General features: G+C 42.3%; 1 long non-coding RNA gene and 1 pseudogene across 1 annotated transcript; one reads left to right on the top strand and one right to left on the bottom strand.

Annotated features, from left to right (window-relative positions):
* Positions 1-23,187: 23,187 nt before the first annotated feature.
* Positions 23,188-28,741, bottom strand: LOC127490807 (uncharacterized). The gene is made up of 3 exons (XR_007919215.2): positions 28,439-28,741; positions 25,010-25,079; positions 23,188-23,552 (listed from the first exon to the last, which is right to left on the bottom strand). It is a non-coding gene; the product is annotated as an uncharacterized lncRNA (long non-coding RNA).
* An 11,777-nt stretch (positions 28,742-40,518) lies between these two features.
* LOC127490897 (U2 spliceosomal RNA) lies at positions 40,519-40,625 on the top strand (annotated as a pseudogene).
* Positions 40,626-72,089: the final 31,464 nt, after the last annotated feature.

Here is a 72,089-nt window from a genome sequence, read left to right on the forward strand (position 1 = left end):
AAAGCAATGGAAGATGGCCCAAGTCCCTGGGCCCTGCACCCACGTGGGAGACCCAGAAGAAGCTCCTGGCTTCGGATCAGCGCAGCTCCGGCCACTGCAGCCATCTGAGGAGTGAACCATCGCATGGAAGACCTCTCTCTTTCTCTCTCTGCGTCTCCTGTCTCTGTGTAACTCTGACTTTCGAATAAATACATCTTTTTAAAAAATCTGTTTTAGATAGCCATTGATAGTTTTGAATGCATGTATAGCCCATATGGACATTTTGTGCTTTTTTCTTTGGAGTAAGGTTCGGCAATCTTCAGATATAGGGCATTATGCTACAAATTGCTACAGTTTAGCAAACTGATGGGAAGACGCTGTAGTAAATGACACTAAGAGGGTTTCTTCCTTTCCTATATTCACATAACACTCTGCCCAACTAAATATGTAGTCTGCTTCCTGAACTTCCAAACCTGAGGTGACCTTTGACTGGGTTTGATCAGTGAAATATGGAGAAGTGATGTTGTGCCAGTTCCAGCTTCACCTGCAAGATGCCTGGCAGCTCTTGTTTATGTTTGTGAAGACTACCGCCACATAAGACGTCTGTCAATCCTGAGACGACCACACTGTGAGAATACATAAACTTGTATGATAGCCACAAGGAAGAGAGTGAGGCACTGCACAACTGAGTAGTGCCGTCTCAGACCTCCCCGCCCAGCCCAGACACCAGGTAAATACAGCCAAAACTGACCCAGATAGATGTCACTTTCCACTACATGAAAAAACAGAGCCACCCTGCTGATCCCAAGCAACCTACAGACTCATGGGAAGCATTAAAGGTTTTTGTCTAATTCATTAGGATTCCAGGTGGGTTTTTGTTTTGTTTTTTGTTTTGTTTTGTTTTGTTTTACAAAGGAATGGATAACTGGTGGCCGTTTCAGTCAAAAAATAGACAAAGGAAACTTGTTCTAATATTCCATACATAATCCACCAATAGCCAGCAATTTGCAGCTCTGTACATCAGAATCACCCAGATTGTTTTTTTAAACTACAGATGCCCAACCCTTAGTAGAGGTCCTCAAAATGCAAAACTCCTAGGCCTGCACATTTGTATCCATTTACATTTCCTCAATATGTATACTGAGCACTAACGCACCAAGCTAAAGACTCACTTGCTTTAAGAAGCTCCTTCTAAAACCCAAGTTCCTTCTGGAAGCAGCAAATCAAGGATATGGTCATAGGATTACATCCCAAGCACACAGTTCTCCTGACTCCTGGCCGGGATTATCACATACAGAGTTCAGAAAGCCAAACATGAAGCGCGCAGACACCTGAGCAGGGAGTTGTTGCTTAAGGTTACAAAACAATGTCAGTGTAGTCTGGGCTCAGCTTCAGTCTAATGGCAGCCCAGAAATTTAAACACAGATGCAAAAAGGACAGTGGAAGACTGAGAAAGGGTGGTTATGTGTATTCCTGAAAATCTCTCAGAAATTACCTTCAGAGTTTGTTATTCAGGTACCTGAGACATGATTATACATGCTGCTACCAGGAACTACAGGAAAAAAATCAAGCAAGGTGACAATACCTATGTCCCTATCTGGCCTCCCAGGAGGCCAGTTTATGAAGTTGCTCTGACCTCTCTGTTCTCATTGATATGGGACTAGAACATGTCCAAAGTATGTCCAGAGGCTTCAGAATCAGCCTTTAAGGCATTCAGATCTAGCTGAAGAGCCCACAAGAGTATTTTAGACATGGAAAGCCAAGACACTCTGGCAAAAAAAAAAAAAAAACCTAAATGAAAGATCTCTGCGAGTGAGATCCCAGTGGAAAGAACGGGGCCATCAAAGAAGGAGGTACCTTTCTCTGAAGGGAGGAGAGAACTTCCACCTTGACTATGGCCTTGTCTAAGTAAGATCGGAGTCGGCAAACTCAAAAGGCGTCCATAGCCTTGGCAACTCATGACAAGAGCCTCGGATGATTACTGATGCCATAAACAAGAGTGTCAATTTGTAAAGTCAACAACAGGAGTTACTGTGTACTTATTCCTCATGTAGGATCTCTGTCCTTAATGTGTTGTACAATGTGAATTATTGCTATAACTAGTACTCAAACAGTATTTTACACTTTGTGTTTCTGTGTGGGTACAAACTGTTGAAATCTTTACTTAATATATTCTAAATCGATCTTCTCTATATAAAGATAATTGAAAATGAATCTTGATATGAATGGAATGGGAGAGGGAGCGGGAGATGGGAGGTTTGGGGGCGGGAGGGAAGTTATGGGGGGAAAAGTCACTGTAATCCATAAGCTGTACTTTGGAAATTTATATTTTTTTATATTTTTTAACTTTTATTTAATGAATATAAATTTATATTCATTAATGAATGAATTTTTTTAAATTTTTATTTAATTTTTTAATGAATTTTTTAAATTTTTATTTAATGAAATAAATTTATATTCATTAAATAAAAGTTAAAAAAAAAAACAAAGTATGTCCAGAGGGAGTCAGGGTTGAGCACTGAAGACGGAATGTGAGACAGAATCCTTGTATTGTGAGATGGTGAATAGAGGCAGAGCTTCCCATATCTTTCTCTTGTTTTTTTCTTCTCCTTCATGTTTCCCCCGACTTCCCTCAGCATCCTCACCACGAAGCCCACAGGCTGGTGGCTTCTCCCTGAGGAGCTGTGAGTCAGCTGCCTGAGAACTTCTCACTTTTACTCTTTTTCCTTCCCACTCATCCTGTACTAAGACACCTGGGGGTTTCACGCCCCCTGAAGAAAGGAAGTGAAAGGTACTAAACTTCTTACAAAGCTTAACTTTCCATTTTAGATGTGAAAAGGAAAAGAAACCAACAGTTCCTGAAACTTCTTTATTTCCTGTGCTGCTGAGTCAGTAAAAGGGGAAGTAGCATGTGCTGGGCATGTAGTACATGCTAATTACACGACCTACATCATCTGCTCAATCTCATCTCCTATGCGTCATCCTTCTTGAGATAGACTTCACGACCCATTTGACAGATTAAGACACTGAGAACCGGGATAGGCTCTCAGTGCAGCTTTGGACACCCACATGGTATATCTAAGTGCCTGGCCTTGAGTCCCAGCTCCACTTCTGATTCCAGGTTGTGCATCCTATGAGATAGCTGGTGATGTTCAAGCACTGGGTCCCTGCTACCCATGTAGAAAACCTTGATTGAGTTCCTAGCTACTGACTTCAACCTGGCTCAGTTTTAGCTGCTGTGAGAATTTAGAGTTAAACAGAGGACAGAAATTATCTCTCTCTAAAATAGATAGATAGATAGACAGATAGACAGATAGACAGACAGACAGACATATATTTCTGCTTCTCCCTATCCTTCTTTTTCTTTCAAGTAAAGTGAATATTATTTTTTAAATCACGTGGTTAGGAAATGATGGAGACAGCACTTAAGCCTAAGTGTGGTTGATCTACAGATCTAGCCTACAAAGTACCCCTGCCAAGAGTGAAAAAAGAGGAAAAAAGAAAACCAACATGATTTCAGAATCTGAGGTAACAAATTTCAGCAGGTCATGTTGGCATTATACAGACAAAGTCTCCCCACCAGCTATACAATTGAGGCTCATGCTCCAAGAACATTATTCCCACCTGAGAGGAAGTGTTATTGACCTATGCTACTCCAGTGAGGTCAGCTATCTGCACACATTCTCATCTTCTGGGAGCTTATTAGAAGTGCTGAGTTAGAATCTGCATTTTTAACAAGAGCCCCAATAACTAATGATGCACATCAAAGTTTAAGAACATTGATCCAAATCCATGTGTTTCAAACATTTGAACCTGGTTCCTCACTGAACTTAAGCATTTCTCTAGACACAATACTACTCAAATACTTCAAGTCCTAGATCCTCCAAGTCTCACTACAGGAGGATCTTGAAACCTAAAGTAGCTACACAGTCTCAGACTTGCCAGTAAATAGTCAGACCTAAAGTAAATCCTTACTAGAGGCTCAATTCTTGTCACTTAGACAACTTCACACAGTAAACTCATCAACTGGATCAGTCACTTGGCTGGTTGCTAAAGACTCAGTAATCAAAGGAAGAGTCAGTCAACTCCATTGGGGGAGACAGCAACACACAGGCAAATATAAAACACCATGACAGTGCAGAGACTCAGAAAGGCACAGGCACTACGGAGTCACCAGGGGAGACACTTGGAGTCCCCAGGTCTCCCCATCCATGTCCCATGCTGCACCACTGATGCGCCCCTCCATGCATCAGCCCACTCCCTCCTTAGCACTCGCCTTTGGCAGGGTTCCCTTCTACTTCACAAACTCCTGTTTTCCTTCAAGGCTTTTTCCTTCCTACCCATCCTACTCTACAAGGTCTGCTTTCTCTCAACATCCAAAACTCTGTTACCTACTAGAAGTTCCCAAATCTAACTGTGTGTGCTATAAATCACCAGAGTTGACTTCAACAACAAAAAAATCTCCCTATTAGTCCTCCTCCAACTCTGCAGATGCTGCCAGAGCACAATCTTTCCACAGTGCTTTGTGTAATTATTAATGTGCAGCCAGGGTCAATACGGAAACCTGTGTCCCACATTCATCTGACCCCTGATCCTAGCATGCTGTGTTACAGAGAGATGCGGAATTTACAGGGTGCCTCCCTTCACAACCATTATCCCATTTGTTTCCTTTATCAGCCCTGGAAAATAACAAGTGAGAAACCCTTATCCCATTTTACAGATAGGAAAATTGAGTCCTGGAGAGGGGAAAGTAATGAGCTCAATTTGTAGAGATCTTGGACCTACATCTTCTGATTTGCCCTGTCCTGTTTGGAAAAAAATAAGTGAACCAAATATGTATGCATATATAAATGTTTATTTTGTGTATAAAATATGTGTATAAATGTATTTGCAAACACATTTATATATAAAATATTTATTACAAATAAAGTACAAATATAGATCATTTCTCTATATAAATTGGAGTAATTCAAAAGTTTATGAAAATTAAAATTAAAAGATAAGTTTATTTTGGTGCAAAAGCAATTCTAATTCATGCATATAAAGTCTTCAAGAAGTTCATGGAAAAATGCATATTATAAAAAGTATACATGGCTCTCAGAATTTTCTGTGCTCAAATAAACTTAAGTTTTAATTCCATCTTCCATGAACTTTTTGAAGTATCCTATATATATGATGAAAACCATGCCTTTCTCTTCGAAACACTTGAAGTTACTCAGCTCACGGATGATGGGTTCATTGTGACTTCGAAAGGGAGGCCTGTATCACACAGAACCTCTGGCTGGTCTCTGCCTGAGAAACAGGAACCAGGAGCTGGGGTAAATCAGAAGCCCTGTGACCAGATACACTTGAGCAAACCCTGTGAGAAAAAGGAAGGGCGCAAATAGCCTGAGGTATTGGAACTTTCCTCAAAATCAATCAGAAGGCACGTTCTGATCAAAAGGGCAGATAACAGGATCTTGAGGACTGAAATGTTCTAGGGTTTCATTTCTTTCCGCCCAGCCAACACCTGCTACTTTAGCTCACCAAGGCGCTTGTGAATGGGCCCCTTCTTACCTGTCCTTGCTTAGAAAGCAAACACGGAAACATTGGTTAAGCTCCCTTCTCTCCTGTTTCTGAAAGCAGCCCAGGAAGTGGAGCTGAGCAAGAGGCCTCAACAAACATAAACTTGGGCAGGAAGGGGTTTGAAATGGGGGCTGGGCAAAAAAAAAAAAATAAAGTTTTTCTCTTTTTTTTTTTTTTTTTTTTTTTGAATTTCTGCCCTAGGTTTCCTCCACGCTTTGCTTTGAATATAGACCCATCTGTTTGGGGAATGTGTCCTATGGTTATTTTATTCCACTCTTCTCAGGAATAATGCTCCGTTCTCACAAAAGAGCAAGACAGGGGATTGGAAGAGGCGGGCTGGATGCCTCCCTGCTGTGAGGAACAGCACACAGATAGGGGCACTGGGAAGGCTGACATTACACAATCCACGCATCAGCATTTCTGGGGCAGCCAGAAGGTTATTCCTAAGGGGAGCATGCTCTCAACCGGCAGAAAATGAATGCTACTTCAAACATAAGCACTGCAGGCTGTGACTTTCCTGAGTGAAAGAAGCCTGCTTGTTATTTTTCAGAGCAATGCTGTCCCAGCACACACAGGCTGCGCGTTAAAACGCTTATTTCAGAAGGCGCTGGGTCCTCACTTTCATAAATAAATAAACCCTCAAAGGCTTCTGGAATCTGATTAGATTTGGAATAAAATCCCTAAATACAGGGTCATTATCTGAAACCATGTGACCCATCCCAGTCTTTTAACCTAATTTTGTCTATTAAAGAATGGCATGAGTCCAGGGCTGTGATTAGGCTCATGAGCTGGTTCTCAACAAATATCACAGATTCTTTTCATTGTTTGGGTGGCAGGGAGTGGGGGGTGGGACATAGGAATGAATGATTTTCTCTTGATTAGACCAAACAATCCTTTTACTTTCATCAAGAAAATCCAGTCCTCATTGGTGTTTACCATTTTTCTTGGATAGGACTAACTTGTATTCTCAAAGAGCTTGATACAGACATCCATCTCCTCTGCCTCTTACTGGCAGAGAGATCGGGTTATTGGTGCTTTTCATTAACTGACTCATCCACAACCGGCTTACTTTAAATTAGAAGAGTGAAGTCGGGGCTGTGGCACCGCAGGCTAAAGCCCTGGCCTGAAGCACCAGCATCTCATATGGGCACCAGTTCTAGTCCCAGATGCTCCTCTTCTGATCCAGCTCTCTGCTATGGCCTGGGAAAGCAGTAGAAGATGGCTCCTGCACCCACATGGGAGATGCGCAAGAAGCTCCTGGCTTCGGATCAATGAAGCTTCGGCCGTTGCAGCCATCTGGGGAGTGAACCAATGGATGGAAGACCTCTCTTTCTGTCTCTACCTCTCTCTGTAACTGTCTTTCAAATAAATAAAAAATAAATCTTTCAAAAAAAATTACAAGAATGAAGTCAACTCTACTCCTTCATCAGACTGCTAACTTTCTGTGGCCCAAGTACAAGGATAACTTGTTCTATAGGACACACGTGTTTCTTGCCCTTACAAAGATATCTGCTTAACAGGTAGAATGGTGTTAATAAATAACCACACAGTGAGTCACCTAAAATGCGTTGGAGTAAAAGGCTTGGAAAAGCACTTTTAAAGCATAAGTCAGAGTTTAGGCTGGGGGTGGGGGGGTCCAAGAATGACTGTTGTGAGGAAATGGCATTTCAGACTAGCCTCACAAGGAAGAGAAGCCAGAAGTACAAGTGTTCTCAGCAGTGGGCATGGCAAAGGTGAATTCCCTGAAAGGAGAGCCCTGGCCACCACATCCCACATTAAAACAAGAATTGGCAATGGTTAAGTGCATGGCAAGTGGTAGGGACACAAAGGAGATCAAAAAGCCAGAGTCAAAAAGGCTTCCTGGAGGGACTCCATCTGGGGCAGGTGAAAAGAGACAGGGTGAAGTGTGTTCCTACAAAGGGAGGACTGGCAAGGTCACAGAGGTGACAGGGATGTGAGGAAGGAGCAGGACAGGGTTGTGTGGCAGAGATCTGAGGACAATCCACGGAGAGGTGGAGGGAGTGAGAGGAGCACTGGAGGGCCCATGGGGAGCTGAGCACAAGGACAAATTGGCAATTTCAGGTGGCAGCTTTGAGTGGGGCAAGATTAGAAACAGGGATTCTGGCAAGAGGCTACTGAAGAAACACTCCTCAAACTTCATCCAGGATAAACCATGTGTACCAAAGCAGGTAGCTGGGAAATGGATTTGACCCATAGGCTGCAGTTCTCTGACCCCTGCCTAGACCCATAGACTAGAGGTTCAAGGAATAGCACAGGATGCATCCTATCCATCGTATTACGGGATTTTTTTAGAGGAATTATTAAGGGAAACAATATTTGTGACATCTCTTTCTGTGATCGTTAATCTCCTGTGGTTCAGAAACACAGTGAGTTGTCAATCAATAATGACTTCTTAAGAGTCTTGAAATGCCTGCCTCTGAACTCAGCCCTGTAGCATTAGTGAGAACAAGAAGGAAGGGACATCTTTCTGAGCCTATGTGGACTGTCCACCATGTGTCAGGCCCTGTACAAGGGCCCTAGGATCCAGTACTGAACAAGACAGGTGAGGCATTTCTCCCTCCACTAGTCCATCCATCCACTCAGCCACTCCAAAAGCACGTCATGATCTTCTACTGTTGCAAGACATGTTGGTAGAAGTCTACAGAGTTTATTGGTGGCCCCCAAGCCATGGCTCTCACCTCTAAGTTGACAACCTCAAGAGGAAGATAGGCCAGGTATATTAATATCCAAGCTCTGAGGTCCTGCCAGAAGGATACAGATGGGAGCCTGTGGGTGCTCAGAGTGCAATGAGATGACTTCCAGCTGGAAGAGATCAGAGAAGCTGACAAGATGACATCCAGCTTCCTGTTAACCCTTTAAAGTGACATGTGAGCCTGTGCAAAGATTACAAGCAGATTCTAAGAAGACAATGCTCTCTTGTACATGTTGTAAGCCCTCGAGTCCCATGGGGCTAGGCCTATAAATGCTTTGTGATTTTAAAAGTCCTAGAAATGGTTCCTCTGCCTTTCCAGCAAAATTACCTTACCGCAAAGTTTGTCTGTTTGCTAGGAATTTCCACAATGGTCAGTCTTTGAGTTGTGCACCAAAGGAAGTTACTAATATGAAAAGAAAATAGCAATAAATCTCACAACAACTCAATGCAGAGGACTGGTCTATTTGTTTCACAGAGAGAGAAGCTGAGTCCCAGAGGATCAAGTAATTGGCTTAGCCTTACAGAAGAAAGTAAAGCAAGTCCAGAACCAATGTCTCTGGACTCTCAGTTGACCATCTATCTAACAACCTCTGGTTGTCAGTCTCCAAACCAATAGCCTGAGTTCACTTTCTAAAAAGGGGGGGGGGGGACTAATAGTTTATATATTTGAAAGGCTGCATTACAGAGAGAGAGGAGAGACAGAGAAAGAGAGAAATCTTCCATCTTTTGGTTTACTCCCCAGTTGGTCACAATGGCCAGGGCTAGGCCAGGATGAAGCCAAGAGCCAGAAAATGTTATCCATTTCCCACATGAGTGCAGAATTCCAAGCACTTGAACCATCTTCTGCTGCTTTCCCAGGCACAATAGCTGGGAGCTCGGTCCGGAGTGGAAACCAGGACTTGAATTGGTGCCCTTATGGGATGCCAGGGTTGCAGGAGGCAGTTTTACCTGCTATTGCACAATGCCAGCCCCCTGGGTTCACTTTGACTGAGTGATCTTCCACTCAGGTGAGCTTTGTGCTTGACATTTCTTTGCTAGATTTCCAAGAGATATGTTTTTCTGTTTTACACCCACAACCACTGTACCTACTCCGTGGATATCATTCACTGGGAAAGCATGGATGTATCCCCTGCCCACAGAAGACTGACAGTCTACTATTCAAGCCTAAATATTGGCTTTCCCACTTCTTTCTTGCCCCTTTCAAACCTGACAACCAGACAACGTTAATAAGCCAATTTCTTGGTGTGACATCACTGGTTGTCTAATTGGTGCCAGCTGTAGTTCTGAGTCCTGAAGAAGAACAATGACAAATTTATACATCTAGCAGTTTGCAAAGCTTTCTACTTAAGTCACAGGACGTTTAGGTTAAATGAGAAACCTTGTTTGAATTGGCCACAGGGAGCCTAAGGAAAAGACATCCTCCACATTCAGGAAGAAAGAAAAGATATTTGTTGTAAGAGAGTACACTGATCACTGAAGAAGCTTTTTTGCAAGATTCAACATCCCAGACAGACCTTCTTGTGTCTACCTATCAATGATAGGAGATGGGAGAGAGAGAGAGTCCCTCACTCCCAACTCCAGCAAAAGGGTAAGTGCAATAGAGTACACCTGCCTGAAGTTCACTCACTAGAGTGGTCCAGGTGAGGTGCTGACCTGTTGCCTGAGCCCAGGAGTCTAATGCCCTTCAATCACCTTCTGTATGCAGTGATCCCTCAACCAATGTCATTACTTTTGATAATTAAACTACTTTTCTCACTAGGAGCAATTCCAGGAAGGCAGGATGACCTTTAGGAGAATTTCTAGTAGCAATCACTTCATGACTGATTGAAAATGTCTGCAAATACACATGTCCTGACAGGTGAATGACGAACGTGTGTTGCTGCTGTTTTCCCGATGAGTCTATTTGTTCTTGTGGAACAGCTTGGGGGTAAGTAGCCCTGGGAAAACAAAGATAGCCCAGATCTTAGGAGCTGCATCTGTGAGTGGATTCCTGGCTCTAGGATTTAGGGATTCGGAGGAGGGATGCAGACAGCATAGACCAAAGCCACTGCAGAAGTAGAGAGGAAAGGCAGCAAGTGGCTGTGGACCACTGAGCTGATTTTTGGTAGAAAATTATGAAAAATAGAAGTCAATGTTACCACATTTGAACTTTAGTTTTCTAAAAACGGTGTTTCTGTGGGCAGAGTTCACATGGTGGCGTAATGAATCACCATGACACCTCTTGATATGACCCCAGAGGGAAATGTCTGTGCCTTCATTGAGGTTTCAGTAAATTCTCTTTTGACATTCACAGAGAAAATAAAAAGAGAGGGAAATACCCTTTCTCTCTGTCACACTGCCAGGTTAGAAACCCACTTAGAGGCCACTCATGCAAATTCAGGGCTTGAGTCCGCACTCCATTTCCTTACCAACTCTGTACCTAGCCAAAACAGAACAAGAAATAGTGTCTTGGGAAAAACAGAATTGCCAGATTAGATACAGACCCCCTTTATATAAAGAAAGAAAATTACAGTACTGATGAAATGATCTTATTGGGGTTATTGTGGGATTTTATGTGAGAATGAAATATCCGATTAAAACAGTGATGCCTGAGTATAATCATGTAGTAACAAGTGTTTCTTGAATTAAAGTGAGGGCAGGCTTTCAGCCTAGCAGTTAAGATGCCCACGACTTACATCACAGTGCCTGGATTTGAGTCCCTGATCTACTCTTGACTCTAGTTTCTTAAGGCAAATCCTGGGAGGCAAAGGTGATGGATCAAGTGATTGAATTCCTGCCACCCACAAAGGAGACCTAGATTGAGTTCCTGACTCCTGGCTTTGGCCCCAACAAAAGATCATTGTGGGCATTCAGAGATTAAGTCAGTAGATGGGACCTCTTTCTCTCTCTCCATCTCTGTGTCTCTAATAAATAAATATTTTTAAAGAATAGAACTGGGGCCAGCACTGTGGCATGGCAGGAAAAGCCGCCACCTGCAGAGCTATCATCTCATATGTGCATCAGTCTGAGTCCCAGGTGTTCCACTTCCGATCCAGCTCCCTGGGGAATCAGCGGGAAATGGCTCAACTCCTTGGGCCCCTGCACCCATGTGGAATATCTGGAGGAATCTCCTGGCTCCTGGCGGCTGATCGGCCCAACTCCAGCCATTGCAGCCATTTGAGGAGTGAACCAGCAGATGGAAGACCTCACTCTCTCTTTCTGCCTTGCCTCTGCCTCTCTGTGACTCTTCCTTTCAAATAAATAAATAAATCTTTTAAAAAAGGTAAACAGAATTAAAACCAATAGCATAGTATAGTGCAGAGAGCACCAAATTGTGGACATGGGCAAGGCACATGTTTTTGGATATCATTTAATTTTGATTTATGGACCTCAAGCTAAGAATGGTTTTTATGTTTTTAAGCAGCTGAATTTTAAATGATTATTTAAACAACTAAATGATTGTCTTGGTTTTGTCTATTGGTCCTCAAAGTTTAAAATAATTACTTTCTGACCATTTAAAATAAAAAAAAAATTTGCAACCGCTGATATAAAGGATAAGACTATAAAAGGTTTTGGATCAAAGAGATCTACATTTCAGTTCTGCCAAGACCACTCATTCATTTCTTCCATTAATATTTATCAAGGAGCATCCTTTCATCCGTCAACATCTAAGGTGCTGCCATCTCCTGGGTTTCCTCCTTCCTCACTCACTGATTCTTAGCAATCTCCTTCACCTGTTGCTCCTTAGATCCTAATCTCTCAACACCAGTTTCAGAACTCAGATCTTGAACTTCTTTCCCTTTTTCATCTGTTCTTACCATGAACTTAGAATCCATTCTCCCCACTAACTCTATTACCACCTATGTGCTGATGATTTCCACATTTGTGTTTTGGTACAGACCACTCCCCTAAACTCCAAGGTCATATAAGCAACCACCTTTTTTTTTCTTTTTTTGACAGGCAGAGTGGACAGCAAGAGAGAGAGACAGACAGAAAGGTCTTCCCTTGCTGTTGGTTCACCCTCCAATGGCCGCTGCTGCCGACGCGCTGCAGCCGGCGCACCGCGCTGATCCAAAGCCAGGAGCCAGATGCTTCTCCTGGTCTCCCATGCAGGTGCAGGGCCCAAGGACTTAGGCCATCCTCCTCTGTACTCCCTGGCCACAGCAGAGAGCTGGACTGGAAGAGAAGCAACCAAGACAGAATCCGGCGCTCCAACCAGGGCTAGAACCCGGTGTGCCGGCGCCGCAGGCAGAGGATTAACCTATTGAGCCACGGCGCCAACCGCAACCACCTTTTTAAACATTTCCACTTGATTTTGAATAGACTTAACATAGACAAAATGACTTCCTGATCTTCAAGTCTTCCTTACACTGGTAAATGATAACTCCATTCTCTCTGTTCTATCAATTTCTTCATTTGAATTGTTCTTCAATTTCTTCATAGCAGCTGTCTTGATGTTTGTGTGGAAAATAAATGGGATAGTATAATGTTACTGCTACTTGCAGTACCTCCACATTCAATAAGAGTGAGTGACTGGAATAAAGCATTTGATTCTTCCATGATAACGGCCCTTAGATCATTTGCTTTTTCCTTCCTCCTCTTTGAAACCTTTATCATTTTATCCCAGAACTCTTATAAATGTCTCTTAACTGGTATCCTTGATTTAGCAGTGTATTAGTAATGGGAGACAGTATTATTCTCTTCATTTCAAAATGAGGAAAGTGAAACTCAGCCAAGCTGACCTGGATCTCATAGCTCAGTAAGCATCAAACTTAGAATTTGCACCACTGCAAATGAAAGGCTTCTTTCCTTTGGGCTCATCTTCAGTAAGGCAGCTTTCACTTAACTTCCTCTCAGGTGAAGGGCAGAAACTCAGAAGCTTAAAACATGAAAACCAAGGAGTGCAGGTGGAACTTTGGAAACAAAGTGCAGGCTTCTCAACTGAATTCAAATAGTGTAATCCTCTGGAGTCTTTATGCAGATTCCTGAGTCTTGATCTCAGGAATCTTGAGTCCTGAATCTCAGTAGCCTTGAGCTACTGAATCAAATTTTCTATGACTGGGGGTCGGGCACGTTTTTTTTAAAAAAACTCCAAAGACAGCTTCGAGCCCTCAGATTTAGACACCCCTGCTGCAGGTTTTAAAAGGCAGAACTCACAATGTTTTTTTTTTTTTTCTCTACTGTGATTTTAAAAGTGTTTATTGAGGTGTGCATTGTGGTTCAGCAGGTTAAGCTGCCACTTGGGGTGCCCACATCCCATAAAGGAGTGCTTGGTTCAATTCAAAGCTACTCCGCACTTCCTATCTAGCACCTTACTAATGCACCTGGGAGACAGCAGATTATGGCCCAAACACTTATGTTCCTGCCACACATGTGAGTACTTGAGCCATCAGTTGTTTCCTGGGGTACACATCAGCAGGAAGCTGGAAATGGAAGGGGAGCCAAAAGGAATAAGAGAATTTACTGCATCTAAAAGATGCTTAGAACAATTTTATTTAGAGAAACAAAAGAAAATAAGTCAACTCATCAACAATAGAAAAAAGTGAATTATTAAGCATAAATGTGTTATAAACAGTGATTAAATCTTTTGGAATATACTATTTTTTGGGATCAGTTCTGTGGCACAGCTGGTTAAAGCCCTGGCCTGAGGTGCTGGCATCCAATATGGGTGCCGGTTCTAGTCCCGGCTACTCCTCTTCTGATCCAGCTCTCTGCTGTGGCCTGGGAAAGCAGTAGCAGATGGTCCAAGTCCTTGGGCCCCTGCACCCACATGGGTACCCAGGGGAGGCTCCTGGTTTCGGATCGGCGCAGCTCAGACCGTTGCGGCTGTCTGGGGAGTAAACCAGCGGATGGAAGACCTCTCTCTCGGTCTCTACCTCTCTCTGTAACTCTGTCTTTCAAATAAATCTAAATAAATAAGGAATATACTATGTTATTTCACTTTACACAAAGGTGTAAATTATTCATGTTGGAAGGGGGGAGTTTGAATGTCCTTATACCAAAATTTTAACAATAGAATCTGCAAGTATGGTGTAATATTATTATTCTCCACATGTAAATTTTGCTGGACACTGATTATGCTATTTCTCTAACTCAGAATATGGAAGTACCTCTTCCTAGAAGGTCCTACCCAGCTTTCTATGCTTGGGAAATGTTTTTGTTATAAGAACTAAGTATCATCTCCCCTAAGAAATCGTGGCCTCTTACTCATCTACTTTGCCTTATTTGCCAGAGTAACTTACCTTTAATTTAGCACTTACTTCCCACTCAAAAAGTATCTATTGGTATATTCATCACTGTTGATAGAAAACAAGTTTTGGGAGTTCAGGTGCACAAAACCGATTCCCATAAATGAAAAAAAGAAAGCCCAATGGAAAGCTCCTACCTGTGTCCATGACTCCATCAAAAAGAATGCTATAAAAATGGCTAAGGAATGGATGTGAAGAGTTCTTAACACACACATGCATATATACAAGGAGATGGTACAAAGGAGTTGATGGATATGTTATATTAAGACATCAAGTTCTGTGCCTGAAATATATAAGAACATTTATTTGTCAAATATACCTCAATAAATTGAAAAAAATGTGCTATAAAAGACTTTTAGCTTCTACCTAGATTGTAGAAAGCAGGAAAGAGTATACTCCTAAAGGTACTAAGAAATAAAAAATCTGCAAACTCTTAATTTTTTTAGACAATCAAAGAACAGAGGTCACAGGATAACAAGTTGACCCTAAATCAAAATAAATACAGGTGCCTTCAAGAAGGCCAGAGCATGAGCACATCCTCACTTGGCATCTGGCCTAGATTCTATCAGGAACCATACAAACTGTTAATAAGAATTCACTTAAATTTTATTAAAAATTGCTAAAGGCTGAATGTTGGCTAGCATGAGTTTATAGAAGTCCTGGAAGTAACTGACACCTGGGAATTCACACCATTCACTGGTTCTTCTCAGCCAACCACAGACTTTCTCAGGAGTTCATAAGAATGATTGGAGATGTGGTGAGAATCCTAAGAAAAATTCCCTCATGGGCCAAGTTTAATAAAGAGGAACAACAAGAACTGCACAGAAGGCACGAAGCCCTACCTGGATCCTTTACTCTGACTCTCCTGTAGACGACAGTCCTTAGATTCTGGGATAGGACAACAAACGTTTGGCCCTAAGACACTGATGAAGATGCATCACAGCTAAATAAAGAAAACAGAAACATCTTCTCTGTCTTTGCAAGAAAGGCGAGCACCCATCCCAGGCCCAGATCAGTAGATTTCTTACAGCCTAGAGAAGGACAGGATCTCGGAGAAGGCACTGCCACCAAGGCATTCTCTGTGCACAATGCCTGCCTGAGCTTGAGTCTTAGTCAAAACAAGAGAGAACACCTCAGCCCCTCTTCACAGTCAGCAGGAATCTACAGCTCTGACAGAACAAGAGCATGAGAAGAAATCATCTCAAGGTACCAAAAAAAAAAAAAAAAAATTTAAAAATGGGAGAAGGATAACAAAGCTGACAGTAAAACCATCTGACAAACAATCCTCCACCAAAAACCAAGATAATCCTTAAATTTGAATCTTGTGGTGCAGAAATGGTAAGCATATCAACAACAAATCTCAAACTAAGTTTAATTCCTGATGTTGTTGACTCAAACTAACACTGCTCCTCCCTAAAAGTCCTAACAATAATCAAGCCATACTCATTCTTAAGCATCAACAAACAGGACAAGGCTGCAAGGTAGATGAAGCCTGAATTGTCAAGGATGAGGAATTTGGCTGCCGCCCTGGCTCACTAGGTTAATCCTCCACCTGTGGCACCGGCACACCGGCTTCTAGTCCCGGTTGGGGCAACGGTTCTGTCTCAGTTGCTCCTCTTCCAGTCCAGCTCTCTGCTGTGGCCTGGGAAGGCAGTGGAGGATGGCCCAAGTCCTTGGGCCTTGCACCCGCATGGGAGACCAGGAGAAGCACCTGGCTCCTGGCTTCGGATGGGCACAGTGCGGGCCATAGCAGCCATTTGGGGGGTGAACCAATGGAAAAGGAAGACCTTTCCCTCTGTCTCTCTCTCTCTCTCTCTCTAACTCTGCCTGTCAAAAAAAAAAAAAGAAAAAAAAAGAAAAAGAAGAAGAAGAAGAAGAAGAAGAAAAGAAAATAAAGATAATAAAGATAGATATTATCACAAGATTTAAAAAAAATTCTGATTGTATAGTTTTCACACTTTTAGATAGGAACACATAAAAAAGTTTAATTTAAATGGCAAGGAAAGATATAACATGCAAATAACAATTTTTCAAAGTTGAAGTAACTATACTAACATTATGAATAGAAGACTTTAGAATAAAAAATATTGCTAGGGATAGAGAAAGGCATAACATGATGAAAAAGGGGTTAATTCTCCAAGAGGACTTAAAATCCTACAAGGGTAAGCATCTAATAATAGAGTTTCCAAATATTTGAAATTAAAACTGATGAAATTTAAAGGAGAAAAAAACCGAATCTACAATTAAAATCAGAGCCTTTAGGTGCCAGGCCCTGTGCAGCAAGTTATGCCCTAGCCTGAAGAGCCGGCATCCCATTTTGGCGCCAGTTTGAAACCGGGCTGCTCCACTTACAATCCAGCTCTCTGCTGTGGCCTGGGAGAGCAGTGAAAGATGGCACAAGTTCTTGGGACCCTGCACACGCATGGCAGACCCGGAAGAAGCTCCTGGCTCCTGGCTTTGGATCGGTGCAGCTCTGGCCATTGTAGCCAATTGTGGAGTGTACCATCGAATGGGAGACCTCTCTGCCTCTCCTCTCTCTGTGTAACTCTGACTTTCAAATACGTAAATAAATAAATAAATAAATAAATAAAATTAGAGCCTTTAACACTTCTCTCTCAGTAATTAAAAAACAAGTATTCCAAAAATCAATAAAAGTATAGAAGAGGTTAATGACATTATCAGCCAACTTGACCCAATTGACATTTATGGAACATTCTACTCAACACCAGAAGAATACACATTATTTCCCAGTGTGCATGGAAAATACACTAACATGACTACATTTTGGGCCATCAAGAGAATGTTATCTGCTTTGGAAATGTGAGTCGATGGAAAGAAAAAAGTTGGTTTATAAAGCAAAGATCTTTCAAGTATATAGATGTATCAGAAATTGTGATAAACAAGTTTTCTAGCTAATTAATTCCCATCACTGAAGGTATTGAAGGATGACTTGAGTGCATCCAAATATTGTATATAGGAGAGTGGTTTTCCAACTGTCAAAGCTATATTCAAATTAAACCACATAGAGAAGCCCAAAATCCTCAACAGAAAAAAGGAAAACAGATTGGTAAGAACCCCAGGGATGTACCTCAGCTTCCACAGGAGGCCTGAGCTATGATCACAGGATCTCTAGGGAACCCTTTAACATGATTTTAAGATGCCAGATGAGAAGTTTTGAATGAGATTTGTCCATTAAAACCCCTCCAACTCAGAATTTCTACAACCACCCTTCTCTACTCCTCTTGCTGACTGCATTCTCTCTCTCTTACGATGCTCTGTAGTCCTCATTCTGTAAACCAAGTTCACTCTGGATACCAAGATGACACATATCCTTGTTCAATTTCCCCCCTATGCTTTTTCTCCAGAAACCTTTTATTTAAGGAATAAAAATTTCATTCATTTTATAATTACAACTTTAGGAACATGGTGATTCTTCCCACCATATCCACCGTCCCACCCACTCTCCCACACCTCTTCCTCCTCCTTCGCCTATTCCCATTCTTATTTTTTACTAAGATCTGTTTTCAGCTAACTTTATTCACATAGGATTAACTCTATGTTAAGTAAAGAGTTAATTGTCCTGGGAAAATTCTGTAGTTTCTCAAAGCCTCTGTTTCCTAATATAAAACATGAGGGCACTAACAGCTTCTACCTTAATAGGTGTTTTTCAGTGATGAAGAAACGGATTAATGTGTACGAAGCTTTTAGAACAGAGGCTGACACATAAGGAACATTTAGTGAAAGTTTGCTATTATTTTGACAAGCATCAGCAGATTTTTGGGGTGCACAAAGCAAGGTCTTTAGAATGAAATATTAGTTCAAGTTCAGCATTGACAATTAGTATCTCTGTGAGTGGAGTGTAGCACCTTACCCCCAGATTTTTCACTTCATTATCCTCATTCTTCATGCCACAATCATTGATTGAGTTCCTACCTTGTGCTTGGCACTCTTCTCTGTTCTTTTTGCACAAAACTAGGGTAAGAGGATAAAGGAGCTGAGGGATTTAAGCAGATCATTGGTAATAAATCGGAGATGCTGAAGAAGTTAACATTACCCAACTTGTCTTTGAGTTTTAGGTTTAAGATCTAAAACCACTTTTTCAGAATGCAATGATTTACATGTTTCTGCATCCCTTAAGCTTATAGCACAACTTGGAACAAAATTAGTACCAATAACTCTCACTGAAAAAAATACAATGGTCATTCAACTTGTGATAACAGAGAACCTGGGAACCAGTATGTTCCTTGTGGGACCCTCTGAATTCTAGGTACATCTAATTACAGTACAAGAGAGAGCAGTTCTCTTTCACACAGATCACAGTTCTTCATACATCCAAACCTTGCTTCAAATCTGCATTTATCCATTTAATGCCATTCATTCATTTGGGTGTGTACTTGCTAGCAGGAAAGTTGAAGAAGGATTAAAGAATACATATGAGATAACAGTTTTAAATTGAATAAAAATATTTTAAATTTGCTAGCCCCTTTTCTGTGTACTCTGAAAAGATCATCATGATGAGGTATAATTTAAGACCACCCTTAAGCAAATTTTCAAGTAGTGTTGTAGGAAGCTGGAGCTTGAGATCATTGCTGGGTCTAAATCAAGCAGCTGCTAGGATTTGGTTGGCAACAATGAATGGTCTCATTTGTGATATCACATATTGAAAAACCCCCCAAATATTATGTTTGCTATAGACCTTTCCTATTTTTAAAATAAGTATTTCTCAACCTTAAGACCTCTCCACTCCATACTGTCTACTCAAGGCAGTTCATACCGCTTAATACTTTGATTACTCTTATCCCTAAATGATTGACTTAAAGTACAAACCTCACCATCGTCTTTCAATCCCTATCAATATACCTTTTCCAAAATTAATTTGGGGGCCAGCATTGTGGTGTAGTAGGCTAAGTCTCCACCTGTGGTACCAGCATTGCATATGGGTACCGGTTCATATCTGCTCCTCTTCCAGTCTAGCTCTCTTTTTATGGCCTGGGAAAGCAGTGGAAGATGGTCCAAGTGCTTGGGCCTCAGCAGCTGCATGGAAGACCTGAAAGAAGAAGCTCATGGCTCCTGGTTTTGGATTAGCCAGGCTCCAGCCATTGCGATCATTTGGGGAATGAACTAGCAGATGGAAGACCTTTCTCTCTCTCTCTCCCTCTCTCTGTAACTCTACTTCTCAAATAAATAAATAAACCGTAATAAAATGACTTTGAGTTCTTTAGATATTTCATTGCATCAATTATTATAACTGATGTATATTGAGATTTTAGGAAAGCATTTCAATTATATTTATAGTATTTCATAGCTATCCTGGATACTGGACATTCCCCAAAAGGTGCCATGTGCTCATCTCATATCTGGCCAGCTTTAAACATGCCCCTCCCCTTGTCATTCCTCCTGTCCCCTCTGATCTCTGGTGAACTTTTCATAACCTCCCCAATTTGGTTCAAACATCCATTTTCTGAAAATATTCCCTTTTCATATCTTTCTGAAATCTCTGAGCTGCTTTGTCTGTGAGTATGATGTCTGTGGTAGGTAGAATAATGGTCCTCAAACATGTCAGGGTCCCAATCCTGACAACCTGTGAATGTGTTGCCTTATACGACAAAAGGGATTTTGTAGATGTGATTACATTAGGGATTGAGATGGACAGATTATTTTTGCTTGATGAGTTGGATGGAATATAATCACAAGGGCCTTATAAGGGAAAGATATAGGCAAAAGAGAATCATAATGATGGAAGCAGAATCAGGGTGACATCCTTTGAAGATGAGGAAGGGGCCAGACCATGGACCAAGGAATGTTGACAGCCTCCAGGAGCCAGAAAAAACCAGGAACAGATTCTCCTCTGGAGTCTCCAGAAAGAACACAGCCCTGCAACTCCCTGATTTTAGCCTAGTAATGGTCACTTCACCCTTCTGACCTCCAGGACTTAAGATAACATATTTGTGGTATCTTAGTCCAAGTTTGTTACAATAGCATTAGGAAACTCAGAACTCCCAAAGACTGATTGCCTTAAGGAATAAAGGCTCCTCCGTGTGTTGATTTTTCCTCTTTTTAAAGTGACTATTTGTACATGACTGTTGTACTAGGCAAAATAAGGGCTCAATAAATTAATTAGATCCACCAATAAAGAAATGGACAATTCACTGGACAATTCTTGAAAGACTTTTACCAGAGGCTGGATAATTCACTGGGAAGAGCTACAGACTCTAACTCAGAAACTTGAGTTCAGTTTTGGCTCTCCTGCATCTGTGGGGATGAACCATGTCACCTCTGCAACTGAAGCTGAGATTCTTCACCTACAAAAGGAAGTCAATACATTCTTTGATCCCCAAGGTAGCTTCTAGCTGTAAGACCAGGTGACCATTTGCCAGGGAATTTTTGGAAGACATGCCTGAACTGGGCAGGAGGTCGGAGTGATGACCTCAGAGGTGCCCTCCAGCTCCAAGATTTTATGAAACAGACACAGCAGGATGCATCTTATGTGGAAAGTGACTCTGAGACAGCTGACTTTTCAGAGTCCCCTGCAGGGAAGGGAAGTCCTCCGAGAGCAAACAAAGACACCAGTAGCTTTGGGTCAAGCCCTATTTCAGATTCGGGCCAAAGGCAACGAGAATGCCACAAAGAACATCAAAGGGCAAAATCTGGCCCTGAAACAAGAAGACGGATGGAGGGGAAGTCATGATCTGCAGTAAAACAAATAAATAACCTTTAAAATCACATCTGCAGACTGTCTAACGTTCTTAAATGCTTTCCAATAAGCTGTGCTGGTAGCTTGCCACAAAGCCTGTCCAAGAGGATTTACAGCAGATGGAGGCAGGGGATTGTGACCTAGCCCTGAGCTGCTGCTAGCCAGCTGGGTGACCTTGGGCACATCATTTCACCTCGCTGGCATGGACGTGTCTCATTTCACATGAGAGACTAAATTAAATGACTCTGACCTCCCCTCAAAATCCTAGCATCTCCCAGCCATGGATCACGGATACTCAGAAGCATGATTATTCATTTTGTGTGAAACAGGAAGTTATTTTACAGGATGTGCAAGGAACTCAAATATAAATTTAAATAATAGACCTAGAAGCAGGAAAGGGAAGGAAGGAAGTATAAAAAATTCAGGAAGGTTATGGAGGTTTCCTCCTTTTCCCCTTAAACAACTTCCTTCTTGTTGCTCCCTGTTGATACAACTGCTCAAAATCAGCCATGATCACGGACAGTCCTTTTAAATGACCCTGCTCTAGCTAAGGATGGATAGGCCAGGCTTTGAACTGACGCTGTCCTTTGGATTTTAGGCAGAGTTTCAGGTTTGGGCCTCCCAGACTGGAAATCCCAATCCCAAAACAATGCTCAGGACACTTAATCCTCTATTGTCGGCGGCACTGAGTGTGGGAATCCAGCAAGAGGGAGTGCTGAGCTGTCTCCCAGATTTCCCATTTTAGGGAAGGTCTTGAAACAGTTTATGATGTAACCATTTCCACTGCATTTATTACAAACCTTCTCCTCTCTAAGCCAAAATTGTTACAGCAAGATTTTTTAGATTTTTTTTAGAGACAGACCCAAACAAAAATCAAAAAGGGAAAAGCATTACATTTGCCAGATATTAAAAGATGTTATAAGTTTGAACTTCCAGATGTTATAATTTTGCCAATAACAATTCTCTGCACACTCCTCAGGTACAATATAAACACATAGCAAAGTCATTTTCAGTTCCCAGATACTGGGTTAAGTGAGTATTTACCAGGGAAGAATGGAAGAAAACCCAAAGGACAATGATATGTGCTCAAAGCCATTCCATATATTTGTGGAATACTTCCAAGCAGTGCTTTCCAAAGTGCACTACACCCACAGGTAGTAGCCTGCAATAAGCAAAAACAACTTTAAGTGGAATGTGCTTCCTTTGCGGACCATCACCTGCATGTCAAGAGTCCAGCCAAGGAATAAATCCTATGAAACATAAAATGATAGGGACACACATTCCAGCACCTCAACCTCCTACCCACTTCCAAACTGGGGCTGGGCTCACCTTGTTGCAGCATCCCCACGGCCCCATCTGAGTAGCCACTGCCAGTCCTCAAGCCCTACTCACTGACCCTCACCTTCCCTAGCATTCCTTCCTTTAACATACCCAGCATCCTCTTCATCAACCAGCAGTGCTTCCTCAAGTTCCCCAGTCTCTCAGCCCTGACCGATGCAGAACCTCTCTAAGCTAAACATTAGTCTCACCCCAGCTGTCCTCCCTCAGCCACCCTAACACTCAGTCAGAAGCGTCTGGCCCTTCCCACGCCCATCTGCCTTCTCAGGGCAGAGTTCTCATCTTCTCATGGTCAACCCGCTACCTGCCTCAAGTCCCCCTCTCTCTTAATCACCCTTTCCTATGTTTGGGTCCAACTCACTGAAAAGCTAGTCCTCAAGCCCTCACTGCCGCTCCTCCCAAACACATCCATTGAGCATCATTTTCTCTCTGGGGTATGCTTCTTCTATTTATTTTACCTTTGTCTTTTTTATCTTCTTTCAACAAATTTCCCTTTATAGACAAACTTATTTTATAAAAAGAAATGAGTTATATCTTAAGGAAAAGATATTGACTAACTACTAGTAGTGATATATGGATGAGGTCACACTTGTGATATTGTAAATGAACACCAGCTTAACAGAAACTATGTTAGAATTACAAAATATTTTTCTACATTAAAAAGTGCCATGGCTATGTTCTGTAATGGCAAAGAGGATGGAAATAATAAACCCACTGTTAAGCCAAGAAAGCTAAGATGTAGAGGTTGGGGACCAGTGCTGTAGCGTAGCAGGTAAAGCTACTGCCTACAGTGCAGGCATCCCATATGGGCGCCAGTTTGAGTCCTGGATGCTCCACTTCTGATCCAGCTCTCTGTTATGGCCTGGGAAAGCAGTAGAAGATGGCCCAAGTGTTTGGGCCCCTGCACCTGTGTGGAAGACCCGGAAGAAGCTTCTGGCTCCTGGCTTCAGATCAACACAGCTCCAGCCATTGCAGTCATTGGGAAGTGAACCATCAGATGGAAGACCTCTCTCTCTCTGCCTCTCTGTAACTTTACCTGTCAAATAAATGAATAAATCTTCAAAAAAAAAGATGCTGAGGTTGTAGGAATTACCTAAGTTCACGCAGAAGCAGCTGGCAAATTCACTACTAATATAAGAACTTGTTTTTCCTCTACTTTTCCATTCACAAGCACAGTCATCCTTCATTATCTGCAGAGGATTGATTCCAGGACACCCGGGGTTCCAAACTTTGTGGCTGCTCAAGTACCTTCCATAAAATACTGTATCTGCATTTAACCTACATACAACCTTCCCTGTACTTTAAATCCTTTAGATTTAAAACCTCTGCATTACTTACCTAATACAATGTAAATACTATCTAAATAATTGTTACTACTGTATTGTTTTAGGAATAATGACAAGGAAAAAAAAAGCCTGTACATGTTCAGTGAAGACATTTAAAACAAAACTAGTTTTGATCCATGGTTGGCTGATCTGTGGATATGGAGCCTGCCCTTAAATATGAATCCTTCTTAACTCAGTTCATGAATGCCAGACAGAGATCCAAGAAAGAGTACTTCCCAGGAGTAAGGAGAAATGAAATGAATATTTATCTCAGGTAGTTTTAACAAGTGTCAGATTAAGAAGCAGCATGATCTGTAACCAAGGAGAAGACAGCAAATCACTGAAATGCAAATTAGATTCCCTTATAGAAGGTGACAGAAATATGGTGCACAAATGCCGCTCGAGGAAAGTAATATAATTAAAACTCCTGCATTTTCATATATCAGATGTTTGAACTAAGTCGTCAAAAGATGTAAAATGCAGGTTTTCTGTGGAGTCAGTTTCAGGAACACGATGGTCACAGCAGACTAGGCCCTCAATAGATATTGAGATATCAACAGGAGTAGAGGCCATGCAGAGAGAGAAATGAGATGAACCCAGCACTGGCTGGGCTGTAAGAACTGAACCAGCAGTAGATTTGGACTCAGGGGAGAGGGATCTGAATTGCAATAACTGTAGATTGAGCATGTGTTAGACGTGAGCATCATGGAGGGTCCTCAGGACATCATGATGACGGGAACATGGGCTGAAGGCCAAACCTGCCTTGATTTATATCTCAACCCACTCACCTTCCTGCTGGGGGACAGTAACAATATACCCAACATCTCTGTGTCTCATTTCTTCACCATTAAGAGAGTGACAATTACACTCCCCAGCTCCTAGAGCTAGTGTAATGATTAACTGAGAGGATTCTTTTGAGAATATCAGCACAGAAAATGCCCATCTGCCCAAAGGCAGGTTAAATCTGTATTTTTACTTTGTTCCCTTATACAAACCAATAAAACAGCAATAATGGAATATAAAATTATATAAACTTGCAAGGACAAAGAAAACTAAAAAAGTAGTGATATCACATGAGAGATGTCTGCTAAATATTTAACTACAGAAAACAGAGGGATAGGAGAAGCCAATTAGGCAAAGTAGAGCCAGTTGAAACTCAGGCCCTTACCTGGAAAGTTAGAAGCCAGTTAGTGTCAGAAAATCCAGAAGTGCTCAAAGCTTATCGGCACCAGGAATATCTGAAAGGAGATTAAGTAGGAGGATTGGTTGGAAATGTGTGAAGATGAAACAGAAGCATAGATTCACTACCTAGTCCTGATAGTGAAGCAATTACTTCTCCATTGTCCTAGAAAAGCACAGGACATTTGCTATCCACAGAGATTGTTATAGAGAAAGCAAGGGCTTGGAGACATCATACTCAGTGAGGGTGGTTATGAGACATTACATGGAAATTAAGGAATTAGGTCAAAATACACATTTATAAAAGGGGTCTATATGGCCTTTCCCCGTGTTGTATGGTTTTCAGTTCCTCAGCTATAATACCGGACAACTATTTTCCATGGACACTATCCTTCCTAAGAGAAAAAAAAACTTTCAGATAAAACTTTCAGATACCATCAGATAAATGGTACTTCCTCTTCTGAACATTCTATGTCAAGGGCCACCAGCCAACAAGAGCCAACCGCACTCTCATTCAGTCTTCCAGGCCCCATTTTAACTGTTAGTGAAGTGTCAATAGTCCTAAGACAACTGGGGTACACTTTGGATGTAAAAAAAAAAAAATAGAGGCCAAAATAAGCATTTAGAGAAGGAAAAAAACTCTGGATTTTTTTTCATGAAAACAAACGTTAAAATGTGAGCAAGGGAATGATTACAATATTAAATTGAACAACTCTTAAGGAATTTCAAAAATTAAAGTTGAAAAGATGGAAAATACTGGAGAAAGGTAGGAAAACTAGATCATTAATCCTGAAGTCTCTTAACTGACAAACACTAGTTCTAAAAAAAAGAGAAAGAGAGAGAGCGAGAGAGAGAGAGAGGCTAGCATCGTGGCTCACTTGGCTAATCCTCCGCCTGCGGCACCAGCACCATGGGTTCTAGTCCCGATTGGGGCGCTGGATTCTGTCCCGGTTGCTCCTCTTCCAGTCCAGCTCTCTGCTGTGGCCCGGGAAGGCAGTGGAGCATGGCCCAAGTGCTTGGGTCCCTGCACCTGCATGGGAGACCTGGAAGAAGCACCCGGCTCCTGGCTTCCGATCGGCGCAGCGCCGGCCGTAATGGCCATTAGGGAAGTAAACCAGCGGAAGGAAGACCTTTCTCTCTGTCTCTCTCTCACTGTCTATAACTCTACCTGTCAAATAAGAGAGAGAGAGAGAGAGAGAGAGAGAGAGGGAGAGAGAGAGGAAATTAGATGGAAGTAAGTTATCTCTGAAATCTGTTTCTTAAATATACACAAAACCAAGGTGAATTTCCATACTATAGAGATATGACATATATCCCATATAATGAAGGAAGGAAGACCTACTTCTTGGAGCACCATGGAGAAATTTTTAAGTCTAAGGATAAGAAGGTAATGAAAGCTGCAATAGAAGAATAAAAAAAAAAAATCGCTTACAGAGAATGAGGAATTATCAGCCGGCGCCGCGGGTCACTAGGCTAATCCTCCACCTTGCGGCGCCGGCACACCGGGTTCTAGTCCCCATTCGGGCGCCGGATTCTGTCCCGGTTGCCCCTCTTCCAGGCCAGCTCTCTGCTGTGGCCAGGGAGTGCAGTGGAGGATGGCCCAAGTACTTGGGCCCTGCATCCCATGGGAGACCAGGATAAGCACCTGGCTCCTGCCATTGGATCAGCGCGGTGCACCGGCCGTGGCGGCCATTTGGGGGGTGAACCAATGGCAAAGGAAGACCTTTCTCTCTGTTTCTCTCTCTCACTGTCCACTCTGCCTGTCAAAAAAAAAAAAAAAAAAAAGGCAGAGAATGAGGAATTAGAATGACATTACACTTAACAACACTAAACACTAGAAAACAAGGGAATGATATTTACAAACACTGGAGAAAAACTGGTTTCCAATATAAAATCTCATAACTCTCCAAACTCAGGTGAATAAGAAGATAACACATATATTTTTAGATAGTCTAGTTTCAAAACTATTGCCTTAGGGGCTGGTGCTGTGGCGCAGTGGGTTAAAGCCCTGGCCTGCAGCTACAGCATCCCATATGGACACCGGTTCGAGACCTGGCTGCTCCACTTCCAATCCAGCTCTTTGCTGTGGCCTGGGAAAGCAGTAGAAGATGGCCCAAGTCCTTGGGCCCCTGCACCCATGTAAGAGACCTGGAAGAATCTCCTGGCTCCTGGCTTCGGATCAGCTCAGCTCTGGCCATTGTGGCCATTTGGGGAGTGAACCACTGGATGGAAGACATTTCTCTCTGGCTCTACCTCTCACTGTAACTCTGTATTTCAAACAAATAAACTAAATCTTAAAACAAAACAAAAACTACTCCCTTACCCTGAAAGTCTTACATTCTTACTCAGAAAGCTATTGGAAACCATGCTCCACCAAAGTAACCCAGGAAAGAGACCTGAGAAATAAAGATCCAATCCAGAGGAGCAGAGAAGGTCATTCCAAAATGATGTCAAAGACAAGCTCCAAGGTCACTGTGACACAGCCAGCATGGAAGCAGCATGACAAAGATGAAGCGGGACAGAGGGCAGGAAGCAATCCCAAGAAAAAATAAATCAACTGGCAGGTTACATGAAGCATTTGACAACAGTAAGCAAAGTTTTGGCACCTGGAAGAGTTTGTGGATGAATTTGTGACAGTTAAGTGGAACAAATGAAAACAGTAGGTGACTTTTGTCTCCAAAAACACACATCACCTATAAAAATAATAGATATAATGTTATAATAACACACTGTGTGGCTCATCATGATATTGTGGGTGCAAATTTAAACACTGAATATTGATCTACTGGGAGCTGGGCGAGGAGGGGAAGGAAAGAGATTCTTGCTGTGATGTGAGAGACAACTAAATTCTCACCTTCCAAACTTCAAGTCAAACACTGACATCTAAAGTTGCAAAATCATAATGTAAACATATTACTAGGAAACTGGAAGAAATGGTCAATTTTAAAAATAATGGCTTTGGGGTTCTGTAAGACTTACAGTTAAATTTATATGAAAAAGACTCTGTGTTATTTCGTCTAAATTTCAAACAGTAAGAATATGAAAAATTCAGAGCTTGACATAGTGACTGGAAGAGAAAAAGGCTGACTAAACATAACTGTTTTCATTGTTGTTAATATTTTTCAGTAGATAAATTCCAGGACTAGTTGTGCATTGTAAAACAAATTAGTAGTCCAGGACCTGGCATATACCAAATTCTAGTAAGTAATTTACAGACATCTCTTTCATTTTATGTTATACCAAATTCTCCTTCCATACTACAACATAGAGAGACCTAGCACAAAACAGGTGCTTAAAATATTGTCAATATTCATGAATGGATGGTAATATCCAATTGCTAATGTGAGATTAACTCAACCTATAATCCAGAAAAGGTTGAATATACTAAAGAGAGTATGAGCATTAATTCTGAACAAACCTTAATTGAGAGCTTGTCGATCAAGCACAGGTGCCTATCGCAATTTAAGTTCTCAAACTGCAAACTCATTTTCAGCATATCTTCAACTCCCAGAATCTTGAATTTCTGAAAAATATTTTATGGAGACCTGGAATACAACAACGATAATAGTGATCTGGAAAAATAAAGAAAACTGGTCAAAACTCTTTAAGAAAAAAAAAACAAAGCACAATTTCATCTATCAGGGACATGATGCACAGGACTTGCCGATGTCCCAGACATGTCCCAGAAGCAAGAGGGAATAGGACACTAGGATGCTCTCAGTCCAATATGTGCAGTTGTCTGTGTTACAGCTGACAAATAAGATTTCTCAGGGCTCCAATTGTCTATAGAGGTGAAGAGACCATGTGGGAGGTTTGGAAAAACCCAGCTTTCTGAAACATTCATCTTGTAGAAATGATTACTTAATGCATGTGTCAGATATTTTCTCTCATATCTTTCTCTACACTTTTCCATCTTAACAACCTGGTCAGCTCTTTGCCATTTGGCTTTGGGTAGCAAGAGCTAATAGCAAGGAGTCAGAAGACTGAGAAAGAGGGCACAGACTACTGACTCCTTGCTCCCATCCCCCCTTACGCATTTCTCCCTGTGTGTTCCATTTCTCTCTTGAAGCTGCCTTCTCCATTCAGATGCTCTTTCTGGGTTTAGGTAATTCTCTTTCCCTTGGGGTTGTTGATAACTCACTGCTTCTGTTAACCCTTGAGATACGATACCTTCACCTGTTTATACCTTCAAATCTTCACATACAGTCACTTTAAAACTCTCTTCCGCTACCCAGGGTGAGCCTGGGATCTGTCTCCTGCATGAGCCACATACGGTTGATATGAGAATGATTAACATATTTAACAAAATCTGTCAGGACTAATCAGATTGGGAGACAGTCAGTGAATGTCATTTTCATGGTCCCCATTTCTCAGGGACACTTACATTAATTAGAAGTTGTATTACTTAGGCCTCTCTAAGGAGACAAATTAGTTAATATATGTACAAAGAAATATGAAAGGAGGTTACCAGGGGAGCTGGTCCACGTGATTAAGTCAGGTTAGAAGTCCTACAACTGGTCTTCTGCAGGCTGGAAGTCCTGGGAAAATGGTAGCAAGACTCAATCCAAATTCACAGACCTCAGAAACACAGAAGCCAATATTACGACTCTGAGTTCAAAGCTGAAACTCTGGGAACTTGGTGTGGGGACTACTGGTGCAAGTGTTGGAGTCCAACGGCCAGCAAGCATTGGTTTCTGATGTCCAATGTAAGAGATAAGCCTGTCGGCTCTCAGAGGTACTTGAGTACTTATTCCCCCAGCCAACCTGCCCAAGTGGAGGGCTGGTCTTCCCTGTCTGCTCAACTCAGACTCACATGATAATTTCCTCTGGGAACACCTGTACAGATATACCCAAAATAATGCTTTCCTAGGATTCTGGCTATTCCTTAGAATACCTAGTTGACAGATACCCAAAATTACTCTGTACAGTCACAACAGGGGCCATCATTTTAATTCTATATTCCTTTCTGTGTTATTTAATTCATTCACTTCTTCTATGAGTAGTTCTTAATTACTTTTCATATAGTTATACTATGCACAATTCTAAAGATGAAGGTAATTATGGAGTGACTATCTTCTCAGCTACGGAAACAGGTAGATAATCAACACATATTCAGATAAATAAATTAAATAATTTTTTTCAATTTTTATTTATTTATTTTATCTGAAAGCAGAGAGACAGAGACATAGACAGAGATCTTGAACCTACCTGCTCACTTCCAAATGCCGTAACAGCCAGGACTGAAGCCTGGAAATCATATCTCAGTTTGGATTTCCAACATGGAAGTCAGGGGCACAAGCACTTGATTCATTACCTGTCCTCCCAGGGTGCACATTAATAGAAAGCTTGATCAGAAATAGGATAGGCAGGGTTCAAACTAGGCACTCTGATAAGGGATGTGAGCATCATAATTGGTGATTTAGCTACTGTGCCAAACACCTGCCCTTAGATACTTTTAAGCACTGGTGCATACAATGAAGAGAGTAGTATAGGCTAACATGACAGAGTGAGTTGAGGAGAAATGCTACTCAACACAGAGGAGAAACCAGTTAAGCAGAGATGAGAGGAGCTATCCTAAACAGACAACATCATGAGCAAATGCCCAGGGACATGAATGAGTTTGGAAGGTTCAGTGGACAGAAGCTTTAGTGTTTCTGGCCCTGGTAAATGAGCAGGGGTTAAAGAGTGCAAGGAGGAGGGAAGAAGGGGGAGGGGAAGAAGGGTGAGGTCACAGAAGTAGTCAGGAGCCAAGTCTTACAAGGTCACACACAACAGCACAGTAAGTCTGGACTTCCTGAGAGAGGTGAGAGAGCACCAGTGGGTTTGAAACAGGGGTAGCTTACACTTTAAGAAGATTATTCTGACTGTGTTGTAAGCCAGACAGTTAAGAGTGAATGCAGGGAGTCCATATATGAAGCTACCTTAGGAGACCAGGCAAGAGTAGATGTTGTCTCAGACTTTAGACGTGAGATAGGGAAAAAAAGTGATTGGAGTTGAATACTTAAGGGGCAGTGTTGGTTAGACATATTAATAGATTTAAATGTGTGATATAAGGAAAAGAAAGATCAAGGAGATTTGGGGATTTGCAACCTGGGAATTTGGGTGGGTTATAGAACTCTAAAATTACACAGGGGAGCCTGTGGAGAGGAAGATGCCATTGGGAGACTGAAAAGATTGGGAATTGGTTGTGCCGTTGGGCCATATTAAGTATGAGCTGTCCATTGGATTTCCAAGTGTTTAATAAAGTGTTTAGTTTGTAGTTATCCATTTGTATATAGCCTAGAATATGAACTTTGCCTAAGGACATATATCATAATGTCACTAATGCATAGAGATGATATCTCAAACTATGAACTAAATGAGGTTATAAGGTAAAGAGGAGGAAAAAAAGGGATTAGGACAAAACCTTCGGGTACTTTGACATACAGGGATCTATCAGATTTGAGTAACAGCAGTTCCAAGAGAGGGCACTGAGAAGGAGTTGCCAGTAAACTATGAGAAAAATCAGAGAAACATCCCATCAGAGAAATGAGACTATAGCTAGAAAGTGAAATTATCAGGGAGGATTCCAGCAGAGATTGAATGGCACAAATTAGGATAAGTGTGAAAGACTTTATTTATAAATAACCTCATTTGAAGACATTTGCAAAGCCTGGGCCACCTCAAGGGCCAGTTGCTCATTCACCAGATGTAACCAAAGCTTGAATGCTTGGAATCCAATGCTGCAGGGTCCAAGGTAAAACAGGCCCACAGGGTCCTGAGTGAATTTAGAGGAACCGAAGGTAGATATCTGGCCTGGTGATGTAGGTGCAAGTCAAAGTTTTGATTTTTCTTATGGGACAAATGATACTAGTTTATGCTGTGTGCCAGTGAAATTGATCCCATAGAGACAGAAAGATTGACAGCATTGATGAAGAGGGGGATAAAGTTTAAGAACAAGATATTTTAAGTGTTAAAGGGCTGGAACCCAAACATCAAGAGAAACGGATTGTCCTAGAAAGTAGACCGTCTGTTACAGGTGGGAAGGTATACATGAAGGTGGAGGTGTGGGATCTGTTGGGGAAATTGAAGGGAACACCATCTGGTTTCATCTAATTTTTCAGCAAAGTATGAAACAAAAACATCAGCTAATAGTAAGGAGTTCTGTAGACTTAAGGAGAAAAAAAGATGTGTAATGGCCATTTCAGAGAACGGGAAAGTGATTTATCATAGAAATGGAAGAATATCTAACACTTGAGTGTACACTGAACTTGGTAACCATCCCCTGAAGATGAGTTCTGTGAGCAACATTGAGATTTTTCAACTTCTCGGGAGCAAGTTCTAACTAAGAGATTTTTGGTTTTATCCAGTGATTTCTGAGGCAAAATGGCAAAAGGAGAGAAAGTTAAGGGGTTTTTCAAGGTGGTGATATTAAAGCCAGAACCTAAAATATAAGCAGGATGATGGGAGAAATGAGCTAGAGAGAGATAACGCAGATGATGACAAGGTTGCAGATGGGTAAGTGGATTCAAGATCAGTGATGTCATTCTCTGGAAGCAAATGCTGCAGTGAACAGGCTAACAACAGAGGAGATAACAGAATGGAAGTGGGATGCATGAAATCAGGATTTTGGAGATGATGCAACTGCTGGAGATAACCAAGACAAGAGCATGACTGTGTGAGTAGGTAGGCTGAGGGAGGAAGAAATGGATAGTGCTAAGGAGGCTCAGGGTCATAGAGGTCCCAACTTCACGGATGCTGAATTTGCCAAGAATGATATAAGGCAGAGAAGAGGAGGGGGAGAAGTAAGCCAGATGTCCCCATTGTCATCAATTAATAACAATCAAAACATAGCAGACAAACATATAGCACTGTCTTCCCTTCTCACCTAATTCAACCACACTGGGTTAGGTTATAGTCCCCAAACCCACTAAGCTCCTTCTCACCTCAGCACTCATATAATATCCACCTGCCTGGATAACCAAATCCAACTCCAATCTTCCTCACATGCCTGGGTCTTTCCTATCATGCATATTTCGGCACAAATGCTGTCTTTTCAAAGATGTCTTGCCCGACCTCCTACATATAGCACCACGCTTCACTCTCTACCTCATCATCCTGTTTGATTTCCTTCTTAGCACTCATGAGTAATTGATTGATTGTATTTGTTTGTTGGTGTGCACATTTCTTGTTTCCTATATATTTTCTGTCTGCACTTGAATGCCCCTGATGGCAGAAATATAATCTATAGCTCATCTTCATGCCCTGGCCCTTAAATCAGAAACAGAAAAACATAGCAAATACTAGCTGAAAGAAAAAATTCAATGCGTACAGAAAATAAATTTTGTCCAAATGTACTCTAAGTTTTCAAGCACAACAAATACAATGTATCAGAAAATCTTCCATAATCCACGAATAACTCTCTGTACCCCAGTAAGATCAAGATCTGGCTTGACATTCCCCAACTAACCCATCATGCTGTATCTGCAACTAGCTGTGTGGTTTCAGTGGCCAAAGCTGAATGGCTCACAAGGGGAGTAAGCAAATATTTGGCAGGCTCATTTGCCAAGAGCCATTGCCCCTGATTAGAAAGCAATTAATTATGGGAATTAAGGAAAGGCAATGGCCTCCATGCCCCTGGACCACCTTTTTCTGAATGACTCACACAGCCTGCAGCGAGTCAGAATGCCAAAAGCAAAAATAAATCAAGTGCTCTGAAGTCACACTGGGGCTTTGACAGTAGCATTGATGAGATGGCAGGGCACAGATATGGTGACATGAGTGTAGGTTTTAAGGAGATGCCTTTGAACTTCAAAGTAAACAAGAAGAAAAAAATTCTTTTAATTAAAAGAAAAATAATAATTTTTTGAAAAGCTTAGTATGGCTTAAAGAAAGATAAGATTTATTGCACTGGGAAAACCAATGAGAGAACCTATGCAAAGTACTGTCAGGGGATGAAGCAACTGAGATAAGCTCATTCCAGCTCCGGATAGAGGGCAGTGGTTGGAAAGCAAAGTAGGCTTTGTCTTTGCCACTTGGTCCATTTCATTTTTATTTTGTCAACTTGACCTTTAAGTCTTACTCAAGTGATTTTTGACCTAATTGTGGCATGGGGCACTGAAGCTCTACAAAGCAGAATTTAGTTGATTCCATAGCTCAACCTCAATACAATTCCTTCACTTATTCCCCATTTTTAAAGATGTTTTCCCACCTCAGTTAAACAAAACTTGTCTTTTCCATTCTTGGCTACAACTATAGCTTGTATTTTTGTGGCATCTTCCAAAATTAAGAAATGAGTTAAGCAACCATCCAGTGAGCTCCCCACTCTTTGTCCCTTTTAAGAATGAACAGAATAAGCCCTAGGATGGGGAAGAACCTGGCTCAAAGCCATAGCTGTCTGGTACTGGTATCTAACTCTATTCACTACCTGTGTTACAATGACTGTGACTTACATATTTGCAGCAAACAAGACTGTATCTTGTAACTGAATCTCAGTTTCCTCACTTATAATATGAGGAGAATTCCAGAAATCCCATAAAACTTATCATACACAAGCACTGTATCTGGGGATTCAGAACAGATACAATGATAAATAGACACGGAATTTGTTCTTTCAATAAACTGATAACTATGATTAACTTATTAAAAAGAAATTGAACTCAGATATTTTGATATTTCTCCAACTCCCTGCTCAGGCCACAAAGGCTTGGCATCATAAAGAGTATGGGGAGGGGGCGTTTCTTCGAAACATGTATGGAAAATCCACTTTATGACAACACAATGCATGGATTTCAAAATTGCTTGTATCAAAAAAACTTATATTTTTAATTCCATGTTAATATGAATATTTTGAAGTACTCTCACAGACAATGTGGCAAAGAATGGATTTGGCTGCGTTTAAATAAAACCTAATTTACAAACATGGGTTATGGGATGGATTTGGCACACTGACTGCTAACCGCTGACCTAGAACAACATAAAAACTCAGTAAACATCATTATTAGTCATTCATTAAATCAGCAAATATCTCCTGAGCACCTTCTTAACTTCACTGAGCTTACAGTTTACTTCAGAATCAGTAGCTACAAAGCATGAAGCAATATGAAGGAAATATGTGTGTTTTGAGATAAATAACAAGTAAACCGGTCTTCTACCATCAAAATTCACATTCTAATATCACTTTTAAGCTACTTGGAGGCGAGAAACAACTCTATACCTAGCAAACCTTAACGAAAGGTACGGTTCTGGGCACACATTCATTAGTTACCTGAAAATGTGCTGTCTTTAATATCATAATAGGGGATTTGGATTACCGTAGAGACTTGTATATCCCTGCCTTTTCCCATCTATACACCTTCCTTTCTCTTTGCATATGTAGTAAGAATTGGCAAGCTATTCAGCATGACTAATTTGTATTTTTCCCTAAGGCCTTGGGCAATACTAAAACAACTTATTCAAATTCCAAATCTCAAATGACCTTGAGAAAAATCTGTAGACAAAGCAGAAAACTATCCCAACAACTTGCCTTATCCTATAGTCTCTCAAAAAAGCAGAGTCTGAGAAGAGAGTTTGTAAGGACTTTATTTTGGAGAACTGACTGAGGTAGCAAGGGGTGGTTTTGAAGAATAAAATAGGGAATGGACAGGTGCATTACCAAACTAAAACCTTTGTAGACAACAGGGGTTCAATCTCACTTAGGGATCTTCTGAGAAGCCTAGTGGAATACACCATGGAAGTGCTACTTAAGGGATAATGAGGGAAATAGTTAATGATTGCCTCTCATTCTCCACTAGCCAAAGATTATCCCAGGAACTAGTGTCACTTTCGTATTATCAGAGTTGCAAATGCATCAGGATGTCTAAGCAGGTACCTTTAGGCCCACACTGGCCATGTCATAGAAGCCCCAGGGCAAAACGTAAGAGTGATAGAGTGAAGCTCTATCTTCTAGCCGAGGCTAGAAGCATTGGTCTTACATTCATGGTTAACTGATTACTGCAGCACTGGCTAGAGTAGAAAACATAGGCCAAGAAGGCATAAGGTGGAACACAAGAGACATCTAGTCCAACTGTGAATGTTTGTTCTGCCAACCCAGCATTCAGGGACAAAGCAAGTACTGTGGCTTTGTACTGAGTGAACGTTCAGCCATCTGCCTACCAAGTCTCACCTCCGGCCTAACTCCTCTGATGAAGACAATGATAATAATTCACTCTGGGCACTACTTGTATGGCACTTTGGTGAACATTTTATTCTAACAGAAATCCTGTGATATACTAACAACTGAATTATTATTCTCCCTTTTTTGTAGGTGAAGAAACCAAGTTCAGACAAGTGAAGAGGATTACAAGTTAAGAGGATGCCTAAGACATCATTACCCAGTAGAAACATCCACAATGATATAAATATTCTATACACTGTCCCACACAGTAGCCATTATCCTCACGTAGTTGTTCAGTACTTGATCTGTGCTCTATGTGACCAAAGAACTGAATTTTTATTATTATTCAATTTTAATTCATCATAACTTACATTTTAATAGTCACATGTAGTTAGTAGACAACACATCAATAGAAATTTTACCGTCTTTTTCATATTATATTAAAATGTTTCTTGTTAAAATATTCATTTATTTTTATTTATTTGAGAGACAGACATGCTGACAGGTAGAATTCCACACACCAGTTCACTCCCCCAAGTGCCCAAAACAGCTGGAGCTGGGCAAAACTAAAACTGGGAGCCAAGAAACCAATCCAATTCTCCCATGTAAGTGAGCCATCACTTGCTACCACCAAGGGTGTGCACAAGCAGGAAGCTAGAATCAGGAGTGGAGCCAGGACTTGAAACAATGTACTCAGATATGGTATATGGGTGTCCCAGTGGCATCCTAAGCCAAATGTTTACCCTAAAATATTTTTCCCTATTAAAGGGATGTGAAGGAAATGCGTGTTGATCATTTTCACAATGTTTTCTTATTTACATATTAGTTATAAATTAAAGTACTTTGCATGTATTCTTGCTATTACCTGGTTGCCTTCCAGTCTTAACAGTAACATAACAAGAAGGGATTTATCCAGAAATATCACTCAATAACTACTGCAAGCTGAAACAGCAATAATCTTCATGGGAACAGAACAAACACAAAGGATGGCTTCCACTCCTCCCTCCACCCCCCTGCATTCTTGTTTCCAGTTTGCACCTGGACAGAAGACCATTTCGTATTTCCCAACATAGACCAAAAATGTCCTGTGCATCTAAAATTATAGTATGTACCTGTGGAATAGGCACTAAGACACAATTTGCATAAAGTGAAACCGGTGTAACTTGGGGCATCTGTGAACAACAAATGGGAGATTTGTGAGACGCTACTTCAAGCCTTCTAAATTTTAAGCCTAGGACATGTTATTTCATATCTTACCAATTCTTAGCTCAAGTGCAATAAGCATGTCAAGTCCAAATACATTCGATAAATGATTCACAAGCTACTAACTTACAGTACAATTGTTATTTAAATATTTATGTATTGTTTGGAGGGAAAGAGGTGTTTTAAATCTAAAAGCAGCAGTACATCATCCATTCTGAACTCGTTAGAGAATGAGGTACCTTACGTTCACGTATTTTTTAAAAAACTGAAGCTTATTCTAACTTTTAAGTTTCAGATGCCTAATATCCTATGCACTTTTGCTGGAAATATTTCTGAAGGAACTCTCCTACTTTCTTAAATAGAATACTTGAAGTATTTTCATCTATTCATTCATTCATTGTTTCAACAAACAATTGCCACAAACCCTGCACTGTGAAAGGGTCGCAGTCCATCCTGTAATGCTACCGTAAAATAACACATTCTAAAACGGCCCTATCACAAAGAAATCAGAGTCACTTATCATGATTTTAAACTTTATTTTTTATTTATTTATTTATTTTTTTTTTTGACAGGCAGAGTGGACAGTGAGAGAGAGAGAGACAGAGAGAAAGGTCTTCCTTTGCCGTTGGTTCACCCTCCAATGGCCGCCGCGGCCGGAGCGCTGCGGCCGACGCACCGCGCTGATCCGATGGCAGGAGCCAGGAGCCAGGTGCTTTTTCTGGTCTCCCATGGGGTGCAGGGCCCAAGCACCTGGGCCATCCTCCACTGCACTCCCTGGCCACAGCAGAGAGCTGGCCTGGAAGAGGGGCAACCGGGACAGAATCCGGTGCCCCGAACGGGGACTAGAACCCCGTGTGCCGGCGCCGCTAGGCGGAGGATTAGCCTAGTGAGCCGCGGCGCCGGCCCATGATTTTAAACTTTCTAGAAGCCATGTTTTAAAAAGATTAAGGGAAATGGGTGTAATTAATTTTAATAACATTTTAATTCAGTGTATATTAAATCTTATCATTTCAACATGTGTTAAACATTGAAAAAATTGCTCATGAGATGTTTTCCAACCTTCTCCATATTTAGTCTTCAAGTTCCACAGTTGTTTTCTCTATTCAGAACATCTCCATTCGGATCACCAAATTTAAAGGCTTAATAGCCACACGTGGCTGGTAGTTCTTGAACTGTACATCACAATTCCAGAGTGTAAAATGTATGAATGATTAATTGCTCCTTCACTAAACGGAGCAGACACTTAAATAATTTAGCTGAAATGTCTGCTTTCTCAGATTCCTCACTCTCAGGTAGCCTGTTTCTCCCTGTTGTCGCTGCTTATCTGTCAATCTCTAGAAAATGCCAGTGCCTCCCATTTGTCATTTACTTTCTTTGTTAACTGTTTATTTAAGAGACAGAGGGAGACAGATGAACAGACCTGCCCACTATTCACTCCCCAAATGCCCTCCATAGCTGAGAGGGGGCCAGGCAGAAGCTCAGATTGTAATCCGGGTCTTCCACATGGGTGGCAAAGACCTAATTACTTGAGCCATCCCTGCTGCCTTCCAGGGTCTGCAATGGCAGGATGCTAGACAGAAGTAAGAGAAAGGTATCAAATGCAGGTGCTCCAATCAGGATGTAGGTGTCTTAACCAGTGCTTTACCCATCAGGCTAAACACCTGACCCATAATTTATTCTTACAATCAGATGCCAACTAGGAATATTTATAATAAAATTGCTCTGTGTTATCCAAAACAAAGTAAACAGGCGCTGGGTGATTATAGGTCCACATTTGTAAATAAAGCATAAACGTGTGAATGTATGAAATTTCTAGCACAAATTTGACCCCCAAGCAGTGTCTTACATCTCACTTTCTGCCTTCTTAGGCAGTGATTCTCCAAGTGTGGCCTCTGACCAGCACTGGCAGCCTCACGGGGGAGTTGTCAGAAGGACAAAGTCTTGGACCCCACCCCCAGATGCGCTGAATCAGAAGCACAGGGAGTGAAGCGTAACATTCTGTTTTAATAAGTCCTCTGGGTGGTTTTACTGCCCTCTAAAACCTGAAAACTATTGTACTGGGAAATTCATGGTATTCATGGACAGGACACACAGAATAATGTGGCAGATACAATTATAAATGCATCATACATTTTTTTTTTCCTTCTTTGAGTAGAATCACAAAACAAAACGTGTCAGCAGTCCAGTGTTTGGAAACACAAATCTCTAACAGTACTAAAAATAGCATGTTTGCCTGTGAATGAGGTCTTATGTTTTATGCATCCCAACTATCAATAATAAACAGCAAATTCCAGTCAATCATGCTGGAGGAAAGACTGTCTTAGCTTCTGATTCTCTCTGAAAATGATATTGACAAGGGCCAGTGCTGTAGCACACTGGGTTAAAGCCCCAGCCTACAGTGCTGGTACCCCATATGGGTGCAGGTTCAAGTCCCGGCAGCTCCATTTCTGATCCAACTCCCTACTAATGTGCCTGGGAAATCAGTGGAAAATGGTCCAAGTGCTTGGGCCCCTGCACCTGCTTGGGAAGCCCGGAAGAAGCTTTTTGTGGCTCCTGGCTTCTGATTAACTCAGCTCCAGCAGCTGCAGCCATTTGGGGAGTGAACCAGCAGATGGAAGACCTCTCTCTGTGTGTCTACCTCTCTCTGTAACTCTTTCAAGTAAATAAAATAAATCTTTAAAAATGATACTGACAAATCATTGTTATCAGAAGTGGACACCAAAATACAGCCAAAAAAGTACAGAAAAGATAATATAGAATTTTGCTTAAAATGTAATTAATCAAAATATTTCTTTTCGATTTTTCTGATATTAATGATATGTGTTGACTTTATTCATTGTGTAATATGTTGTGCTTTCTTTTCTTCTTTTACATATTTATTTAGGACATGGGAGGGGGTACAGACACAAACAGCGAGAGAGAGAGAGACAGCTTCTATCTCCTGATTCACTCTCCAGATGCCCATTACTATCTGGAAATGCCATCCAGGTCTTTCATATGGGAGATAGGAGCCCAGTTACTTGTCCATCACGATTGCCTACCAGGTCTGCATTAACAGGAAGCTGGATTGAGGAGCCAGAACTGGAAACCAAACTCAGGCATTCCACGAGGTTAAACATCTGATTATGATTTGTTTTCCTATTCTAAATAAGTATTCACTTATCGCTTCTCAGCCTTTTGGCTAAGATCAAGTGTAGTATCTAAATAAGTATTCATTTTCACAATTGATTGTGTGTTAATGATATCTATGCTTTTTCAGAGACCTTCTAATTCTTCTCCATTTAAAAATATACCTCAATGAGTAATTGTCAAACTATGAATGGAGCTCAAACAAAAGTAAAACAACAAATATTGATTGACTCTTAGTGTATGCTAACTGCTCTGTTTAGACAGTTGGAAATTGTGTTTCATTTACTTCTCAAAAAACAAGCAGACAAATAAAAATCTGTGAAACCTTATCAGAATGCATTATTGTCCATATCTCAATGCTAAGGGAAGTCTAAATAAAGTTCACAGAGCTACATCTGGCAAAGTGACTAAACAGGAAAAAATACTAGAATTTTTGACAGAAAGTGGTAGCTACCACTAAGTCATTATTCATACATTCAAGAAGCAAGGTCAAGGTAAGTGGAAAGTGGAGCAAAGGGAGGGTTTCAGAGGCAGTGGCAAAGGAGAGCATGTGTACATTTACATGGGCATTCAGGGAAAGCCTCATTAACATGACATCTCTGGAGCAGAGACTCAAGGGGCAGAGGTAGTGATCTTGCATATAGCTGAGGATAAGCACTGGAGGCAGAGGGAACAGCAAATGCAAAAGTTTCAGGTGTTCTGGAAATGAGTGATAAACACAGAGAAGACAGTTGAATGAGGACTGCAAATGGTGACAGGTAAAGCTGCAATCCAGTGTGGTTTGAAGCTCATGCAGGTGTAAGCCAGTAAGGGATTCAGCTTCTATTTGGAGTGGACCACAAAGCTGTGGGAGGGTGCAGAGTGACTTGAATGATTGACTTTCTCCAAGCTGACTCTGGTTAGTAGAGGGAGACCAGGCAGGACATCAGGTGGGAGGCTACCGCAATACCCCAGGTGGGATTTTGGTGACAACAGCAGAGCAGCATAGAAATGGTCCAGTGGTGGAATATATTGAAGACATAGCAACAGCATTTTGCTGATGGTATGTGTGGGCAATAAGAGAAAAAGAAAGGTCAAACAGGACAGATTTTCTCTGGCTTGAGTAAATGAAAGAATAGAGTTTCCATTTATTCTAGGGAAGTATTGTGCTGGGTTCTTTATTCAAATTATCCATAACTTTCATGTAAACCCAACCCTGCAGGCAAGATGTCAGAACCAAGGAGAGAAACAAGATCCTGTCTGTCCTAAAGCCCTCCACATCACACTAAGTAGTGGCTCCATGACCTTGACAATAAATGTTTCCTCTTAGGAAAGACTCAGCAGGTGTGAGCCCTTGATATTAATTTTACTATTTAACTCTATCAGAAAGACTACTTTCATTTTGAGACAAAGAGACTTAGGCACACAAAGAATGAGTTGCCCACAGTTATAGAGACCAAACTCTCAGCCCCTACACCAGAACACCTCACATGTCCTCAGTTTTTGTTGTCTCATCTATGATCTGGAAATTATTCTATATGCCTATAGATTTAATTACACACAAATTATCTGGCATACCAGATACATCCAATATCAGTGTGTCTTCCCCAATGTCACATATTCCTGATGTTATAGTGTCAGCACATGATACAGATTCAAATGTCATAGCTTCGTTTTACATTATTTTTTAAGCCACAATTTAAAAAAAAGGGGGGGGGGGAGGGTTACTTATTTGAAAATCTTAGTGACAGAGAGGTAGAGATTTTCCTCTGATTCACCCCCAGATGATCACCCAGCTCAGGCTGAACCCAAATGAAACCTTGTTCTCCCACAAGGGTTGCAGGAGCTCAAGTGCTTGGGCTAACTTATGTTGCCTTCCCAGGCATATTTGTAGGAAATCGGAGCAGCCAGGACTCAAACTGCCCCTCCAATATGGTATGCCAGTGTTGCAAGCAACAGCTTAATCTGCTGTGCCACCGGCAGTCTAAGACTAAATTTTTGAGTAAAGTTTTCGATTTATTGCTAAGAGGCTGTTAGTGGTGGAGGGTGCAAGGAGGTAGGAGGAGTTGCTATACTGTGTTGCTGACTCTCCGAGGCAAGGCTAATCAGCTAGTTCAGGAAATAAGATGAACTGAAGTGATGGCAGGAACCAATGCAATTCACACAGGCAGGAATGGCATAAAGGTCTAAGAGGACAAAACCAAAGATTTCTCCAGTTTCAAAGTTTCTGCACCGTGGAGAAAATGATTCAGAAATTTATGAAGATCAGTAATAGGGGAATGCCTGACAATCTACAATGAAAGATGTTACAGACATGGGAGCACTGCTGTATGTAGCAAACATTGCACTGGACACTGTATTTATCAGTAGGCCAGCAAAGCAGCAGTCAGACACTCAATGCAAGGTCACTACGGTTAAGGATGCACAGTGCAGCCTGGTCCAGAAGTTTAAGTGAGCATAATTCATTTGAGAGAAATCTTCTATTAGGTGCCAATGAAAAAGACTGAGAAGGACATAACGTCTGCCCCTGAGGAACTCTTGGTCTCCTGGGGATGATAACTTCCTAATATGGGAGATTTTCATTCAGGTGGTGGCAGGTGTGCACACAACATTGAAAATTATAACCCAGAGGAGGGGCGATGAGTTTACCTGATGGATGGTGAAAGCAGGCTTCAGAAAGGAGTGGATGCCTGAATAGAGCTGTAATCCTCTGAATACACATGACAGTTGCCTTCCTGGCGGAAAAAAAGAATCTACAAAAACAGAGGGGAGAAACTGTGTGGTATATGATGCCCTCCCTGGCCTCAGATGAGAGATCTGTGACCTCCAATAATCAAAATTTCACTGCATTTACTTGTGAGTCCTTTTTGAACCAGTCCACTGCCAAAAAAGCTCAAAAACAAGAGAACTTCTAAAATCTTCCTTTTTATCCTTTCATTTTAATTATATGATACATGTCAACTTCCTAGAAAATATCCTGTATAACAGGTGCTCAGTAATCATATTAAATTCATATTATCAATACAATACAAAGGAAGACAGGGAACTATGACATTGTACTCACAGTAGGAATTCCTGGAATATTCTTTCTTAATCAGCTTACATTCTTGATATGATATTTAATTTCTTTTTTATAAAGACTTATTTATTATTTGAGAGAGAGTTACAGAGAGAGAGAGAAACAGAGAAAGAGAAAGAGGTCTTCCATCTGTTGGTTCACTCCCCAAATGGCCACAAAGGCCAGAGCTGAGCTGATCTGAAGCCAGGAGCCAGGAGCTTCCTTGGGTCTCGTATGTGAGTGCAGGGGCCCAAGGACCTGGGCCATCTTCTACTGCTTTTCCAGGTGCACCAGCAGGGAGCTGGATTGGAAGTGGGGCAGCCAGGTCTCGAACCGGTGTCCATATGGGATGCTGGAGCTGCAGGCCAGGGCTTTAACCTACAACACCACAACTCCAGCCCTGAAATTTAATTTCATTCAGTATCTACTGTGTTTTGGCACTCAGGAGGACAGACAGAGCTGCTCCTCAACTGGTGTGAACCAGAATGGATGGAAAGCTCCCCTTCTGATTGACTGGCATGTATGTGTTATCAGTTGTGAGTTGTGAGCATCAGTCCTGAGCCTAGAGATGAAATAAGACCCTGTCTTTTCTCTCAGTGATTGACAATCACTTTAGTCAGTCAATGGATCTTTCTAGCAGCAAGAAGGTGGCACCGACATACTGTGTGCCTAGGAACAAGTCACTGAGCCACTGGCAAATTAGTTTGTCCAAACTTAGACAGGAAATAATAATCACATCTTTCCTGCCCCAGTGAGATTATCCTGGCTCCATGCTGGTGGTGTCAGCTCCAGGTTCACGTTGTACATCCCACTTGGGCTGGGACTCTGAAAACTGCCTTCCTCCTTTGCCAGCTGGCTCCTGTTCTGCCTACAGGAAGCACTGGGGAAACTGAGAGGTAAAAATCCAGGAAGAAAGGACTTACTCCTTCTGCTTTGCTTGCTGTTCCTGTAAGTGTCATCCTTGAAACAGTCTTATCTGGTGACAGCAGTTGGTTCCAGCTTCCTGCTTTTTTCCACACTCCCTTATCAGGCTCACTGCTCTCCTGATGAAGCATCAGTGCCCACCAGCTGGGCAGCACCCTCTCTGTACCAGCAGAGTTTAGTTCCCCAGGGTTCCTTTCCCATGGTTCCTGCATCTGATAACCCCAATACCCTCTTCCATATTCCTAGGGTTAACAACTGCCTCCTGCAGTAACTTCATTTGCTTTTTTTTTTTTTTTTTGCCATGTTAGTCTTCTTATATTTTATGTAATGAATTCCATTATATTAAATCTCTGTGTCAAAATAATTAGTATGGTTTCTACTTTCCATACTATTCTACTTTATATATTAGAGCCTGACTGATTTACTTAGTGCTATATCAACCAGTCCACAAATGTGTCTGCTCATCCGCCATATACCAGGAACTAAGCTAAGTGCTAAGGTCAGAGAGATGAAGAAGACAGAAGTGCTGACCTCAGAGGAAGCCAATGAATTAGACAAACTCCTATCAAGTTCACTCCCTATAAAAGCAGTCAGGCCATGCAAATACTATCAACAATGTGCAGTAGCACACAAAGAATGGGGACTGGCTCTGACTGGACGAGTATTACTGTCTGACAATGAGGCTGCTCCTTGAAAGAAGAATGGATTTTATAGAGGAAAGATGCGGAAGTTGAGTGGCAGCACAGGAAACAGCGAAGTCCCAGAGAAACAGAAGTGCGCAGAATGTCAGGAAAAGATCAAAGTTCAGCAGAAGATGAACAATGCTGAGGACGTGGTAGCACGCTGCTGGGGCTGGGCCAGGAAGGTGAAAGGGTCCCTTGGATGACCTGAGGAGAAACTGGACCCTTCTTCTCCCCAGGTACCAGAAAGTCATAAAGGAATTTGGTGAGCAGTGGCCTGGCCAGGTGGGTCTTTCCCAAAGAGCCCAGTCACCACCAAAGGAGGTGTTAGGAAGCTCCCAGTGAGAGCCGAAGTGGGGGCAGTGGGATGTCCAGAAGAAAGGACAAGTTTGAATGTCACAATGCATGAAAAAGTACTGTGAAACATAAACGACTCTGATTAAAATTGATTTTTTTTTTATTTTCTCTCCATCTTTTGCATAGCTAGGGTACTTTTAAAAGTTCATGGAAAAAAGTAATTAAAAGATTATTTAGTGTAAAAATTATGAAATCCATGCATCATTTTTTCATAACATGCATTTTCAACAACTTTTTGAAGGCCCTTTATATACGCAGATTTTGATTATTTTTTACGCCCAAATAAACATATTTTTAAATTCTATTTCCCATGAAAATTTGGAAGCACCCTTGTAACAGTAACTCTATCCCAAAAAGGTAGGCACCCTGGACAACATATTTTTGTTGTTGCACATCTCCAATTCTCTAAAATATACCAACAAACATTCCAACAGGTAACACTTTCAATACTATCTCCCTCGGTCAACCTCGTCTCATAATTTGATCATTGCAAGTCTGGGTGTTAACTCTCTCCAGAGCTCAAGGCCTACTGACGGCAGCTTGTGGCTGGTGCTTTGTAGAGCTCTAGATGACTTCCTGGATGAGAAAATCTTGCACCATATAATGTGCACTATGATTGAACCTGGGCCTGTCCTTTACAGACCTCAAAAACTGAAATCAATTCGCTAAGCTTAGTTATCCTAATATGTAGAATTGGAGTACTGATAGCTACCTCACAGGAAGTAATTTACTAGGGGATAACAATGAAGTGCTTAAGATGCCAGGTACGTCAAAATATGAATATAGATCGACCATATGACCCAGCCATCCCACTCCCTGGAATTTGCCCAAGGTAAATGAAATCAGCATATGAAATAGCTACCTGTACTCTCGTAGTTTTTTTTTTTTTAAATATATCTTTTATTTATTTATTTATTTTTTTGACAGACAGAGTGGACAGTGAGAGAAAGAGACAGAGAGAAAGGTCTTCCTTTGCCGTTGGTTCACCCTCCAATGGCCGCCACACCCAGCGCGCTGCGGCCAGTGCACCGCGCTGATCCGATTGCAGGAGCCAGGTACTTATCCTGGTCTCCCATGGGGTGCAGGGCCCAAGTACTCGGGCCATCCTCCACTGCACTCCCTGGCCACAGTAGAGAGCTGGCCTGGAAGAGGGGCAACCGGGACAAAATCCAGTGCCCCGACCGGGACTAGAACCTGGTGTGCCAGCGCCGCAAGGTGGAGGATTAGCCCAGTGAGCCACGGCGCCGGCCATTTTTTTTTTTGTTTTGTTTTTTAACATTTATTTATTTTATTTGAAAGGCAGAGTTAGAGAGAGGCAGAGGCAGAGAGGGAGAGAGATCTTCCATCCTCTGGTTCACTCCCAAAATGGCCACAACTGCTGGAGCTGGGCCGATCCAAAGCCAAGAGCCAGGAGCTTCTTCCAGGTCTCCCACGCGGGTGCAGAGGCCCAAGGACTTGGGCCATCTTCCACTGCTTTCCCAGGCCATATCAGAGAGCTGGATCAGAAGTGGCATAGCCAGGACTCAAACAGGCGCCCATATGGGATGTAGGCACTGTAGGTAGTGGATTTTACCTCCTATGCCACAGTGCCAGCCCCACCCCCATGTTTATTGGAGTTCAATTCACAATACCTAGGATATGGAATCAACCCAAATGTCCATCAACTAAAGACTGGAAAAAGAAATTATGGGGGGTTGGCACTGTGGCATACCAAGTAGAGCCACCGCCTGCAGTGCCGGCATCCCATATGGGCACTGGTTGAAGTCCTGGCTGCCCCATTTCTGATCCAGCTCTCTTCTATGGCCTGGGAAAGCAGTGAAAGATGGCCAAAGTCCTTGGACCCCTGCACCCGAGTGGGAGACCTGGAGGAAGCTCCTGGCTCCTGGCTTTGGATCGGTGCAGCTCTGGCCATTTTGGCCATTTGGGGAGTGAGCCAGAGGATGGAAGACCTCTCTCTCTCTCTCTCTCTTTCTCTCTGCCTCTATAAATAAATAAACATTAAAAAAAAAGAAATTAAGGGATATGTACACCATGCAATACTACACAGCAGTTAAAAATGAATGGATGCAACTGGAAAACATTATACTTAGTGAAATAAGCCAATCCCAAAAGGACAAATTCCATATGTTCTCTCTGATCTGTGGTGACTAATAGAACACCTAAATGTAATCTATAGAAATAAAACTGAGATGTGACACTTTGAGATGTGGTGACTTTGAACAAGCCCTTGTCTCGAGGAACATATTTTTTTCTTTCTCATACTGTGTGTTGAATCTTTATAACCTTTTGTGTATAAAGTTAATTGAAAATAGGTATTAGTAAAAAATAAGAATGGGAATAAGAGAGTTAGGAGGAGAAGGGTAAGAGTATGGGTGGGAAGGCAGGTAGGGTGGGAAGAATCACTATGTTCTTAGATTTGTATTTATGAAAAGTATGAAGTTTGTATACCTTAAATACAAGGTTTCTGGGGGAAATGCCCGGTATGGATCCCAGGCATTTGAATTCAATGTCCCTGCATGTAGAGCTCAGTCTGCCGTGTTCACTACTCTATTGAATGGCTAGCTCTTTCAAATTAAGAATTGCCTTTTTTTATTTTGTTTTATTTCATTTACTTTATATGAACATCATGAGGCTCAATTCTATAGAAGTCTGATGGAAAGTAGAAACCCGGGGAGATAATTCACTCATGAATTCCATATGTTATATTGGCATCACCATTTGCAATTTCCCAAACCCTTTCATGTTCATGGATGGACTTACTTGCTGAGAAAATCATGGGATGGTTATGCTCACACCACAAGAAAGGAAACAGATCCAGAGAGTGGGGGGAACTTTTGGCCATTCACTAGGCAAAAGCAAGAAAGTTGGAACTGTAATCAGACGTGTCTAATCATACAGTTCACTCCGTCCTGAACCGTTGAGTGGTAGAAAACTGGCCAGGATTCTCTGTTAGGGTGGGCAGGAGTTGTGCTGAGAAAACAGCTACAGCGGCCACTGCCATGGCTCACTTGGTTAATCCTCCACCTGCGGCGCCAGCATCCCATATGGGCACCAGGTTCTAGTCCCGTCTGCTCCTCTTCCAGTCCAGCTCTCTGCTGTGGCCCAGGAGGGCAGTAGAGGATGGCCAAGTGCTTGAGCCTCTGCACCCACATGGGAGACCAAGAAAAAGCACCTGGCTCCTGGCTTCGGATCGGTGCAGTACGCCAGCCGTGGTGGCCATTTGGGGGGGTGAACCAACAGAAGGAAGACCTTTCTCTCTGTCTCTCTCTCTCACTGTCTATAACTCTACCTGTCAAACAAATTAAAAAAAATAAAAAAGAAAAAGAGAAGAGCTACAGACTCTTCACTCAAGCTAATGGAGGACAGTAGGGCAGAGCACTGAGCCCCTCCCCAGTACCACGGGGAGGCATGAGCTAGAAGAGACTGCCTTGCTCTCTCTTTAGGGTCACAGCAGAAGCCAGTGCCTCATTTCCATTTCTTCCCTTCCTTGCCGTTCTCTCCCTAATGCAGAACATGTCATTTACAGTTCTTGTCATCCCACCGCATCTGCTCATTTTGTGTGTAAAAGCACCTGTCAGGAAGTGCTTCCTTCTCCTCCCCCTCCCCCTTCCTCCAGCAGTCCCATTCTTCAATGTGCCAGTATTAGCTGGAGGGGGAAATAAATAAAAGTGCCTAGATGATGCCACTCAAGAAATTAAAATTTAACATCTTCTCCTTCTACCCATGAAAAACATTTTCACTATACTGAAACAAGGTGGGTGCTGAAGGTTAACGGTACTGACAGAAGCCAGAGAAAACACACACTTTTTCTAAGCTCACTTGGTTAAGAGACAGATTTTTCTAGAGCAAAGGGATGAGACTGGGAGACAGGCAGTCCTGGGTTCCAAGCTCAGTATTAGCATCTTGTCCTGATTCTGGGACCTGGTACACCTAGCCATCTTTTCTCCAAGGAAAAGCTTTGATCGACTGCCATACTGAAATATGCTTTTTCCCCCTCTTAGAAGCAAGTCAGATTGTTTAACTCAATGTATTTTCCTTTACACTCTGGCCACTAGGAAGCTCACAGGTTTGTATGGAACTCAATTTAAACAAACCAGAGAACCATGCTATCAATATCAATTCTAACTTACCTTCTGATTATCTTCTCCTCTACCTGTATTTTCCATGATTTTGACTTTTTATGTTGATATTCTTATTTCCTTTCCCCTTTTACTAAGTGAACCTGTAAAGGTGCGTTATTGAACATCTGTAAACTATAGCAGAATATAAATAACTCTGCAATACTATTTTCAGACTTCCAAATGTGGAAGTTAGCCCTTACCACATAGTATGAAATTACACCACTTAGCATAATACCAAAATTGCAGGAATTCTAGAACTTCTTTTAAAAGATCAGCTTTATTGAAGTGTAACCAATATGCAAAGAACTACACATATTTAATGTGTACACTTTGATGAGGTTAGATATCTAACCAGTAATACCATCCCCACAATCAAGGTGACGGACATACCCATCACCTCCCAGATTCCATGTGTCCTTTTTTGTTGTGAAAGTGGTAAGGACACTTGCCATGGGGATCTTCCCTCTCAACAAATTCTTCAGTGTGCAAACCATAATATTAACTGTAAATATTAAGTTATATATCAGATCTCTAGAACTTATTCATCTATATGAATGAACCTTTGGACCCATTGAACACCACCTCATTTTTCACACCCCTCAATCCCTGGCAAGCAGTATTGTACTCTCCGCTTCTCTGAGTTTGATCACTGTACACGTAGCACAATAAGCAGGGTCACACGGTGCTCGTCCTCCTGTGCCTGACCTATTTCACTTAGCATAAGGACTTGCAGGTTCACCTACGCAGTCACAAATGGCTGGATTTTCTTCTTCTTTAAGACTAAATAGCATTGCATTGAGTGAATGTATTTTTTCTTTACCCATTCATTTGTTGGTGGACACTTGGATTGTTTCCAAATTTTTGCAGCTGTGGATACAAGGGCACCTTAAAATGTTCATAGACAATTGAATTGAAATATGAGTTTATTTTATTGCAAAAAAGTTTCATGGAAAACGTATATTAAGAGAAAACTAAGCATGGATTTCACATTTTTTGCAACAAAATAGAATTATATCTTAAATGATTTTCCATGAAGTTTTTCCTAAAGTTTTTTTTATTTTTATTTATTTATTTTTTGACAGGCAGAGTGGACAATGATAGAGAGAGACAGAGAGAGAAAGGTCTTCCTTTTCCGTTGGTTCGCTCTCCAATGGCTGCTGCGGCCAGCGTGCTGCGGCCAGCGTGCTGCGGCCAGTGCACCGAGCTGATCCAAAGCCAGGAGCCAGGTGCTCCTCTTGGTCTCCCATGCGGGTGCAGGGCCCAAGGACTTGGGCCATCCTCCACTGCACTCCCGGGCCACAGCAGAGAGCTGGACAGGAAGAGGAGCAACCAGGACAGAATCCAGCGCCCGGACCGGGACTAGAACCTGGTGTGCCGGCACCGCAGGCGGAGGATTAGCCTATTGAGCCACGTCGCCGGCCTTTCCTAAAGATTTTTATTGGATTTATTTGAGAGAGAGTCAAAGGGCTCCTCTCCATTGGTTTGTTCCCCAAATGTCCACAATGGCAGGGTGGGCCAGTCTGAGCCAGGAGCTGGGAAATCAATCTAGGTTTTCCATGTGGGTGACAGGGACTCAACTACCTGCTGCCCCCAGAGTACATAGTAACAGAAGCCGGAATTGGGAGTGGAATTAGGACTTGAACGCAGGCACTTCAGTATGGAATTTGGGCATCCCAATAAGCATTTTAACCACCAGGACAAATGTTCACCCCTCCATGAACTTTTGAGGTGCCTTAGCAATGCTAGAGTGAATGTGGGAGTACTGATATAAACGAAGACTTTGATGTGAACGTGAAAACAGTGGGTAAATGTAAAGGCCCACTTGGGAGACAGGGTAGCTTAATAAGCTGAGGGAAGCCTATGGTCACATCAGTTTACTCCTTTCTACATCTGTCTGTTTTTCTCTGTAAGAGACAGCATTAGGTAGCACTGGGATTGGCCCCACACTCTGGGCTTTGGAGCCAAAACAGATTTGGATTCAAATCTAGACTTTGGGCATTGTTAGCATATTAAATATGCATTATCCTGTGGAATACCTACCACTTAGGCTTAAAGAGATAAATTACTCAATTACCCAATCATGAACTTGAGGCCAGATGACATTTCGGCTCACAAAAATGACTTTCTCATCAAGGAATTTCAAATGTTTTTTAAATATAATTTTCAAAGCAAGAACTATAGGATTCATTTTATTTATAGATAGAAACCTATAAGTGGAGAAAAAATATATTTTCTTATTAAGAAGGGATTAGCCCATTTGGCATCCAGCTTCTTCATTCATTTCATCTATTTATATCCATCAGACCACCACATTTTCCTTGAACAAAAATCTCAACTCATTCTAGGCAAAATGGGTTCTATCATGAACTACCATTTCACATCATGGGGATATCCTAAATATAATACAAACATCCATTTCTGCCAATTTCTCATAGGGATTCTCACATTACCTAGCCTTTGGGGGCTTAGAAGATTTGCATTGCCTTCATACAGCCCCTTAAACTCAGCACGATGTGTTCAAAATTTTACTAGTCAGCATTGAAATAAAATAAGTGTACATCATGCACAGTGATAAACTACCCCATGTGGTTTGGATAAATTAAATACTTTAAGCTTTCAGTCTCCCTAATGATTTGGAAATGAAGCAGCTGTGATTTATGACTCCAGCTGATAGGCTAGATCTGAAGTTTACACTTTGAAAAATGCTGTATTTAAATTTCCCTATAAATAAAAAATCATATTTCTGTAAAAATCCAGCATAAAATATATATGTAATAAATTAGAGATCCTTATATTGGGTGAGGAAATCTACAAGGCTGATGATTTTTTCCCTTAGAAAAATTCGCCAAGCAAACCAGAGCTAGATCTGTGTCTCGGCTACCACTTAATCACGGGGTATTGTTCCTTTCTGTTCCGTTACTTGCCCGTTCTAATGACCACTGTCAGAACCACCAGCATCAGCTCATTTGTAAAGATGATCTGTTGTGGTTTTAATCTGGGATCCACTATTTTTAATCATGCAGTTTCCAAAGTCTTTATACGAACATCATTCTACTTCCTTAGATTTTCTGTTTGTTTAAATGACAAGAGACAGGTCTTGGCCTCTGAACAGAATGGGTAAGAAAATGATGCACAGTAGTGGGGGGACAGGCCTTGGAAAGGAATCAGCTAACCAGAGCCCAGTTTGACTCCTGTCAGTCCATAGCTTGTAAACTTCACAAATACCTTACCATTTCTGAAATAATTATTTCAGAAGGGATTTACTTAATTGATGATTTCTGAATTCCATTATTTCACTGATAACTAAATAGCTCAATGACCCTCTAGCTGAATATTTAGAATGGAGCAAACCTAAATCCAACCCCTGTAACAAGTTACCTATTCCTCCGAATTTCAATTTTCTTGAGTGTCATGTGAGAATAAATATGCCTACCACTCAGAATTGTCATGAAGATTAGACAAAATAACATATTTAAGTACTTACAATTACTGGCTCATAGTATGTACTCAACAAGTAGCAGTTGTCTTATTATTATTTTTGTAATTATTATTAGCAATATCTTTCACTACTCTGCTAGACAACAATCAATATTAAGGAAGGAAAAATTGAATGTTATAAATTTTGTAGAAGAGGTGACATCAAAGCAAGCACCTGCAACCATGATGCTTTCAGTTACAACATGCAAGCCAGAAAGCTTAAGAAGAACTAGGCAGTATACCAAGCCTTCATGCCCTTAGGACTCACTGGAAACTACCTAAGACCTCACAGATGTGGATCTGAATTCTGTCTCTGCCACTCACTAGGTCTTGGAGTTGAACAAGCAATGTAACTTTTTTTGGAGCTCAGCTTTCATATATATAAAATGAAGCAGTAATTCATATTTTATTAGAGTAGTGAGCATTTGAGTAAAACTGTTGCTATATAGCATTTCTGATTTTCATATTCATCCCATAATAAGTGCTCAAAAATAAAATTTGCTCCACTGCTATTATGATGAGCATTATTGCTATCATTTTCACTATTGTTCTCCACGATTTTTCTGGCACTTCCTCCCTGCCCCTGCTAACCCTGAAGCCACTCACCACCTAGAGTTTTCAGATTTCCTCTGGGTCCCCTCGCTGCCTTCCTCCTTTTACGCAACTTCCCACTCAACCCGCCGGCTCATTCACCTCCCTCTGTTTCCTCTGCTTATTTTTTACAGAAATCTTCAGTTTTCTGAGAAGGGCTCTTGTCTCATTTATGATTCATGAGGTGCTGAGTATACAGATGGCATTATATAAATGTTTAATTATCACCATATGGTTCACCCAGAAATTCTGTCACTCGAGGAAGAATACTAGATATGAATACAGACTGACGGCTTCTCCTATGTGAAACAGGAAAAAAAAAGAGAGAGAGAGAGAGAGAGAGAGAGACCTCTTTTGCCCACTGCATCAGTTCCTTAAAATTGTGGGAAATAGTTTACCCCAGGCTGACAGGAGTTTAGAGACCACAAAATGTAGGGGTGTAAAAAAAATGAATTTCTCCTAAGTCAGATATTATTCTTCAGTCCTGCAAAATCCCAACACTTGTATCAATTATTCTATTGCAGGGCACTGTTTTAAGAGATTGAGTGACCATAAGAGTTTCAGTTGGATCCACTGCCAACACAATCTTGTTTCTCCTGGATATTCTTTTGCAGCAAGCATTTTTTTTTTTAACTGGGATTCTGCACTTCTGATAGAGGCGCATACTTAGTCGGGAGAGGCTGCACATTTGACAAATGGGAATCCTGATTGTCTGGCCTGCTGACAGTTGTTGATGTGCTCTCCTGACCTGTAAATGTTGCAGCTGAGTGATTACAGTAATTGATTGAGAAAACATTGGTCCACAGCCTCCTAATGAAAGGGACCTGAGGACGAGATTGCTGGAGCACCTAGGAGCTGGGTTTACTCCCCAGAAGGAGCACTGATGTATGTCCTAGACAATCACTGAATTCCACATCCCCATCTGTCGAATGAAAATGAAACTCCTCTAGTCAATGCCTGTGATGCACCTACTACGTGCCAGGTCAGAAAAACTTGTAAATGGTGACTTAAACAAGGAATATGGTCCTCAGACTGGTCTGTGTGTCTTAGCTGGTCTTCACTGTTCTTGAGTGAAAACTGAAAGTTTCCGGTGTTTGTAATCAGAAGGTTTCACATTCGAATCTGGATTTTTAGCATCTCTCAGAAAAAACAAAAGTCACTGCTCAGCACCACTGGGCAACTCCTGTTCCCGCTTGAGGAGCCACTGCCTCTTGGAAATGGGCCATGTAATCCCAAGTCTCTCCTTGAACTCACCACTCCGTCATTTCATTCACTCGTGCTCACCATCTGGCCCGCTAGGATTGATGGCTTGAGACTTAGGTACTGAAAATGCAAAGATGAAAAACAGAACTACATATCCTACATTGAAAGTACACAATAGCACAATTCTTTACTCCAGTAAACACTAGTTATCCAGAAAGTAAGGAAAATTTCATCCTGTGGCATGTTAAAGACCCTGCCCTATAAAGCCATCCCACAACTATCTTGACAGCTACCATATACACGAAATGTTAAAAATCTTTGTAATACCGAGTTTCCAATGGGAGCTGGAACTATGGTTGAAGGAGGACTATACCTAGAAGGAGAGGACATGGGCACTGTTTTCAGTGGTATCACCTAATTGCAGATGGCCTGGAGTGAGCTGTTCCCCTCCCCCAGGGATATTGTTCCTCCAGGGGCCATCAATGTAGGAGGCTGCAAAGTGTGTTACAAGACGCAATGCCCCCTACTAGGGCCAGTAGTCCACGACTGACAATTTTGCAAATAAAGCTTTATTATTGGAATACAGCTACATCAATTCAGAGCATAAACTTCAGATCGAGCCTTTTCAAGGAGTGGTCATCAAGCTATCTGCTTCAGAAATGCATGGGCCTGTTTTACTAGTAGGAATTCTGAGACTCTGGCCCAGACATCCTAAAACAGAGTTCACTGTTGGGGGAAGACTGTCAGAGGCTACTTTAACAAGAGAGCCAGATGATGCGATGAACCCTAAAATATGATAACTGGTGCCCTAGGGTTAGTACTGCCCCCTTTTTCTACCCTATATGGAGCACATAGATTCTGAAAGAGACAGGAATTTGTGTCCAACACAATGCGTGACAGGCCTGATGCAAGCCAGCAGCATGAATTATGAAAACCCTTCAGGCAAGAACGACCTGAGCTGGCTTTTAATGGAGTCAAGATAAACTGAGTAACCCAAAGAGTTCCTCCTCTGGACAGCTGCCTTGGGAGACAGCTCTCGGAATCACTTCCTGCTCCAGTGCCCAGACCCACACTGCAGCTAATTTAGCCCAGATGGATTCCCACCCACCCCTCATTACACATGGGCGTTCTGGTGGGTGTTCCCATTGCAACGCTAATTCCTCTCTTATGGGTCCTCTTTCAATGGATGAGGGCACATGTGTAATGAGAGCACTGAACATGCAGAATCCATGGGGTTAGTCATAAAATTCGGTGGTTTTCTTTTCTTCTTTTTTTTTTTTTTTTTGGCTTTTTTTTTCTCCCTGACTGCCTTCTTAAAGCTACTCTGTGTGGATAATCTTTCCCCTGCCACTGAATGAAAATTTAACTCATCCCACAGCATTGCAGATCACTCTCATAAGTCCACAATGCACAGTCTCCATTCAGAACTTAAAATATCCAGTCCAACACTCAGACATTAATCAAAACTTCCGTCTTTATTCAAAGATAAGACTTTCCTTGTCCCTTAGCCTATCCCAACAACCCGAGCCTGTGGTAGGCAGGCAGACTGCCTTGGCGAAGCGTCTATCTCTTGCCACCTTCTCTTCTGACTAGTGATTGTCTCTGCTCCTCCTTCCCATTTACACACTGTGAAAGAGGGAAGAAAGAGAGACAAGGGAAATAAGAAAATCCTTATTTAGCTGATACTGTTGTAACAAAGCTCTGCTCTCCCTACAGCAAAAGCGAACCCTACAGACAACACATTTCAGTTGGTTAACTCCAAAGTGAGGTAAATCCCTTTTTCTGAGTTCACTTGCTGAGTTCACTTGTCAGTTAGATAGGATATAGATGCACTAAAGCCCAGGGAGAGGGCTCTGTACCTACCCCACATGCCCCACCCCCATGCCATGCACATTCCTCTAGGAAAACATCTACATTATACAAAATACTGCAACAAGCTCAGCCTTCCAGCTTAGGCCCAATCTCGGAAAACTTCTAGGAGAGAAGCTAACGTCTGTAGGCAAGTGGATCACTCCATTATTTTCAGTAGGACGGCCCACAGAGGATGCAATACCTCTTCTGCAGCAAGGCTGTGTCATCACTTTCTTACCATTTACCATCCTGCTCTGTGACTTTTTACTGCCCTTTCCCCTTTAGACTGAGAATTCCTTGAGAACACACCTGTATCTTACTTACCTCAATTGTGTCAAAATGCTGGCAAAGATCCAATACTTAGAAATCAGTAAAAAAAAAAAAAAAAAAAAAAAAATCAGCCTTGCAGCATAGCGAGTAAAGCTACCTCCTATATGCTAGCATCCAATATGGGTATCAGTTCAATTCTCAGTTGCTCCATTTCTGATCCATCTCTCTGCTAATGTTACCTAGGAAGGCAGTGGAGGATGACCCAAGTACTTGGGGCACTGCACCCACATGGGAGACCCAGAAGAAGCTCCTGGCTTCAGCTGGGCCCAGCTTCAGACATTGTGGCCATTCGGGGAATAAACCAGCACATGGAAGACCTTTCTCTCTCTCTCTCTCTCTTTCACTCTCTCTCTCTCTCTTCTCTCTCTGTAATTCTACCTTTCAAATAAATAAATAAATCTTTAAAAAAAAGAAATCAGTAAATAAATATAACTTAATGGAAAAACAATATTTTCCCCATTCCAAACTTGCCTCTGATCAGTCAGTCCCTTTAGCCACACTGAGGTAGAAATAACTGATAATAGCTCAAAGCACTATCTCTGTGCTTTAAGCCTGTGGCTATATCAAACTATTAAGAAGGGCCAATGCTGTGTTGTAGTGGGTTAAAGCCCCGACCTGCAGCACTGGCATCCCAGATGGGCAGCGTTCAAGTCCCGCCTGCTCCACTTCCAATCCAGCACCCTGTTGATGTACCTGGGAAAGTATCGGAGGATGGCCCAAATGCTTGGGCCCCTGCACCCACATGGGAGACCCAGAAGAAGCTCCTGGCTCCTGACTTCAGATCAGCTCAGCTCCAGCTGGGCTGTGATGGCCATTTGGGGAATGAACCAGCGCATGGAAGATCTCTCTCTCTCTCTCTCTCTCTCTCTGTAACCTCTCTGTAACTCTTTCAAATAAATAAAAATAATCTTTAAAAATAAGTATTAAGGAAAAAGGAGACTGGATAGTGAATTCAAGAAGGGCGCCTTTCTTGTGCTCTAAAATCATAGCATGAGTAGGGATCCCAACAAAGAAGTCTGCCCCACTCCTGTTACCTTTTACTACAACGTGGTCAATGTATGTCCTGATTCCTCTGTGTATCTGTATGTCCTGGCCAGAAATCCACTTAAAGCACCTATTCCTGTCTGCTGCCACTTGGATACGAGAGTGTCTCTTTCCTTTTTCTTCTTAATTCACAAGTTTGCACTTTTCACATAAACTGTGTGATTCTGAGTTCCACATAATAAATATGAAAGTGATTAATCCATCCATCCATCTGTCTATCCTCTAACAAATGTTAACATTCGTTCATTTAAAAAAAAAATTGTGGTTGGGTACTCAGCTTTCTGAGACAAATCGGACAAAATTCCTTCCTCCGAGGAGCTCTGGGTCTTGAAGGGACAAACATTTGTGAACTAAGCATAAGAGAGAGAGAGCCCCATAAATCCCTTTCTCAAAGGATGAACAAAATGCTGCAGGAGCACAAAGGAAGTCAAGGACATGGTGAAAGGTGCAATAAACAATTGGATTCTTGGGGGAAGAGAAGCTGAGTCCACAGGTACAGATATTGCTCTCTTCCTAAAATCTCCCCAATCTGGAGTTCACTCAAAGCCAGACATGAGTGATCTGCAAGTCGTTCCACTCCTCATCACTAAGCCGCTGGTGGCATGCAGCAGCAATGCCGCACAATGGCATGTTATTTTGAAATGAACCTATGTTCAAATGAGAAATGTTTATATACTGACTTTCCTTTAAGATTAGGGTACAAGCCATACATAAGAATACAGCTGGATAAAACTTCTATAATTGATTAAAACATATTAATTTTTATTTAAAACCTATTGAAGTGAATTGTCTGAGTGGTCCTGATAAGAGTACCTTATTTTTTTGCTGCCTGGCATCAAATTGTCTGTTTCAGATGACCATGTTCTGATTGTTAGACAGTGAGAGAGAGAGACAGAAAGGTCTTCCTTCTGCTGGTTCACCCCCCAAATGGCCGCTACGGCCAGAGCTGTGCTGATCCGAAGCCAGGAGCCAGGCGCTTCTTTCCAGACTCCCATGCAGGTGCAGGAGCCCAAGCACTTGGCCATCCTCCACACTGCCCTCCCAGGCCACAGCAGAGAGCTGGACTGGAAGAGGAGCAGCTGGGACTAGAACCCAGCGCCCATATGGGATGCCGGCTCTGTAGGCAGAGAATTAGCCAAGTGAGCCATGGCGCCGGCCCCTCTGATTGTTTTCTGAAAAACCCCACCAGTCTTACCCCATGTACCTGGGGTGAGGTACCACATCAGGCAAGCCAATCGCAGCATCCCCTTTTCCTGTCCCTTATGATCAAGTCAACAATATTTCGAATCCAATAAGAGGCAATGCAGTATCATGAGACTTTTGTCATGCGACTTTGGTTTACACAACTGGAATTTTTTTTTCTTTCCTTAAACCTGAAACATTGGGGCTAGTGTTATGGCATAGCAGCTTAAGCTGCCATCTGTAACACTGGCATCCCATATTGGTGCAGGTGCATGTCCCAGTTGCTCCACTTCCATTCCAGCTCTCTGCTAATATGCCTGGGAAAGCAGTAGAAGATGACCCAAGTGCTGGGGCCCCTGCACCCACATGGGAGACTTGGATGAAACTCTGGGCTCTTGGCCTCTTCTTGGCCCAGTCATGGCCATTACAGCCATTTGGAGAATAAACCAGCTGATGAAAGATCTCTCTCTATATTTTCTCCTCTCCTCTCCTCTCTTCTCCTCTTCTTTTTTCTCCTCTCCTCTCCTCTCCTCTCCTCTCCTCTCCTCTCCTCTCCTCTCCTCTCCTTTCTCTCCCTCTCTCTTTCTCTCTCTCTCTTTCTTTCAAATTTATAAATAAATCTTAAAAAAAAACCCTGAAAGATATTAAATCTGGTACCCCAGCAGTCACCCTGCTACCAGGAAAAGGACAATAGTCACCTAAGGACGACACTAACTTAGAAAACACAGAAGAAAGAGAACTCCCTGGGAATGGTGACATTAGTTGAGTTTCTGTTTAATGCTTGTCTTAAGTCAAAGATTAATCCCAGACTATGTTTATGTGGATTTGTTTGTCCGTGTGTATATTTATTTCACAGTTGTTTATACTTCTTAAGGTTGTACACACAAATGTATTTTTACATTAATCTAAATGGGTCAGGTGGCTTTTTCTGTACTTGAAACCAAAGGGTCCTAAGAGATTATTTTATCTTTTCCGAAAACAGATTTTAGTGTAAGCTCAGGGTTTTTCAAACTCTGTTACCCATATGGATAAGATTAATATTTTGTGAAGTTCAGATATGGTCTCTGGTCTTCCACAAACAATAGTGCACACTCTTTATCCAGATTTTATGACATAACCTTGAAACACAAAAATCACATCTCTTTTCTCAAGAAGCCCACACAATTAATAGAAGTTAGATTTTTAAACAACAAAGCATAATGACTAAATCAGATGTGAAAATAACATGGCTTAAATGAAGAAGCCATTACAAAGTCTTGGGAATAGTTTTCCTAATTCATTGTTGTGCAATGAATTAGTGTGGTATGTAGGTATATGGGCAGGAAAGACGGCCATTTCCCATCCTGGCTGTATACTAGAATCATCTCAGAACTTCTACGTAATTCTGATGCTAGGTCAACTCCAGGACTATTAAACAAGACTGCCTAGGAACCAGGTCCCAGGCACTGGTACTGTTTTGAAGTGCCAGAAGTGATCTGAATGTGCAGTGAGAGTTGACAACCACTTCATGGTTGCCAATGATGGGATTGATACTCAACACTTTTGAGCATTCAAATCAACTTAGGAAGCTTAGAAACATTGATGTCAGAGCTCTGCCCTCAGACAATAAGGTGTTAGAGGATTTAAAAGCCCCCCAAATGAGACTGGAATTGTGGCAGTGGGGGTGAAGCCTCCACCTGTATCCCATATGAGCACTGGTTTGTGTTCTGGCTGTTCCACTTCTGTTCCAGCTCCCTGATAATGTGCCTGGGAAAAGTAATGAAAGATGGTCCGAGTGTTTGGGCCCCTGCTATCCATGTGGAAAACCCAGATGAAGTTCCTGTATCTTAGCTTCGGTATGGCCCAGTCCTGGCCATTGTAGCCATCTGGGGAGTGAACCAACAGATAGAAGACCTCTTTCTCTCTTTTTTATTCTTTCGGGTTTTTTGTTTTGTTTTGTTTTTTGTTTTTTAAAGATTTATTTATTTATTTGAAAGTCAGAGTTACACAGAGAAGAGGCAGAGACAAAGAGAGGGAGGGAGGAAAAGAAGAAGAGTGAGAGAGAGAGAGAGAGAGAGAGGTCTTCCATCCGTTTGTTCACTCCCTAGTTGGCTGCAATGGCGAGAGCTACGCCAATCTGAAGCCAGGAGCTTCCTCTGGTCTCCTATGTGGGTACAGGGGCCCAAGGACTTGGACCATCTTCTACTACTTTCCCAGGCCACAGCAGAGAGCTGGATCAGAAGTGGAGCAGCCAGGTCTTGAACCAGCACCCATATGGGATGCCAGCGCTTCAGTCCAGGGCATTAACCCACTGTGCCACAGCACCAGCCCCCCTCTTTCTCTCTCTCTCTCCTCTCCCTTTGTAACTCTGACTCTCAAATAAACGAGTAAATCTTTAAAGAGAAAAAAAAGCTCTCCAGATTACTGTAGTATACAGGCAAGGTTGAAAACCACTGGTTTGTAGGGACTCCATCATGTTAGAGGAGCTTACAAAATGTTATGCATCATATTGGGTACATTTATCAACCTGGTTGCCTTCGTTCTTCATAAAAGCTTTTCAAGTAAAAGCACCACTTTACAGATAGTATACATTCTGAAAGGCAAAATTACTTGCTCAAGGTGACTTATATAAAGGACAAACGCTGGAATTTGAACTCAGTTCTGTATAGGTTCACAAATTCTTTTCACCACAGCATGCATTCATTCATTTATTCATTCATTCGTTGTTGGTTGGTCTGTTATTCTTTTAATAAGTATTTAGGGAAAGTGTGTGGTTTAGCTTCCAGAACACAAAGCATCTCCAGAAATGAACAATGACCACAGAGAGGCCATCTACCTGCTTGGGATCACAACCATGTTTATCTCTGTGCGAAAGACATAAATCAGTCCCATGTGCGATAAATCCACTTTAAGCCGTCCCCAGTACCTTGAGCTGCAAGTACAAGGGCTGATTATTCAAATTTCCTTGCTCTGGATACAACACAGTCCCTGTCAATTCACAGAGGGCAAGCTGCATAAACAATGCTGTGAAAAGTCAACGCCAACCCTCTACCCCAAAAGGCAAAATACCTCCAAATGTGCTTGGTCCAGGTGTATTTAAGTGACTGGAAGGTGGATGGGAGTGGGGGGTGGGGGACAAATAGGGCTTCCTGTAGGAGAAAGAGTGCCTTGGAGAGGCAGTAGGCAAAGGCTGTCTGAGTGTGAGAGCAAGATCAGCCTCCTGGGCACAAGGAAAGGAGTTTCTTTGTCTATCTTAGTCCCAAGAACAACTTGCCCTTTGTCATCAAGCCTGTCAGCAATTTGTGCCTGCAGGACTGGAAGAGCCTGTCATCTCAGCAGACAAAGGGAAGCACAGAGTGCCAGCGCTAGGGTAGCCAGTGAAGGGGAAGACGACAGCTACCTTTCCACCCACTCATCTGGATGGCTTCCTGTTACAGGTGCTTCCCTGCCATTTCTGAGATCCGTGCCATCCACCATCTGGCCTCAGATGTTAGAATTCAGGAAATTCTATGCTCATTTTGCTTTTCACCTACAGGGGGATTCTTTACCTTGCTTGAGCAATTTGGTTCCAACCTACATTTTCAGCTTCATCACTTGCTGCTCCCCAGAGCTAATGACCCTTCTGTGTAGTCACAGTGGGGATCTTACCTTTAGGTCTTTCCTCATGCCATTGCCTCTTCTCACTTCCTTCTCTAGGAAAACTACAGTTTTCAATTCTTTTAGGGAGGTTTTCCACTGTACTGGTAAAAAGAAGCATTTGTATATTTTTTCATTAAAATCTTCTCTATTCTTCACTTTCATAATTCTGCCAGCAGAATCCCTTCAGGGATTCAGATTAAATCATCTTTACATGATTGTTTCAATTGTAACTTCCTCTGGGAAGTCTTTCTAATATCTCTACTTACTCCCTTGGCCCTTCTCCATGCTCCCATAATGCTATTCCAGTAGCTCCCAAATGCTAACATGCATCAGAATAACCTGGAGAACTTTTTAGAATTCAATTTTCTGGGCCTCATTTCTCTTAGTGCAACTTAGTGCATCTAGCATGAGGCCCAACAGTTTGCATTTCTATTTCACCAGTGATGGTGACGCAGTAGGCCCAGGGGTCACACTTTGGAAATCACTTGTCTACACTTAAACATAATTCTCTAATTACACATACACTTGCAGTATATGTGGCAATTTATTTGCTTATGACTCCATGTCTCTCATTCACTCAACCAGTCTCTAAGACAATAGCAGGTAATGAAAAGGAATACAAAGATAAGAAGCCAGAGTATCTTAACCATCTCTTGTGATGTGATGAACTCCCCCAAAACCAAGCTTAAAATAATAAACACTTGTTATCTCATAGCTTCTACAGGTCAGGAATCAGGTATCATTTAGCCGGATGGTTCTGGCTCAGAATGTTTCATGAGGTTGTATTCAAGCTGCTGGACGGGGCAGCAGGCTCATCTAAAAGCTCTGTTGGAGAAGGACCCCCTTCCAGCTCATTAACGTGGTTCCTGGCAGGTCTCAGTTCTTCACTGGTTGCTGCCAGAAACTTTGAATCCTCTGCACATACACTTATCCATCAGGCGCATTAGAGTCCTCAGAACCAGGCAGCTGGCTTTCTCCGAAGCAAACAAGCCAAGAGCAAGAGTAAACACCCAAGATGGAATCAGACATTTATAATCTATTCTTAGATATTATCACTTTCTCATATGCCTTTGGTAACAAATCAACCCTAGCCCAGTGTGGGATGAAACCACCCAAGGATGTGGCTGCTGGGATGTGGATCTTCGAATTCTGGCTACCCTCGGCAATGATAGAGAACAGAAGTGATCTACTTTAGATAGAATTTCAAGTAAGGATGTTTCTAAGGGGATGCTATAAAAACCAAGACCTAAATGAAGAGAAAAAGCCACCATCTAAATGCGTAAAAGTAGAGGGTTCCAGGTGAAGGAAAAGCAAAGGCCCTGAGGCAAAAATTATCTCAATATTTTTTTATTTTTTTTTTTACAGGCAGAGTGGACAGTGAGAGAGAGAGACAGAGAGAGAGAGAGAAAGGTCTTCCTTTGCCGTTGGTTCACCCTCCAATGGCCACCGCAGCCGGTGCACTGCGCTGATCCAATGGCAGGAGCCAGGTACTTATCCTGGTCTCCCATGGGGTGCAGGGCCCAAGTACTTGGGCCATCCTCCACTGCACTCGCTGGCCACAGCAGAGACCTGGCCTGGAAGAGGGGCAACCGGGACAGAATCCGGTGCCTTGACCGGGACTAGAACCCGGTGTGCCGGCGCCGCAAGGTGGAGGATTAGCATAGTGAGCCACGGCGTCGGCGACATTATTGTTAAAATCAACATCAGTAATATTTCTAAAGTAGCAACTATGCTCAAGGTCTTATTGACAATATAAAGAAGGGAAAAAATTTCACTTCTAACCTCAAGGAACTGATCTCCCGGTTGGAAAAGCACTCCAGTTTTCCAATTAGTGAAAGAAGAAAGAAAGCCTAAGTAAGCTATCTTCAATAAATACTAATTGCTATACCTACCATTTCTTGTTATGCGCTTTCTAATTATCTATAATCAGTCCAGGAACCAGGGTTTCAGAAGAAAAATACCAATTAATTGAGTGAAGCCAAGGCTATGCTTTGTATTTACCAAATATAATAGGCAAAGGTCTTTCCAATATTGGAAAATATACTATCTAGACTCAGGGAGAAGCTGGAAGAGATCTTGAAGACCATTGCACCCTTCTTCTTGCACTCCAATTTGATTTTTAAGGAAGAGAGAATTGAAATCGGTGAACTACAGAAAGCAGTCCAAGGTCTCACAATTTATTCAACCATCTTCCATCCACTGATTGGATTGACAAACTTAATGAGCACCTATCATACCAAGGTGCTCAGAGTAGCAAGGAATGGCTAAACTCCAGTGTTAGGTATTAAGATTTCTAGGTCAGCCTGCTTCCCATAGCCAGCAGTGATCCAGAAGTTGTTGTACATGTAGGAGGCAACAGCGACAGAAGAGAGGCTGAAAAGCAACTTAAATTCTCCCCTCTCCTCAACTGTAGTAAGGATGCTGTAATGATGCTTTCAACTATTTTGCATGGAAGTCTTTAGCTAAAGGAAAGCTGAAAGCCACTTCACAACACCATCCTTCCTTCTCTGACAGTCTATCCAAGAGATCAGCCAACTCCATCCCATAAGCCAAGTCCAGCTCACTGCCTGTTTTTGTCTGACCTGTGAACCAAGAATGACTTTTGCTTTTGAGGAAAAAAGTCAAAAGAAAAATAACATTTTTGCCACACATAAAAATTAGATGAAATTAAAATCTCAGTGTCTATACTTTATTAGAGTAATCACAACCATTCATTTCAATACTGTCTAGGCTGTTTTCATGCTATTATGGCTTTGCTGAGTAACTGTGAAAGACCATCTGTGTCACAACCTCTGATATAGTCAAGTGTTCAATATACATATGGACCTTTTCTTCATATCTTCTTTCCTTCTTTGTGTCCTCTCTTTCCCTTTGCAGTAAAATTTCCTTATAGATTTATATTTAGGATGTGGTTGACAGGGAGCTGTAGGTCTGCCTTTTCGATGTTGGCATATTTTGGTCTACGGCTCAGGGACACTGTGTATCATGGTGTCAGCTTCCTGAGTCAAACCATGCTCCATTTGCTTTCCTAACAACATCCTTTGGAAGCATCAGCTGAACAATAGTGGTTACTCGTTTTCTGTCCCTACAGTCCATGAAAGCCTGGGCTACAGAAGAGCAGAGCTATACTGCACAAGGCAGCTGCATCGTTTCCAGCTCCTCAGCTCCCCAACAACTTGCTCAAAAGGAAGAAACAGGAGGAGAAGGACGGGAGAGATGTTCCTCGTGCTCCTTGTTAGAGGTGTAGATTGGGAAGACAACTCAAGACTGGAGAAGCATAAGCCAACAGCTCTTACATGTGTCAGGAATATTGACCACAAAATGTGTTTGTTCTCACTACTAACCAAAGATAAGCAAGACTATTTAATTTTCTCTTTTATGTCCAATAAAATAATTTCAGAGGAAATTTAAAATCATAAACTTCAGTGATTGTAAAAACATAATATAAATATATTGAAAAAATCATTTTAGATATCATAGCAATAAAGTAAATTAAAAATTGAAATAGTTATTTTAGTCCATTTTGTTCTATTATGGTAAAACACCTGAAACTGAGTAACTTAGTATGAACATAAATTTATTTCACTTCTCGTGGCTGGGAAGTCCAAGATGAGGATCAGACATCTACTGAGGGCCCCTTTGCTCACCCATACCACTGTGGAATATGCAAGGACAAGACAAGGGGAAAGAATAGAAGGGGAGAGAAAGGGGTGGGACAAAGGTGGAAGAGAAGAGGCCAACCCCAAACACTCCCACATGGTATCATTAATCCATTCTGAAGGGCAGAGCCCTCTTGCAGAACCAGCTCTAGTTTGGCCCCACCTTCCAACACTGTTTCCATACATTCGTTCTAGGGGATGCATTCAGATCATAGTAATAGTCGCACATTTTGACAAAGGAATTCTCCTGAAAACTCATCCTAAGACATAAGAACAAACAAAGGAAAAGAAACCTGCACAAAGAAATTCATTACACTTTGTTTAAAGTGATAAAAACAACTCCAAAGAATCCCAACATTAAATGCTGATGTCTGATTAATTAAATTATAGCAAAATAATCCTATGGAAATACGTTGCAGTCATTAAAATGACCTTACTGTAATGTACAAAAGTCATTCATATGTGCAGAGAAATATTAAAGTAGAAAACATAGAATAGAAAAATTGTTGCAATTAATGTGAAAATATGCATGCATTGGGATAAAAAAATGGAGTATGAACTTTCTAACAGTTCTTTTCTTTTAGGTATGGTGAGAATATTTTCCTGTTTTAATTTCCATGAAATTTTTGTAATAAGTAAAACCCTTTACTTTGCTTAAAAGTCCATGTTTTTATAAAAGACAGAGTAGCAGGAGAATAAACAATCTTCTATTTATTGTTATGCTTTTAGGGACACTGAGCCACAGTGCTGCCTTTGAGAGAGGCTAGCAGTACCCCTGCGGTCTATGATGCAGGGGTCTGAATGGGAAGCAAGCTGGGCTCTACTCACAAACTCAGGTAAAGGTGACATCAATAGAGACGGATGCTCCTCATGGGAGGCAGAGACAGGGCCACTGAGAAAGTGACGCAGCAGGGCCAGATGGTATTTATTCAAGAGCTCATTTATTTGGATCAACTAACGTATGAAATAGCAGGTCTTCTGACAAGGACATGCAATACCTCATTTCCTTGAAGATTAAGAAGCTGTGGACACAGAATCTGTCCTCCAAAGAGCGTCTGAGGAAGGCACAATGACGCTCACTCAGAAGTGACCAAGGCCTGAGCAGAGATCAACTTGCATGGGACTGACAGAGAAAGAAACTTGCCCTGAGTTATGAGTGTAATTGTATCTACCCACATCCTTGGCCCCTCACCACCACCAAATAGAGATATGTTGTAATTCTAACCCTTCAAACTTTGAGAACTTGACATTATTTGTAAATAGGTCATTGAAAATGGACACAGGCCGGCGCCGTGGCTCAATAGGCTAATCCTCCACCTTGCGGCGCCGGCACACCGGGTTCTAGTCCCGGTTGGGGCGCCGGATTCTGTCCCGGTTGCCCCTCTTCCAGGCCAGCTCTCTGCTATGGCCAGGGAGTGCAGTGGAGGATGGCCCAGGTGCTTGGGCCCTGCACCCCATGGGAGACCAGGAAAAAGCACCTGGCTCCTGGCTCCTGCCAGGATCAGTGCGGTGCGCCGGCTGCAGCGGCGGCCATTGGAGGGTGAACCAACGGCAAAAGGAAGACCTTTCTCTCTCTCTCTCTCTCTCACTGTCCACTCTGCCTGTCAAAAAAAAAAAAAAAAAAAGAAAATGGACACAGTTAAGGTGAGGTTAGAGTGAATTTGGCAGACTCATAATCAAGTATGACTGAGTTCCTTGTAAGAAGAGGAGAGCACACACAGAGAAACACACATGGAGAAGACACAGACACAAAAAGAGAAGGCTGTGTCTGGTTAAGTCAGAGATAGACTGGCAACCCTGCAAGCCCAGGAACACAAGATTGCTGGTCATCATCAGGATCTGGAGCGAGTCAAAGTAGGGTTTCCCTGCAGATTTTAGAAAACTATGGCCTTTCTGGGCACTTCATTTTAGATTTCCAGAATCCAGAATTCTCAGACTGTAATTTCTCTTGCTATAAGTCACCCAGTTTGTAGTATTTTGTTACAACAACCCCAGCTGTCAGGAGACCTCTAGAGAACACTGAGTATAGCTGAGCCAATGACTTTTCCTTGCTTAACTTTTAGATGGCTGCAACTGGGCACAACTTGCATCTTACTTATACAGACCAAATACAAATAACCTGGCAACCAGAGACCCAGTTTCAGCCAAAAGGAGGGTGGACAATGCAGAAACATGGACTGTGCCAGGCACTTTGTCCCTGCAGCAGCATTCAGACACTTAACAGTAGGTGATAGAGGAAAGAAGCAGGACACAGAAGCTTGTGGTGCCCAAATGCTAATGTTCAGTGTGTCGTGTCCATAGTGGTTAGGTGTGTGAATTCAGAGCCTCAATCCCAGTAACACAGCCTAACTAGCAGTGATACCTTGATGAACTCCCTAAGCTCTTTGGAGTTCTGCTGACTTATCTGAGAAACTGTACTCAGAGTTCCCACTTCACTAGGCTATGGTGTGGAGTAAATAGCTTAATGCCCACAAAGTGCTCGGAACTGAACCTAACAGCAAGTGGCTGTGTGATAAATCTCACCTCTGTCGCTCCCCGTCTTCGTGGGGGAACGACACAGGACCCTGCTTTGTTCTTTTGTCTGCTTGGCCCTCCCCGGGTTTGCTGCTGGTTCTTCCCGGGTTGGCTACCGACCCTTCCACCTCCGTGGAAGGGCGGTTCCCCCTGCCACATTCCCCACTTCCGCGGGGGAGTGGCACACCGCCGGCCGGCCCTCTCGGGGGCTGCACAGGTGTTCCCTCAGATGTTCCCCTTAGATGTTCCTGGTGCATGTTGTCTCTCTCCTCCTTTATAGTCCTCTTCCACCAATCCCAACTCTGCTACCCACACGCCGAGTACACTGCTCTCCTCCAATCAGGAGTAGGTCCTACAGTTTATTGGTTGAACTGGAGGCAGCTGTGTAGAAGCTGTTTCTCCCTTCTCAGCGCCATATTGTGGGAGAGCAGATGCATAGAATAAGTCTTAATTCCAGTAACTTAGTCTAGTCCGAGTTGCTCCCCACAGATCCCCCTTTCTTTTTATTTTTGGCGTTGATACGCGCCTGTCTTCGGTGCCCCGCGGCACACACTCTGCTCTGCTTGCTAGAGTTGCCCACAGGTGCTTACAAGCCTACCAATCAGGCAAACCGAATCCGGGTCCTCTCTTCGCCATGTTGTGAGGAGGTTTTTAGGCGCTGATGCGTGCCTGTGTTCGGTGCCCTGCAGCGCATGCTCTGCTCTGCTAGAACTGCCTGCAGGTGCTTACAAGCCCTATCAATCAGGCAAACCGAATCCAAGCCTTCTCATTGCCGTCTTGTGGGGAGACTTATTAGTGTTGGTTCGTGCCTATCTTCGGTGACCTGCAGCTCATACTCTGGTCGAGCTGCCTGCTGGTGCTTATCGCCTTACCAATCAGGCAGACCGAATCCAAGCCTTCTCATTGCGGTATTGTGGGAAGACTTATTGATGTTAATTCGTGCCTGTCTTCGGTGACCTGCGGCGCATAAGCTGCTAGCCGCCCGCAGGTGCTCACCACCTCCCTAATCAGGCAGACCGAATCCAAGCTCTCTCATTGCCATGTTGAGGGGAGGCCCTATTTTTCTCTATTTCTCTATCTCCGGGCATTCCTATCTCTCCCATTTTACTTCTATCTGCCAGCATTCCTATTTCTCTCATTTTACTTCTAAACTTCCCACGGCTTCTCTTATCCCCGCGGTTTCCCGGCGCCTGCCCTGCGGCGGGCTCCCCGCTCTGCGCGGCTCAGCTTTGCGCACACTCCGCGGTCTCCACGCCCTTCGCGCCCACACCACGGCCTCGCACCAGCCCCGCGTTCCCTATCTATTCACGCCCCGTGCTCTCTCTGCACGCGGCGGCTTCCGCGAATCACACAGCGTAGCTTACGTTTCCGCCACTAGCATTCAATCTAAGTTCCCCAGGCTAACCTGGCGAATTCAACCTAGCTTATGCGTCTCCGCCTTTCGGTCTGGCTTCCCGTCCTTTGCTCCCCGGGCTAATCTGACGGATTCCAACCTGGCGGCCCACGTCTCTGCCTCTGGTTCCAGATTTTCGCCTTTTGCCCCCCGGACTGACTTAAAGAATTCCAAGCTGGCTTACGTTTCCGCCTCGGCCTGCACTCGCGGCTTCATCCTCCCTAACATTTTTCTCTACCCGGTATATTTCCCTAAGTTTTCTTCCAACAATATTCCTCCCTCATTTCTCCTGGCTTCTCCCCACAGTCCGTATCTGAATCTAAGTTTCTTATAGGTTTCACTTTCACTTTCAACCTGCAGTCCGTATCTGAGTCTAAGTTTCTTCTTGCTTTCACTTTAAATCCTAACTTCTTTCCCACAGTCCGTATCCGAGTCTATGCCTAGGCTTTTGATAGCTTCTTCTAGCACCTTTTCTGTCCGGCTTTCCCCTAGGCTCTTTGCTAGTCTCTCTCTCTGGTATTTTCCGCTTCTTCCCGTTTCCTCCCTCCTAAGTTTGCTATCCGAGTCACGGCACCATTATGTCGCTCCCCCTCTTCGTGGAGGAACGACACAGGACCCTGCGCTGTTCTTTCGTCTGCTCGGCCCTCCCCGGGTTTGCTGCTGGTTCTTCCCGGGTTGGCTACCGACCCTTCCACCTCCATGGAAGGGCGGTTCCCCCTGCCATATTCCCCACTTCCGCGGGGGAGCGGCACACCGCCGGCCGGCTCTCTCAGGGGCTGCACAGGTGTTCCCTCAGATGTTCCCCTTAGATGTTCCTGGTGCATGTTGTCTCTCTCCTCCTTTATAGTCCTCTTCCACCAATCCCAACTCTGCTACCCACACGCCGAGTACGCTGCTCTCCTCCAATCAGGAGCAGGTCCTACAGTTTATTGGTTGAACTGGAGGCAGCTGTGTAGAAGCTGTTTCTCCCTTCTCAGCGCCATATTGTGGGAGAGCAGATGCATAGAATAAGTCTTAATTCCAGTAACTTAGTCTAGTCCGAGTTGCTCCCCACAACCTCCACCATTCCATGCATCCTATCACATTTAATCTCTCAATGACTCTCAACTTCATTAGGCTTTAAACAGATAAAGACATGGGTTTGAAAGAGAAAGAACATATTCATTGTCACAGATGAAATAAATAGAACAGCCTGGCAATTGGAGACCTAACTGTGGAAAGAAGGAGTCCCAGGTGGACAAAGTAGAAATGTGGGATACCAGTCAGGATATCCCCAGAAAGACCCAATGTCTGCTGAAGTCAAAACTGTCCCCAGCTTAGAATTACCAATCTACAGAATAAGATTACAGAACCTGTGAAACTGTCTCATTGAGCCATTCAGAGAAGGAAATTTGAAAAACACATTCATTTTATCCCTAAAAAGAATCAAAATGCATTTGACAGTGTAAAATATAATAAGGCTAATTAAATATTCTTTTTGATTGTCACTTGTCAGGTCAAAATCCCATTGTAAAACATCTCTCCCCTTCGAATAGTGATTATCATGTAGAGGAGGGAAGAAAGATACCAAGGCAATGAACATGGTTGGGGTAAAAATGCTTAGAAGAAATCATGGTCAATTG

The sequence above is a fragment of the Oryctolagus cuniculus genome, chromosome 6 (genome assembly GCF_964237555.1).
Source record: "Oryctolagus cuniculus chromosome 6, mOryCun1.1, whole genome shotgun sequence".
Classification (NCBI taxonomy): domain Eukaryota; kingdom Metazoa; phylum Chordata; class Mammalia; order Lagomorpha; family Leporidae; genus Oryctolagus; species Oryctolagus cuniculus.